Source organism: Eurosta solidaginis, chromosome 1 (assembly GCF_040869045.1).
Source record: "Eurosta solidaginis isolate ZX-2024a chromosome 1, ASM4086904v1, whole genome shotgun sequence".
NCBI classification, from domain to species: domain Eukaryota; kingdom Metazoa; phylum Arthropoda; class Insecta; order Diptera; family Tephritidae; genus Eurosta; species Eurosta solidaginis.
Window position 1 is genome coordinate 392203831 of NC_090319.1, and position 72089 is coordinate 392275919.

General features: G+C 37.8%; 2 protein-coding genes across 9 annotated transcripts; both read right to left on the reverse strand.

Annotated features, from left to right (window-relative positions):
• Positions 1-2077: 2077 nt before the first annotated feature.
• Positions 2078-35135, reverse strand: Rift (Riboflavin transporter). 7 transcript variants are annotated; one of them, XM_067763573.1, is made up of 7 exons: positions 34968-35091; positions 30267-30353; positions 29185-29478; positions 19058-19185; positions 18617-18971; positions 3416-4103; positions 2078-3355 (listed from the first exon to the last, which is right to left on the reverse strand). In XM_067763573.1, the coding sequence occupies exons 3-7, from the start codon at positions 29454-29456 to the stop codon at positions 3155-3157; spliced, it is 1644 nt and encodes a 547-aa protein (XP_067619674.1). In that variant the 5' UTR covers positions 29457-29478; positions 30267-30353; positions 34968-35091; the 3' UTR covers positions 2078-3154. The 7 variants fall into 7 exon arrangements, with proteins under 7 accessions (XP_067619674.1, XP_067619676.1, XP_067619672.1 ...); XM_067763575.1 differs by lacking the exon at positions 34968-35091 and adding an exon at positions 31378-32862; XM_067763571.1 differs by lacking the exon at positions 30267-30353 and having other exon boundaries at positions 34968-35135.
• Positions 35102-36803, reverse strand: FeCH (ferrochelatase, mitochondrial). 2 transcript variants are annotated; one of them, XM_067763578.1, is made up of 6 exons: positions 36668-36803; positions 36169-36556; positions 35997-36098; positions 35612-35933; positions 35424-35540; positions 35102-35372 (listed from the first exon to the last, which is right to left on the reverse strand). In XM_067763578.1, the coding sequence occupies exons 1-6, from the start codon at positions 36693-36695 to the stop codon at positions 35178-35180; spliced, it is 1152 nt and encodes a 383-aa protein (XP_067619679.1). In that variant the 5' UTR covers positions 36696-36803; the 3' UTR covers positions 35102-35177. The 2 variants fall into 2 exon arrangements, with proteins under 2 accessions (XP_067619679.1, XP_067619678.1); XM_067763577.1 differs by having other exon boundaries at positions 35988-36098.
• Positions 36804-72089: the final 35286 nt, after the last annotated feature.

Here is a 72089-nt window from a genome sequence, read left to right on the forward strand (position 1 = left end):
AATTTTGAAACTGGAAGCACTGAAATTTCTGCTCCACTATCAATCAAAAAATTTAATTTATTTTCTTTGACAAATATAAATAAACGACGAGTTGATACTTCTGAAATTCCATTATTCGCCGCTGCAACAACGGAACATTTTAGTTTTTTTGGAGTACTATTTTTCACAAACGCACACGGTTCTTCACATCTCCTAGCTTTATTTCCGAATTTGTAGTTATATCTACATAACCAGTTGGGATTATCACGAGATTTTGAACGATATCTAACAGGACTTCTATAACTATTTCTACTTGTTGAACGTGATCTTGAATAATTCTGATTAATTTCTTTCCTAATTTCACTTAATTCCAAAGATAATTTTTGAAAATTTTCACAAATTAAAGATGTTGTCTTAACCAAATTAGTAATAATAGCATTTTCTCCTTAGAATTTTGAGAATTGTTTATCAAAGCAACTTCATTTTTACTGATAACTTCCCAAACGTTATCAGCTAATTTGGTTAGATAATTTATGTCATTGGAATTTGAACTTGTTAAAATTACATTCAAGTTTTTGGGTAATTTTCGCATCCAAAGTTTCTTTAAAACTTCTTGGCTAAAATTAGAACCAGAAAGTAGAACTAAAGATCGGTAAAATTCCGAAGGTTTGCGATCACCCATTTCAGAATCGGACAACACTTTATCTAATTTCGCATTCTCACTTATGGAATGCCTTTCAATCAAAATTTGTTTTAATGCAGAATATTTATTTGTTTCTGGTGGATTTTGAATAAAATCTAAAATGGTCATTATGACTTCCTGAGGTAATGCAGTAATAATATACTCATATTTAGTTGTTTCTTGAGTAATTTTTTTGGTATTAAACTGCATTTCAGCATGTATTAACCATGCTTCAGGACAATTTGTCCAAAATTGAGGAAGTTTTACTGAAGTACAAAAAATTTCATTATTGTTTTGATTCGCATACGGATTTATTAGATCATTTTGTGAAGAACCATCTTCTAAATTGATAAGCGAATCGTTAATTTGATGTGTTGATGTAGATGAATGTCTGTGGTGTGTTGGTGTATGATACATAATAAATTATATTAATTGAAATAAATTCTCAGAAATAGATGTTATTGGTGATAATTAAAAATAATATTTAAGATCTCTGGAAAAGAGCGTTTACAATTTAAAAATTTTTACCAGATAAAAATAAATAAATCTTTATTATTGACCAAAAGAAAAATTAATAGTATGTAAATTTACATCTGAGTAATTGAATTACGCAGAAGTGATATTAAATTAGAAAAAGAATAACATTAATACATAAATGATATTATAAAACAATATTAAATATGACTACCAACGTTTCACTACCACCAATCTTTTACGCAAACAACGTTCAATGTTTGTGTTTCTTTTTCTGTGTTATATGTATTTGCGTTATTTTGATTTAACGCTTGTCAGCTACATACAATCCAAGATTCGATAATGACGTTGCAATTGTGTAAAGAGCATTATTGGCAATGTTCTGATGTTTTTATTGTTTTTTTTTACACTTAAATGGAACACAAAAACGGCAAAGTAGTTCCAAAGGAAGTTCACTGCGTTAGGCTAACGTTTCCGTTTTTGTTATACAAGAACTATTTGTATTTCAACTTGTTAGAACTTTATCAGTTATGGTGTCACTATCTTTTCAGCTCTGGTGTGGCAAAATGTGCTCTAGATTTTAATTGAATTGAATGTCCGTTTGTAATATTAGTACTTCTATGTTATCTTTTCAGCTCTGGTGTGGCAAATCGAATTGAACATCCGTCTGTAATATTAGTGCTTCTATGTATCTGCAACTGAACTCGACAAAAGGCGGGATCGCCAATTGTGGTTATATGAAAATATGTTGTTTAGACTTTCCGTGTAACCACTAGGCGTATACGCAACTTTCTCGTACTGAATGTACAGATCCAATTGTTTAGACTTCCCGTGTAACTACTAGGCGTATACGCGACTTTCTCGTACTGAATATACAGATCTGACTAAATTAATAAATTTCTATTTAATATATATTATTTTATAAAATGTAATTTTTATTTTGATAGATATTTATCTTTTATTAAGTTTATATTCAACACAATTTCTTTTTGTAATGAAAATTTTTGATAATCACAAAATCAATATTGAATATTAAAAATTGGTAAAACATTTCAAAATTACAAAATTCAAAGTAACTTAAACACAAAGTTAAATGAAAATAATAAGAATCCTACAATTATTAATAGCTTAGGGATGTTCCATAGTCACGTGTGGGATAATTGTACATAATACTGCGTCTTTGTTGAAGCATTCTGATAAAACCAGTTGGGGAATTCCAATAGATAGGTTGAAGGCACTTAACATACAATTATTACTGTTATGCAAAAAAAACTCATAATATGTTAGTATATATGCAAATTATAATAGAATTTTCACGAGTGGGACGAAAAAACACGCTATTCGTTAGTTAAGCTATATATTGTAAAAAGGTTAAAACTCTGCGAATATCTGGAAGTAGATTATTTTGTTTAAATACTTTAAAATAAACAAACATTTGGGAAATTAAATTTCGTAATAATAAGTTTCAAATATAAAATTTGACGAAAACCTAGCACATATGACGAATAGGAGACCTTGAGGGGATTCAAAATCACAGGGGTCCACAGATGTCAGCCCAGACGAGGCTGGTTGGGTCCACCACCGACTACGCCATCCACAGAGATTCTGCGCAGAACACCCTTTTGCATAAGTGTGTGTACAGGAAAAATATGAAAAAAAAATTGATACCGAGGTCAAAAAGCGTGTTTCGATACATCCTCCGACATTTATGGACACTTTTTTGTCTTTTATCTGCCGTCGAAACGAATTTGGAAATGAATTGAGAGCAAATAAATGTTTTATATCTATTCATCTATGAATGATCATTTACATTTTCATTACACGCTTCCTTATTTACAACGGGAAATTGGGTAGAATATGTAGACCATATATGTTACTGTTATCTGCTTACTTTATAGGTCCTTATACATTTTGTTGGATTCGATATTTACAAATTGATATATGTACTTTTTTCCACTTTTAATCGACCCTATTATCACTTTACTTTAAGTATAATATTTGATAGTAAGTAGTTGTTTTTTAACACGAATTTGTATCTGATTCGCGGAAAGTGTTTGTATAATTAATTAATATAAATATCAGCACCGAGCCTAATAGAGCTCCGATTTGTGTGAGACCACCAGTCCATACTAGAGAGCGACCCCCCTGAGCGCGCATAATCGACGAAATTGATAGTTTTGTGTAGCTCACTGCGCCAATGAGCAAAGTCCAAGTGAAAATCTGTAAAAACAAAAGTTAATCTGTACGTACATATATAAATATATATAAAAAAACACTTACCACAATGATTTCACCTGCATTTGTTCCATGCAATGGTGGTATAGGACTCATACAAGCAGTAGTAAAGACGTACGCAGTTAAAATGGCACATAAACTGCACAACGCATATATGGGCCGTAATGACGTGTGAGGAATGAAAATCGCCATAAAGCACGCCACAGGATTAGCTATTACACTTAATGTAACCGATAGATGATATGCTGAGTTCCCATATGGTAAACTTGAATAGGATTGTATGGAATTGAACATGCCGTTTGCAAAGAATGATAAACAGCCAATAAGTAATAATAATAATATATATTCATTCGATGAAATTTGTGTTGTAGATTCAGTCTGTTGGCTTGTATTATTGTGATTAACCGGTGAATTATAACTAGAATTAATTGTGGTATTATCTTCACTATATTTGTAGTTGTTGCCAAAATCTATTTGGCCTGCTACATATTCACGTTTCGCAATTTTAAGGCGATCCAACATAGTAAAAGCAATCACGCTACATATAAACATGGCAAAAATAAATATGAAGAACTCCATTGTACCGAAAAGTGGAGGACTTGTTTTCTTTTCGTCAATCTCTTCACCGGTTTTCGTAGTGTTTACCAAAACACATTCTGTGTCACCGCCTACGCCTTGTATAAGCGAAACAACACTAGGCAACAATCCACTTAGGCCCTCACCTACGAAATAACTATTTAATTAAGACAAAAGACAAAATACCAAATAATATTTAATTGATAAGCAGAACACACAAGAGGTTATACAATGAATAGTATAACTTAATTAATTTTGAAAAAAAAAAATGGAATAAAATCCGGCATAAGCAATATACACATATACAGGTGGATATAATACGTATTATCTTGATTAACAAAATAAATTTTGTGAAATGTGTTGAAAAATTGCGCAGACATCATTTTTTAAAAATTCTGATAAAGAAAAGCAAATACCATACTCCAGATTTGCATGTTTTTAATCTCAAATTTAAAAGTATTTTATATTCGAAAATTAATCTATCGTCAGGAGAGAAATGTACCCTAAATTGTTCTTGAATACTCATTTAACTTAGGAATGCTTTGCGCGGTCATTTAATCATATTTAATATAATTTTACTAACATGTCTGATTATTTTTGATTACCAGGGGCACATGGTGGAATCACCAGATGAAGTAAATAGAAAAATACAGAACATGTACGCATCTGAAACAGTACGGTTATATTTTCGAAAGGTCAAACGGTAAAACTTTTTCCCGTTTTGAAAAAATAGGAGTAGAAAAATGAATAGCTTTCTACGAAAGTCATTGAAGAAACAGTTTTTTCAGCATAACAGTGATATCTAAAGGTGATAGTTTATATTACTGTTAGCATTGAATAAAAACCATTTGGCCACTTAAACAATAATGAGCATTAAAATTCAATGCAAGGCGAATTCAGTAGAGGTGTTGTTATCCCAACAGCTGATTGCTTCTTCTTGATAATTTTCCATACAAAGCCTTGTACAACAAAATGTCAGTTAATCGAAATCTATGAAAATTTTCTTTTGACTTGACATTCTTCTGCACGGCGAATTGGTTGAATTCGCTTTGCCACCACCTGGTATGGATTCGCCTTGATTCAATGGATACGGCCAAAGAAAGCTGACCTTATAGTTTAAATTAAACTATATATTTTTAAAATGTTATTATTTATTTAAATTTTTATATTAATATTGATATTTAAAATTTATAAATTCACTGACACTGAAAATTTCTTTTTTGAAATCATATTCAAAAATAAAGAAATTCAAAAATGTTCACTGAAAAACAAACCGGACATAATAGGGAGAGGTTTTATCCAGCCGCCGTGGTGGTGTGGTGGTAGTGTGCTCCGCCCACCTCACCGAAGATCTCGGCGTAAAAACTCTTCGGAGGATATCGCGCCTTGTATGTTTTATTTATTTTTCTAACAGGTTCGGCATGCACATTTTAGAGGGTTGCCTATCATACAGAACTGCCTTTGAGTTCTACTACGATCGGAGTAGATTTACCATACGTTTAGAAATATTATAACTATATGAGCCGCTAATAGAATTGTTTAGCCAAAAAGATTAACGTAACTTTGTGTTCCCAAAAAGAATATGGAACAAATTTTGAAGAAAACAAATTTTTTGGGGCATTTTGTACGAAAAAAGAAGCAATCAAAATTTAATACTTTTGTAATACGAGTAAACACTGGAAAATAGAGCTCCGGAAAAAGTGAGGTTATGTTGTTGACATCACCTTTATTATTACATCATGATTTATTCCCCCTGTCGGAAAATCAACAAAACAAAATAAGTTACCAAGTTATTTTTTACCAAAGTATGTCAGGTGATATACGGATCTCGCGGCAGTCGTCCTAGTACCACAAGATGCTGATCCGAAGCAAGCCCGATACAAATATTGCAAACGACAATCCATAACTATAACATTCTCATTTTAATGGGGCTGAGTTTTACGGCAAAACAGCTACTGTGAATTACAATTTTGGTGTTATTGTTATAGGAATGACAAAAAACATTCCTCGAAAGTCGTCGGTAGCGCTGCACAGAGTTGTGGGAACAAATAATTGGTTTTTACAAAAGCCGCCTTCAATTTTTTTTGTGAACATATTAAACATATAAAATGTAAACGTCAAAAATAAGATCCTATTAGTTTGGCATGGCCTTACTTGTGGAAGCCAACACAAAATGACGAATCTCTGTAATTAAATCCAGTAAGGATTCTTCGATATTCACCTGATAGTTTATGTGAAAAAAGTTCTCAAAGTAGCATAGGTTATTCCTGAAAAATGCAAAAAACACTTTTTCGGGGACAACGTTGGGGAAAATGTTTCAGATATCCGAATGACAAAACAAAGAAGAATTTAGAGCAAGACAATTGGCTTACTTCACCTGGTTATTCCACCATGCAGGGGCATGCATTTTTTCATGATATTTGATACATTATTTTGGTCATGTAATGAAAGCATCCGGAGGTCGTGAGCTGCTTGGACCACAGGTAAATTACAATGACATCTTCCCCTTCAAAATTACCGTTGATCATGGGATCCGACGCAAATGCGCACCACGAGGTATGGAACAGCACAGACACCAATTCGAGGGGTGAGTCCGTTCTTGAAGTTATTATTAGTAATGACCTAAGTATATACAACGTTGGGAATTCCAACCTTCATCACTAGGTCTAGAGGTGAAGTCCTGGACATAACCCTGGGTAACGATCTGGCTGATGAGCTGGTCTATGGATAAGGAGTTTCCTATGAAACCCTCAATGTCGGACCATCTTATTATCCAGTTCGCCATCGGGGCTATACCCCTAGAAGGACCACCAAGGCGAAACCCCAGGAACACAAACTGGGACATGTTCAGGAATATAATACAGGGAAATATTTCTATTATAGATAGTAGGAACAGAGGAACAAATTATATGGAATTTGAGAGAAGAGTTAGTAACTTCAACAGTGTCATTATTGAAGCGTTTAACTCTAGCTGTCGAGAATCCAAGGGTCCAGGAAATAAAACCCCCTGGTGTTCGAGGAAACTCTCGGAAATGAGGAAAACCGTGCGCAAACTCTTCAACCAAGCGAGGCGCACTGGAAACTGGGAGCAATACACAGCGAATCTAACAACATATAACAAGGAGATTATAAAAGGTAAAAGAGAGAGCTTCAGGAAATTTCCGAGGGTATTACGGAGGTTCCAGAGGCGGCAATGCTTCACAAAGCCCTAGCCAAGGACCAAAGGGAGACACGACTATCGATTAAGCTCCCTGATGGAACCTACTTAAGGACTGAGGAAGAAAGAGCACGTGCCCTGCATCCTCGGATACCTCAACGGAGGAGGCTCGAGAAGTGAGACCGACACCACAGATTCGAACCTCGCCAAAGGACTCTTCAACGATGGCACAGTTAATTGGGCAGTAAAGTCTTTCCAGAGCTACAAATCTCCGGGAGTGGATGGTATATATCCAGCCTCTCTGCAGCAGGGCGAGGAATTGATCCCACACCTGGTCAGGATTATAAGGCATAGCCTCGCACTGGCATACATCCCGACGGTGTGGAGAAGAGCAAAAGTGGTCTTTATACCTTACTTACTTACTTAATTGGCGCTTAACCGTCTAAACGGTTATGGCCGTCCAACAAGACGCGCCAGTCGCTCCTTCGCTCCGCCAACCGGCGCCAATTGGTCACACCAAGGGAGTTTAAATCGTTTTCCACCTGGTCCTTCCAACGGAGTGGGGGCCGCCCTCTACCTCTGCTTCGATAGGCCGGTTCCGATAGAAATACTTTCTTGGCCGGGGCATCAACATTCATTCGCATAACATGGCCTAGCCAGCGCAGCCGCTGGACTATGTTGATGTCTGCGTATAGCTCGTACAGCTCATCATTAAATCTTCTTCGGTACTCGCCATCGCCAACGCGTAGAGGTCCATAAATCTTTCGAAGAACTTTTCTCTCGAACACTCCCAAAGCCGCTTCATCTGATGTTGTCATGGTCCATGCTTCTGCCCCATATAACAGGACGGGTACGATAAGTGACTTGTAGAATATGATTTTCGTTCGCCGAGAGAGGACTTTACTTTTCAATTGCCTACCTAGTCCAAAGTAGCATTTATTGGCAAGATTGATTCTTCGCTGGATTTCAGTGTTGATATTGTTGCTAGTGTTGATGCTGGTTCCCAAATAAACGAAGTCTTTTACTATTTCGAAATTATGGCTGCCAACAGTAGCGTGGTTGCCAAGGCGCGTATGCGCTGACTCTTTGCTGGATGACAGCAGGTACTTCGTTTTGTCCTCATTCACCATCAAACCCATCTTTACCGCTTCTTTTTCCAGTTTGGAGTAAGCAGAACTAACAGCGCGGTTGTTTAGGCCGATGATATCAATGTCATCAGCATATGCGAGTAATTGTACGCTTTTATAGAATATTGTTCCAGTGCGGTTAAGTTCTGCAGCTAGTATAATTTTCTCCAGCATCAAATTAAAGAAATCGCACGATAGGGGGTCACCCTGTCTGAAACCTCGTTTAGTTTCGAACGGCTCGGAGAGGTCCTTCCCAATTCTGACTGAGCTGATAGTGTTGCTCAACGTCATTTTGCACAGCCGTATAAGTTTTGCGGGGAAACCAAATTCAGACATAGCGGCACATAGGCAGCTCCTTTTCGTGCTGTCGAAGGCGGCTTTAAAGTCGACGAAGAGGTGATGTGTGTCGATTCTCTTTTCTCGGGTTTTTTCCAAGATTTTGCGCATTGTGAAAATCTGGTCGATGGTAGATTTACCAGGTCTGAAGCCGCACTGATAAGGTCCAATCAGCCGGTTCACGGTGGGCTTCAATCTTTCGCACAATACACTTGAAAGGACCTTACATGTGATATTAAGAAGGCTGATTCCACGATAGTTGGTGCATTTTGTAGTATCCCCCTTCTTGTGGACTGGGCAAAGAACACTTAGATTCCAACCGTCGGGCATGCATTCGTCCGCCCATATTTTGCTAAGAAGCTGCTGCATGCGTCTTACCAACTCCTCGCGGCCGTACTTGAATAGCTCCGCAGGCAATCCATCAGCGCCCACGGTATTATTGTTATTCAATCTGGTTATTGCTTGTCTAACTTCGTCATATCGGGCGGGGGGACATATATTCCATCATCATCGATTGCGGGATCGGGTTCTTCATCTCTGCGCGGTGAATTGCTGCCTCCATTTAGGAGAGCAGAGAAGTATTCCCTCCATAATCTAAGCACTCTCTGGACATCAGTTACAAGGTCGCCGTTTTCATTCCTACAGGAGTTTGCCCCGGTCTTAAAACCTTCCGTCTGTCGCCGTATTTTTTGGTAGAATTTTCGGGCGTTATTCCTGGTGGCTAGCAGTTCAAGCTCCTCGCACTCACGCCTTTCTGCTTCTGCTTTTTTCTTCCGGAAAAGGCGTCTCGCTTCCCTTTTCACGATAGCGTTCACACACTCCTCTTGTCGTGCTCGCTTTTAACGTAGCCCTGTAGGCAGCGTCTTTTCTTTCGGTTGCAACGCGGCATTCTTCATCGTACCAGTTGTTTTTTCGTGGCCGCCGGTAACCAATTTTTTCCTCGGTGGCAGTACGAAGTCCTTTGGAGATATGCTCCCACTGCTCCTGTATTCCTTCAGGATGAGTTGTGCTCTCAGAGAGCAGGTGTGAGAGTCGAGTTTCGAAATCATTGGCAGTCTGTTGTGATTGAAGCTTTTCGACGTCTAGGTAGTCTTTATACCTAGGGTGGCTAAAAAGGACCACTCCAGTCCTAAGTCCTTTAGGCCTATAAGCCTGACATGATTTGCTCTCAAAGCAATGGAGAGGATTGTAGACCACAAGATTAGATCAAAGGCTCTCGATAGAGTGCCACTACATAAATATCAGCATGCATACAGAACAGGCAGGTCGACAGAAACTGCACTGTATCAGTTGTCCACAGAAATCCAAAGTGCGTTCGAGTGCGGGGAGATAACGCTATGCGCATTTTTGGACATAGAGGGGGCTTTCGACAACACGACACACGAAAGTGTGAATCGGGCACTCGAGAGAAGAGAGATACAACGTCCAATCCGTAAGTGGATAAACGCATTATTGCGTACGAGGATTGCCGAAACCTCAAGTGGGGACGGCAGAGTATAGATCACAACAACGAAAGGATGTCCACAAGGGGGCGTCCTGTCACCCCTGCTGTGGAGCCTGGTAGTAGATGAACTTCTACAGAGGCTCTCAGAAAACGGAATCCGATGTTAGGGGTACGCGGATGATATTGTTATCATTGTAAGGGGCAAATTTGAGAGTACCCTTTGCGACATAATGCAAAGGGCATTGAGGCTAACGAAAGAATGGTGTACTGAGGTAGAGCTAAGCATCAACCCAAACAAGACATCCATTGTGCCCTTCACCAGGAAAAGAAAACTGGAAGCGATTAGACAAATCACAATGGATGGAGTACAGATGGAGTACACGACTGAGGTGAAATACTTGGGAGTAACGTTTGACTCCAAGCTCTTATGGCAGAAACACGTCGACAACACCTGGGGATGCAGCCCAAAGATCCTAAGATGGATGTACACTATGGTGGTGAGACCTATCATAGTGTACGGAGCAGTTGCGTGGGCATCAAGGGCAACCATGGTGACTGTACAAAAATCACTCACGAAGCTTCAACGCTTAGCGTGTGTCTGCATTACGGGAGCCATGCGAAAATGCCTGACGGCAGCAATAGAGGTGCTGCTTGAGTTAACGCCTCTACATATAATAATTGAGCAGGCCGCCAGGAGTACTTTAGTAAACATAGCTAAAGAAGGATGTGGAAGAGGCAATGTGATACAGTTACGGAGCATGGCGAAGCTGCAGGAGCGGAATCTGCTTATCCAACTTCCCAGAGATGATACGAGGAAGATAATTAAGTTTGAGATTCAAAATAGAGCTGGGGAACAAATGTACGTGGGACACATCCAGAATTGAAGCGCTTCACCAGGAAGACACTATAATATGGTACACCGATGGCTCGAAGACACCGGAGGGCATAGGAGCGGGGATCTTCGGCACCCGAACCAAAATATCCCTACCGCTCGGAAAATATCCGAGCATCTTCCAAGCCGAAGTTGTCACCATAAGCCGGTGTGCTGAGATAAATTTACAGCGGGGATATACCAACGAGAAAATCGCTATACTCAGCGACAGTCAAGCTGCGCTCAAGGAATTATTTTCAGTTGAGATTAAATCATCAACAGTACTTGAGTGCGTAGAGAGGTTAAACAGTCTAGGAGTTAATAACACCATCCGTCTAGCATGGGTACCTGGACACAGAGGAGTAGATGGTAACGAGCGAGCGGACGAGCTTGCTAGGTTGGCAGCGGCCAGAAAGCCAATAGGACCCGAGGCTATGGTGCCAACAGGGTCACATACAATAAGGGAGGAGTTTAGACAAAAGGAGGCGTGCATCAGAGAACAACACTGGCGCGAAAGTCCAGGACTCAGGCAAAGGTACTAATAGGAGGGTACAACTCAAAGCGATATAAGGCTATGATAACCTCCCAAAAAGTAGCCTTAGGATTTTAACAGGTATACTCACTAGGGTGGTTTTTTAAATTTTGTTTTCGAATTTTTAGGTACTCAGTTCTTAAAATATGCTGTTTAGTGCAAAAATGCAATACGCTAGATTTCTGTTGTACGCCGATGATGTCAAAGTTTACTCTGTTGTTAATTCCGCAAACGATATGATTAATCTTCAAGTTGATATTGATAAACTTTACTCCTGGTGCATTAGATCTCATCTTTCATTAAATATAAATAAATGCTTACACGTAACCTACTCAAAATCTCGTTCAAATCTCAACAGTTCGTATAGTATCGCTAACAGTACGTTGCGGACTGTTGAAAAAATCAAAGATCTTGGGGTTGTATTTGATACAAAATTTATGTTCGTGAACCATATTGATTTCATCATTGCCAAGGCCTATGCTATGCTAAGCTTCATTCGGCGTAATAGTTCGGAGTTTTCTGACCCGTATACTTTAAAAGTACTCTACTCCTCATTCGTGCGTTCTCATCTTGAGTATGCTACCATCATTTGGAGACCTTTCCAACAATTCTCAATCAACAGGCTTGAGCGAGTTCAAAAAGTTTTTCTTAAGTATGCTTTACGGTTATTAAGGTTTACATACCCTCTTCCTCCATATACTGCTCGTTTACTTCTTTTGAATCTTAAATCCCTGGAAGCCAGGAGATCTATTCTCTCCTTGACTTTCTTGTTTGGCATTATCCACGGAGATGTAGACTGCGCTGATCTTCTTGTGGAAATTAATTTTAATGTTCCAAGGAGGGATCTTCGTAATGTTTGCCCGTTTTATGGTATCAATATTAGAACCAATTATGGAAGGAATGCGCCAATTGCACGCGCTCTGAACGAATTCAATAAGATTTCATCTTCTATTGAGCTTGATTGGAATTTTGAATTTTTTTGAATTGAATTGAATTGAATATTTATTGAATACAACATATATATAAGATCGACAAGTTTTTAAATATAACCCGCGAAGCTACAGTGCTTGTCTGCAGGTTTATATTATAGATTTTATGATTAAAACTAGCAATTGCATAATATACAATGTGCACAAATGACATAACAAAATTACAAAAACATTTTTATTTTGCGTATTTTTACAATAAGTTCAATTATGGATAGCGTTACACTCTGATTTACTAAAAAAAGCAACTGAATTAAAATAAGGTACGGTTTACAGTAATTGTGCAAGTTTTGCGGTTTGAGAATTCATTTACAATAAACTTTTAATATGATTTTTGATTAAATTTTTTGTTTTGACTGTGTTCGGTAGATTTGTAAGCTCTTTTGGTAGTTCATTGAAAAATGATGGAAGCAGTACAGATAGGGTGTTTTTACCATAATTATTTGAAAACTTAGGCACTACGAGGCGATTTTCTAACCGTCTTCGCGTTCCATGATCGTGGGAGATAGGAATTTTGAATGTGCATTCATCGTAAAACTCGTTGAGTATCGTTAATTTATAAATGGACTTTACGTCTAGTAAATTTAAGGCTGTATTTAATTCAAGATTTGGGGTATATATATTTTTCTTCTTGGCAAGTATTTTCAAATTATAATATTGACTTTGTTGAAGTATCCTACAATATGTTGACGATCCCCAAGCGGCGATTCCGTGTCTTAAGTAAGACTCCGACAGGGCTAAATATGCCTGGAGCAACACGTCGTAACTCGTACAGAAACTTAGATGGCTTAAGACGTACGACGTCGACCTTAGTTTTCTTTGGAGATGGGAAATGTGTGCATTCCACTTAAAATTTTCATCGAGAATAACACCGAGGTATTTGTATGATGGAACGGTTTCTATATTCTCGTTGCAGTTACAGGATGTCTGATTTTTATGTAAGCAATCATGGTTATGGAATATTAGCCGAATTGTTGATTGGGAAATATGCGGGGGTCTTATGTGCATTAGTTTGGTTTTCGTTACGTTTATTGCCAGCCCACTATCGTGCGCCCATTTGGTTACTACATGTGTAGGGACGCTTTTATAAATATTTTAAAGTCAGCTATTTAATTGTTTTTAATTTGTTTGTTACAAGAACTTATTATTTATTGTAAACTATATATTTACATGTATATTTTGTTATCTTTGTGTTAATATTTTTTGTTTCTACCATTATTGGCAGTCTGTAAGACCTGTATGTTCGTAGACTGAATAAATAAATAAATAAATAAATAAAAGTTTGAGCTCAATCGTACTTTGCTTTCCCGTGCCTAAAGGCCCCTGAAGTTGGCCAAGTCACAATTTTTCGCGAAAAATCATTTTTTTTTTTGCAATATACATATTATACATGTTGAAATAAATTTATTGTGAAATGAAACGAAATTTAATGGACTTTAAAGTATATAATAGACATTTTCCTTTAAAAATGGGTGGTTTGATAGATATATGTGACCCGATCTATGACAAGTTGGCTTAGGACTCAAAAAAACTTACTACTCCTAAGAAACTGAAGAAATGCATTGTTTATCATTAACAGCTGTTTCTCGCAATTTCTTTTTTGAGTCATTAGCCACCTTTTCATAGACCTGGTCACATATAATATTTAATGAATCAAGTTCGTGTGAAGTGAGCTGGTATGGTATTGCGCTGTTCCCTACAATTTGATAAGTAAAGTTCGAGTTTATAGATGTTCTATAAAACTTTTTAATATGACATATTTTTAGCACCGTATACGTTCAGACCACGTTCATATTGAGCCATAAGGATTGTTTATTGAGCTGCTCTAGCTTACGCCAAGTTTAATTATTTCACTAAATTGTGTTTCATGAACACTTTTCTTGCTCTAGGTTGCTCTATCTTTTAGGGCCGTTCCATTGGTTTATCGAGCTCTGGCTCTGGCTCAAATCTCATTGGAACGATCTGGATCAACTTTATGAGAACTGGCAGCACTAATATAAAACATCTGTTTTGTTGAAAATAAGAAGAAACGTACACAAAATTTTAAGATACTGATAGAATTATTAACATTTAAATAGTTTCGCACGTAAGCAAACTATTTATTTTCCTTACATCATCTTCAAGTTGTTTACTCTTTCAGTGTTTTTGCTTTTAAATATGGCGAATTCTTTTATGTATACACAAATGTACACATATTTAGTTCAGTGCTACAATGGCTCAACTATATGGTTGGCTCATCTCACCAGCTGATTTTATTTTTTTCATTTCACTGTAGTAGGGATTGTCAGAAGGAGATGGCAAACTTAAAATGAAACCAACGAATTTACAACATTTTCTTACTACATACAAATGCTGCTAAGTTTTATGTTTTCATTCCATTCCATTCGTCTAACAGCAACACTCTGATTTTGGCAATGTGAACAAATGTATGTTGTTGCTGTAGAGATGAACCAACCATATAGTTGAGCCATGAGTGCTACCAACTCAAAAGTGGTTAGCTGTCAAAAAATCTACTACAGAAAACGAAACGAACAGAACTACTATACGGATCAGAAATTGAACCAGATAAATACCAGGATCACAACGTTGTTGTTGCATTTGCATGTTAAATTTCTATCCGTATCTCGCTCAAGTCTCAATGGAACGTAACTTTTGTTTCATGAGTATGCTCAAAACAAAACTAGAGTAATCCAGATCAAAAATGTCTGCTCTAGCTTTTTTGTGGAGTAAGTTAAAGCAGAGAAGTAATTGTCAGTCAGAAAATATAAATTTTTGAAAACTTCAAAAAAACTAGCTTGCAAGTAAAACCACGTTTTAGCATACGTGCATTTTCATTAATTTTGAAGATTAAAAAAAAACCAAATAAATGGAAACTATCGAGATTCAAGCGTTTCATGTCATTTCTGCTGTAAGTTGCTCTATTTCTATTTTGTCAGCTGCCCTACTCTGCTCTGCTCTAACCTGTACAAAATAAAGTAAAAAACGTCACATAAACAATAGTTTATGACTCAACTTGAATATAGTCTAATAGTTTTAAAATTCAATTATGCGAATATTGACACTTGAAACTTCTGGCATATTTTAGTTCATTTGATATTTATACATAAAAGGAATTTACATTGCCCAACTTTGCAGTCCTGTTGATTTTTAAAATTGCCTAGTGTTAACGGGTCGTACAAAAGCAAGAATACCTTGTCAGATGCCGAAAAATGCTGTTTGCAAAGTTGAAAAATTATAAAAATATAAAAATAATATAAAAATTCAAAGGAATTCAGCATTGAAGACAAAATGCCAGGAAGGAAAGAATCTTGTATTCAAATCCAAGCTGCCCGACCTTTTTGATGTAGCAGTGGAAAATGCCATTTCCAAAATGTCGAAGATGTTCGATTTTTGGAAAGTCAGAGAATGAAAGGTCGCAAAGGTCACATGGAAGGTGTCGATAGGAATACTGCTCGAGCTGATCAAAGAAGAGTAGAAAGAGAGAAAAGAAGAGAAGAAGTTTCTGAAAAGGAAGCTGTGAAGTTTTTTAAAAATGTTTCCCTTGATGAGTTTATTTCTGACCAATCTCTTGTATTTTTCGAGTATTTTAACGTCGGAACGGATTTTTTGCCAGAGACTCCAATGTCTAATACTCACAGGTCACTGTAGGCTAAAGAGCCATATGCATAAATTGGGCATATCGGCTAGTAGCCTCTGTCGATTCTGTGATGTCAAAGATGAGTCTGCAGAACACATCCTGAAGGAATGTGATGCAGTGGCGAGACGAAGACTTAGGATCCTAGAATCATCCAAATTAGAAAATAGTCACATACACTCTCTGAAGCCGAGAACCATTCTGGATTTTCTCAGGGAACTCGGCTTGGATGAAGCATTGTAAAGAGAATGAGGTCGCAGTGCTTAACCTCACAACATCTATCTATCTATCTATCTTCCCTTCATTAACAAATTTCTGCACACGACTTCAACATCCAGCATCAGTTATGATAATTCAATCCTTAAAATACTTGAAAACCCCGCAAGAAATCATTTTTATTGTTTCGCACCATTGATCACAATTTAATGTGATGTTGAAGTTGTGTGCAGAAGTCTTTGTATTATCTGTATGACTTATACAGGGAAAGGGCGAACTCTTGATTTGATTGAATTTCAAAAAGCGTTTCTACCCAGCCAGCATTTTTTAAAAATTTTGATCATAAAATATTCAAATATGACACCCCAAGATGATTAGAAACGCTCAAATTTAAAAGTAATTTCTATTCGAAAATTAATGTATCATCGAGAGAAAAATGTACCATAAATGTGATTATTCTTGAAAAATCATTTTTGATTCATGTTTCGAAACGCTTTTTATTCATATTTGATATCATTGTAAAATTGAACTTAATTGTTTTAGAGTAATATTTGACTGATTTTCACAGTCATTTTCTGATCATATTAGTAAACATTTTTCAATCGTTTTAGTTGAGATTTTTGAATCATTTTTGAATACGATTATCATGATTTATTCTTCACATATCATACAAAATAAGATACTACATGATAATCATATTTCATCAGGGAAAGAAAGCATGCGGAAGTGAGCTATGTAGTGGTACTTGTTTATTGTACCACTTAGATATGTTATACGAAAAATTAAATTTATTAGTTATATTTTCTTTTGATTTCAATGAATGTTAAAAATTTTCTTATATCAATTTTAAAATATCATTTTCCTTAAACTTATTTTCAATAAATTATATTATTATTACTGGAATAAATTTATATTAATTGGTTATACTAAGAGCATAACAAGCTATTTAAACCAAAGGTAATTCGCAAATAAACTTGACTGATATACACCTGCGACTACAACATCCAACATCAGTTATGGTTTTCAATATCTTAAAAACGATAATGTACGGGATGTTGAAACCGTATTCAGGTATGCCAAGAGAGTTTCAGTTACTTGGGGTTCAAATAGCTCGCCTTTGTATTGTTCAACCATTATGTATTTTCTGGGAACCCGAAGGTGGAGAAATGATTGGGGACATCTTCGGTTACGAGAAGCATTTACAATATATTTTGTATAAATAAACAAAATTTTATATATTTTCTCTACCCTCATAATTGAAAAATGTGTGTATGTGAAAAAAATAAGAATTTCAATGAAAAGTAAAATTTTAACAAGTATAAAATTTATTGTTCAGTCAACAAAGATAGTCGGGAAAACATTCAGAAAGCTGAATTAGAAACGATTATAAATTTTTCATCACCTAAAGTAAACACATTTGATTAAAATATGATTCCAAAATGTGATTGAAAAACAATATTCAGTTTTTGATCACCAAAGGTATTCATATTTGATTTTTTCTTTTGTTCAATTGTATGATAACTCATTATTTAGTCAGAAAGAGTAATCAAATTGTACTGATGTACTGAGTTATCATACAATTGAACAAAAGAAATAATCAAATATGTATACTTTTGACGATCAAAAACTGAAAAGCATTTTACGATCACTTTTTGGAATAATTTTTGAAGTCCTTTGATGATTAAATTTTAATATTTCATTAAAACCAACAAAAACAATAATCAAATAGCTTACCTTTGATGATCAAAAACTGAATATAGTTTTTCAATCACATTTTGGAATCATATTTGAATCAAATGTGTTTACTTTAAGTGATCAAAAATTTATAATCATTTCTAATTCAGCTTTCTCAATCTTTTCTGACTATATTTGTTGACTGAATTATGAATTTGATACTTGTTAAAATGTTACTGTTCATTTCACTGTCGATGAATTTCTTTCAAGAAAGCACATTTTCAGCTGAGATATGGCGTTTTTAATATTAATTATCAGATAGAGTGTTCTTCATACAAGATTAGCAGACGATATCGGGAATGATTCTATCTCCGGATTATCATCCTTGGCTATTTCGGAGCTATCGTTCCAGAATGATTTCCCAAATAAAAATGTAATTTTCTCCGATATATTTTTTACACTTTTTTGCCTTCCTGCTATGGACGCCGAATCAAACCTAAGCGGCAACGAAGGCTAGGTACGAATTCTCATAGAATTCAACTGAGAGTATTCTAGTAACGCAACTCACGAGTAATAAACTAATCAAGATATTTTCAAACACTAAACTTCCGAATAGTCGTTTAATTTTTAATCAGTAGGCTATTGCTTATGCTGGGTCAGGGAATATCATTTCCAAGCATATTTTATACATACGTTACTAAGTAGAATTCCTTGAAACGTCCCATATAAGGCATGAACAGTACCGAGCTTGTGCATGCCGTGAGCGCGGATAAGAAAGTAAGTATATACAATGGCAAACTTCGCTCCTCACCATTTATAATAACTGTTTTAATATAAAAGAAGGATGTAAATATTGCAGACAGTGTGCCTATTACCAGCAGAATATAAATGAACAATGCATCGCTTATCTTCCTTTTTGAAAAATGTTGTATCAGTGCGTATGCAATTGGACCAATATTGCCAATTTGAACAGCAACGCTGAGGTATGAAGGCAAACTCCAACTTTCGGGTGCTTCTTTTACAAGCAACGGAACTTGAATAAAAGTACCTAAAATTATGCGCATTATACAAAAAAGGTATACATATGTACATATGTATATACTAAAAATATGTATGTCAATGATTTTAATTTACCATTAACGCCAATCCATGTGCCAATACCAAAGAATATAGCCAATAGATCAACTAAAAAATTTCGATTTTTCACAGCATCCGTCATTATATTTGAGAATTTTCTTTGGTGTGGTGGTGGTGGTGGGTCCCTGTAAATAAACACAATTCATTTTTATTAGAATTAAGCCCCGAATTCGATGAAGTAATAATAAATAGGTGTCCAAGCACCTATAGCAGTGTTCATATTAATGACGTGAAGTTGGTGTAAATGGGTTGACGTTATCTACAATTAAACGAAATTTGAAAGCGTTTACTTTATTTTATGACTAATTAGCTAAGCAAACAATACACACCAGTGTAATAATAAACACGATTTATATTATATCTCATCTTATTCAGTTATAATTGCAAAAACTTCACAAATGGGCACGGAATGATTACACTATAAGGCAAAATTACTTTTTTCTAAACCAGAAAAAAAGTTATTTTGTCATTTGTCGAAGTTAAGTAGATATTGGCGTTCAAAGTTCGAAATTGGACCCATGATAATATACTTTTTATAGCATACATATACATATAATCCTTACAGCCGATTTTTCCGATTAGAGGGTTTTTTGTCATAAAAAACTCATAGTTTGCTCATTAAATATGAAATTAAAAAAATATTTTCTTTTTATGTTAACTGAAAGAAAACAAGTGTTTCTTTCAGGGGTCTAAACTGTTATTCCTTTTATAATATAATTCCTTGCAAAACTATTAATTTTGGGCTTTTAATATATTTGGATCAAGATAAAAATTATTTACGGATTTTTATTTTTGGAGTCCGATAGAACTAGTTGAACTCAGACATTTAAAAATAAAAGTCCGGAAATAAAAGTTAAATCCGGACTTTTATTTTTTAAGGCCTAAATAAAGGTCCCGCTTGATAACAAAGAAACGGCTTATCCGAAACAAACAATTTTTTTTTTAATTCGGATAAGCCGTTTCTTTATTATCAAGCCAGGCTTTTATTTTGGCCTTAACAAATAAAAGTCCGGATTTAACTTTTATTTCCGGACTTTTATTTTTAAAAGTCCGCGTTTAACTATTTCTATCAGACTAAAAAAATAAAAATACAGATTTTACTTTTATACTTAGACTTTTATGGAAAAAGTTCGAAAAATAAAAAGGATGCATGATTCGACATGATATTGCTATAGGGATACCTGGGAACTCAAACATTTTCACCTAGAAAAATTTTTTTACCAGGATTTTTTCGACTCCGAAAAAAAATTATTATTTTCCGTCCCTGGTTTCTTTTCTTGTTTATTTATTCGAATAACGAACAAAATAATTTATTCGTCACTCAAATACAATGGGGGTATTCTCTCTGTCTAGAATCCATGGCTCAACTATTATAGTTGAACTATATATGGTTGAAAAAAGAAAGTTTTCCATGGTAATGTCCCACGTTTTCTACACGCAACAACAAAATACATTTGTGAAAAAGTTTCTCCGGTTTCTGTGTAACTAAAATATTGAAACTGAATTTTCAAATAAACATAAACATAACACATTGTAGTGAGCGGCAGTTTTATAAACTTTTAGGTTTGACCTTTGGTACTTAGTACAGATCTTATCGAAAGGATATTATGCCCATATTAGTTTACAACTCAACTTAGTTGGATTGTAATTAAAACAACTCAACTTGAAGACAACTCAACGCCTGTTTGGTTTTACGAATTACAACTTATTTCAGTTGAAGTTGAATTGATGTTGCCAACCTAAAAAAATGATGATTTGACAGATAAATGAACAGCTGATAAATTTGTGGCGGAAATTTTAAGCATTTGCAAAAGTGTTTTTTTTTCTTAATAGCAAAGTGGATACAATATATATATTATAACGACGAAAATTTTGGTGACAAAATTGACATGTCGCGAATACGAAAAAAATCCGCGTGAACACTCCAATCCCTTGGAACTACCAAGCACCAAGTAAGAAAATGTTTAAGTGACAAATGATGAGATTCTAATGAAGTTATTTTGCAGATTGTAAGTTATTTTCGGTTACGTAAGGAAGCATTTTGCTCCTTACTAAACAAAATGAAGGACCATTTCCGTAAACGCGTTCGAGGGACGGCTATATCCCTATTTTAAAATTATGCGCTACACTCCGATTCCTTGCTGACGACAGCTGTCAAAAATGCCGTGGAAATAATTTTATTGTTGGACTGGACATCATCTACAGTCATTAAACAGGTTTAAGATATTATTGAGCAGCATATTTGTGCGAAGTGGATTAAAATCCAAATGGCTGCAGATAAGCAAAGCGCTGCAAAAATCGCATTTTACTCTATAACAGGATTCCCAGAAGTAGTGGGTAGTGACGATGGGACTCACGTTCGCATAACTTCACCTATTTTGGCTGCATCCGAACTGCGGCTTGCCTCGTCGAACTTCGGGATGTCGCTCCATAAGGTCAAAAAGTTTTTCAATGTAATCCTTCGTTGTAACCTTGTTTTTTCTATAAATGTGTACAAAGTTGCTGATTATAGATTTTTTTAAATTAATTTAAAAAGGTCTAATTACCCGCTCTACACTTTCTTTTTAATTCTCTCTGCCCCCCCCCCCCCCCCCCTTCGTTTTTAGAATCCGAAAAAGGAAATTTAAAAATTTATTTCTACTGAACGATATTTACAAAAACCCATAAAATGACCCCGAGAGTCCGAAGTTTGGCGCCCGATCCACAGTTTTTCTGCACAGAGCACCTTTCTGCATTAGTGTGTGCATGTGTAGAGAACAAATCTGGCAAAATACAACAACCAAATGAAAATTTGAACCGATTTTTTTCTTATACCTTTAGACAGAAACAAAATTTTCGTTCGGTTTTGAGAAAAAATTAGGTGGTGGATCGTCTCGTTAAACATTACTTTTTTTCCAAACACCTGCAACATTTTCTATGACAACTGCTGGTAATCAGTTGTCAGATTTTGATATCTTTGCCAACTACACCAACACAAGGTTGTAAACGGTAATGCCTATATCAACATTCAAGTTGATATTTTAAAAAACTTTTATTTTGGTTTGTAATATAAAATTTATGTTTGTTTATTTTTGAGTTTAAATATTTTCCAACTAATTAGAATTTTCTTTTTTTGAAGTTATTCAAAATTTTAAGTTAACACGAAAACTTAATTAAAATTATTTTAAAAATTAAAGTAAAGAGTACAAAGTAGTTAACACTATATTTACTCCCCCTCCAAGAAAATTTGAAACAAACAAATTATTAATTAATATTAAATGTAACCTTTTTTTGTTTTTTGTTGTTTAATGTATTTGTATTTAAATTAGTGTTAATAAGTATGTTTGCTGGTTTAAGTAAATCAATTGAAATATTTTTAATAGTATTTTTGTATTGAATTGTAAATGTTTTATGTTTCTTAGAGATAACTTTAAAAGGTCCTTCATAAGGTGATTCTAAATTAGATTTACGAAGAACTTTAACAAAAACATACTCACAATTTTCTAATTGTTTAGGAACGAAAAAATTTTCTTTGTTATGATGAAAAACTTTAGAACGAACAAGCGAAAAATATTCTCTTATTTTATGAAGAGCGTCATTAGAAAAATCATGTTCTTTATTACTATTTGAAATAATTAATTCACCAGGTATTCTAAGTGTTTGGCCATAAACAAGTTCAGCAGATGAACATTTTAAATCTTCTTTAATAGAAGTTCGTAAACCAAGTAGAATGAATGGTAAAATGTCAGACCAATGAACCGAGTCGTTTGATGCTATAATTGCTGCTTTTAAAGTTCGATGAAATCTCTCTATCATGCCATTTGCTTGGGGATGGTAAGGAGATGTATGAATTTTATGAGAACCTAAAAGTTTAGTTAATTCTGTAAAAAATTTTGAGGTGAATTGTGAACCTTGATCTACTGTAATATTTAATGGTATACCAAATCGTGGTATATAATTTTGAATAAAAGTTTTTACTATAGTATTTGTTGAAATATCTTTAAGCGGATAAGCTTCAGGCCAACGTGAAAATCTGTCAATAATTGTTAAAATATAACAATTTCCATTTGAAACTGGAAGAGGCCCAACAATATCCATATGAATATGTTCAAAACGGCCTGATGGTATTTGAATTTTTTGGATAGGAGATTTAGTATGTCTTGAAATTTTGGATTTTTGACAATTGATGCAAGATGAAGTCCAATCGTTAATCTCTTTACGCATGTTAGGCCAATAATATTTATTTTGAATTAATTTTCTAGTTGTTCTTATACTTGGATGAGATAATGAGTGAATTTTGTCAAATATAATTCTTCTCATAGAATGTGGAACATAAGGTCGAAAAGGTTGTAGAGAAACATCACACCATATATTTAAATTAATAACTGGAATATGAATTTCTTTTAAATAATTTTTAGAATTTTGATCAGAAATGGTTTTTTGTAAAAATGTATCAGTTTGCTGTTCTTTATATAAAGTTTCTAAATTTATATCTTAAGTTGAAATTGTATTTATTTCTGGAATACGGGAAAGTGTGTCGGCAACTATGTTGTCTTTTCCACGTATATATTGAATATCATTTGTAAATTGAGCAATATATTCAAGATGACGTAGTTGACGAGGAGATCTATCTACTTTAGAATTTAGAACATGAATTAAAGGTTTATGATCAGTATAAATTGTAAAAGTTCTACCTTCAAGAAAATGTTTAAAATGTTTAATTGAATTATAAATTGCCAAAAGTTCACGATCAAATGTTGAATATTTAGTTTCTGTTGTAGTTAATTTTCTTGAAAAATAAGCTAAGGGTTCTAGTATATTATTGCTAGTTTGTTGAAGAACTGCTCCAATAGCAACATTTGATCCATCTACAGCTAATGATAAAGTACCATTTTTGTCGAAATGTGTAAGTAAAGTATTTTTAGCAAAAAGTTTTTTAACATTTTCGAAAGCTGTTGTGGTTTCATTTGTCCAATTTAATTGTTTGAGTTTGTTTTTAATTGCATGTGTTAACATTTCATGCAGAGGACTAAGTTCTGTTGCTAACATTTTAATATATCTGTGATAGTAATTTATCATACCTAAAAATTTTTGTAATTTATTTATAGAAATTGGTTTTTCAAAATTTGTTATGATTTCAATTCTATCTAAAGATGGTTTAATACCTTCGCCTGAAATTTCGTAACTTAAAAAATTTAATTTATTTACACCGAGAGTACATTTTGAAGGTTTGATATTTAAATTATATTCTTCAAGTCTTTTGAAAACTGATTTTAAATGATTTATATGTTGATCTTCATTATCACTGGCAATAAGAATGTCATCAATGTATGTAAATACAAAATCGAAATCAGAAAATACTTCATTAATAAAGCGTTGGAAAGTTTGAGCACTGTTTCGTAAACCGAAAGGCATTCTTACGAATTCAAACATTCCAAAAGGGGTAGTTATTGCAGTTTTATGAATGTCTTCTTCTGCCATTGGAATTTGGTGGTAAGCACGCACAAGATCAATTTTGGAAAAAAATTGTTTGTTTTTTAAATCAATTGTTAAATCGTGAATATGTGGTAAAGGATACCGATCTGGTGTAGTAATAAAATTAAGTCTTCGATAGTCTCCGCAAGGTCTCCAATCATTTGGTTCTTTTTTAGGAACGAGATGAAGTGGAGATGCAATAGGAGAATTTGAGGGTCTGCATATACCCGTTTTAACTAAAAATTCAAATTCAGCTTTAGCAATTTTAAGTTTGATTGGATCAAGACGTCTGGGTTTCGAAAATGGTAAAATACCTTTTGTTTCTATCCTGTGAACCGTATGGTGTTTAACTTTTTTAGTATAATCTGGTTCACAGGTAATAGACGGAAATTCATTAAGTAATTTTGAAAACTTATTTTCGACAATAGGAATTTTGAGTGAGAAAATATCAGAAAATCCAGAAGATCCAGCAACTTTAATTTTTGTAGTAGAATCCATTATTTCTTTATTTTTAATATTGACAATAATTCCGAATTTTTCTAAAAAGTTTGCTCCTAAAATTGGTGTATCAATGTTCGCAATAATGAATGGAAATTCAAAATCTCTTCTTAAACCTAAATCAATTTTAAGTAGTTTTGTACCAAAAGTTTCAATTGAAGAACCGTTTGCTGCGGTCAAAGTAAGATCCGAATTTCTTTTATAAATTTTAAATTTAGAAAAAGGAATAACTGATACAACTGCGCCGGCATCGATAAGAAAATTAAGTTTATTGAATTTATCAAATATGAATAGGCGACGAGTAGGTTTAATAATAGTTCCATTATCCGTCACCGTCATAATGGATCGTTTCAGTTTAAATTTTGTTCGCAATTTGAATTATGATTTTGATTAAAATTGCATGGGGGTATACACTTAAGAGCGTTATTCTTAAATTGTTTGTGATACCAACAAATAGTTGTTTGTGAATTAAATTTACGATTGTTTGAAAAATTTCTTGATCTTGAAAAATTTCGAGATTTAGATCTATCTCTATCTTTAGATCTTGAACGGATTTGTAATTGATTAATATCATTAGAAATTTTATTTAAATTTTGATAAATAGCCGTAGTTAATTCAGTTAAATTTTTAACGTATTGTTCTAAAATATTATTATTTATACTTGAGCCTACAGGAGATTTGGAATAATGAGGTTTATTGATTAAATCAAAAAGTTTGTCAGCTAAAATAATAATTTCATCTCTGTTTTGATTATTATTGGAAGTCAAATGAATTTGTATTTCTTGTGGTAATTTACGAATCCACAATTTAAAGAGTAATTCTTGGCTAACTATGGAGTCAGAACCTATAAGTGATTTCATAAATCTGAATAATTCAGATGGTGAACGATCACCAAGTTCAGTTTTTGAAAATAATTGTTCTAATCGTTTTTCTTCGCTAAGAGAAAATCTTTCACATAGAATTTTTTTGATTGTATCATATTTATTAAAAAGAGGAGGAGGGTTAATAACATCTAAAATTTTAGATATAGTATCTCGTTGAAGAGTAATTAGAACATTTTGAAATTTTAAATTATCATCATTGATATTGTTAATTTCAAATTGTCCTTCAACAAGCAAAAACCAGGCATCAGGACAATCTTGCCAAAATTGTGGTAATTTAATAGATTTAGTAGAAGGAAAATTTGTAAAGTTATCTTGTGTTGAAGTATTTTGTGTTGTATTAGAGATGTTGTTTTGTGTTGTATTAATGTTAGAATTTTGAGTTGTATTGTGAGTCATGATGTTATTTGTATGGTTGATATTTTGATTTTCTGAATTTGTAAAATTACGAGTTCGTATTGGTGAACGTAGAACCATATGAAAAGAAATTTAAATGAAAAATTTGAAAATAAGAAAATATTTAAGAATTTTTTGGAAAGGGAGTTAACAATTTAAATACAATATTTAATTTTATATAAAAAATAAGTAAATTAAAATAACTTATATTAAAAATTTTTAAGATATAAAAATAATCATAAAATAAATTTGAAATTTTAATTTAATATTAAAATAAAAATTGTATTTAGAAAAAGTTAAAATTATTTAAAATTTATATTTACGATTTATTGCTATGGAAGAGTTGATTGATAAATTTAAATATGCAATGGCTTTAAAATATAATGATGCTCTTATTTGTGTAGAGGACGTAAAAGATCATGAATGGTTCCAATAAACGGTACACTATATGACGATGTTGCTTGTTGAATGTTAAAATACTTGGATATACGAATGAAATGTAGGGAGAGGTTATTAGTGACACTATTTTGTAGATGAAACTTCCTGAGTAATGCTGGATCAATTTTCCACAGCTGTGGTAGTATTTGAAACAGTGGCAGTATTGTTTTGATCTGGCATTTATTTTTAAAAATTAGTTTTAGCGTATTTACACTTCTCGTTTTAAGTGTAACTTAAAGATATGTTGCAATGTGTTGCGAAAAATCACTCAAAAATTTAATTTTTTTAATTATTTCACAATTTTTTTTGTTGCATTTTTAACTATTTTATTATTTCTATCAAAGTTTTAACAATTAATTAAGTTATTTTTGTTTAGTTCCAGCGGCTGTTATTTTAACAAAATTAGGTGTACTGTTAAACACTCTGCGACAATGGTACATCCTTTATTGGTTGTCTTCTAATGTTTTATCACAATTAATTTAACAGGTTTTTTAAACTTTTGTTATGAGCTTTGGTATATATATATATATAATTAAGTGCGAAAGTTCGGTTTAATTATTCCTTTCGCTTATGTATTAAATGTTCTAGTTCACAAACTACACTGGGTTGTCTTCATTTTTCTTCATATATTTTTAAATTCTGTTTGGCAATTCATAATGACTTGAACCAAATATGTCTTTTATATTTTAGTTTTGCATTTAATATTGACAAGGCGACTGTTGAAGATATATCGAAACTTCTTATTAGCTTCTTTTAGAAGCTACTTTCAGTTAGATGGGAAAAATTGGTTGCGCGGAAGAATTACACCACTTTTGTCAAAAAAGATAAAATATATTGTTCATGAAATTATTGCTATTTAATTGGTTCGATTGAGGATCGCCAATATATCAACATTCAAGTTGATATTTTAAAAAACTTTTATTTTGGTTTGTAATATAAAATTTATTTTTGTTTATTTTTGAGTTTAAATATTTTCCAACTAATTAGAATTTTCTTTTTTTGAAGTTATTCAAAATTTTAAGTTAACACGAAAACTCAATTAAAATTATTTTAAAAATTAAAGTAAAGAGTACAAAGTAGTTAACACTATAATGCCACAAAAAGTTGTTTGATTAGGCAACTTCAACCGACATTGTTTTTACAGGTTGAGTTTTAATCTGTAATACCAAATTGCAAAATTTCAACTGAAATAGAGTTGGGTTGTAAACCGCAATAGGGGCATTAGTATAGGGTCCATTATTATTTACCTACTTGAATTTATATACTATGAATTTATAAAATTAATTTATTATACACACTTTTGTATATGAAATATAAATTTCTTTATTCATTAAAATTTTGATTTTTCAAAATATTAATTAAATAAAAGTTTATATAAATAAAAAGTTAATTATATTATTTAACCACAATGGCGATCCTGTAATAGATATGTAGAAGTTAAACAAGAGCGGGATAGTTCACAACCCTGTGGTACCCCTTGTTTAATTCTTCTGGCCTTAGATGTTACGCTCCTGAATTTCACCGATGTCTGTCGACCAGACAGATAATTTGAGACTTGGAGGGAGGTCCGTTCCAAGTCTTGCAGTAATGTGCCGTAGTTGAGTGTATCAAAATCTGTTGATAAGTCTAGTACGTACTGTTCTGTGGTGGGCTTTTTATTCAATCGGCAATTTATCTGCGTGTTGATGGCGTTTAGCGCGGTGGTAGTGCTATGTAGTTTTCGAAAGCCATGCTGATGATTGGCAAAACGCAAGCTCGCAGTGAAATAGGGAAGCAGAATGGCTTTAAGTGTCTTGGATACTAGCGATAGGCGAGATATCAGACGATAAGATTCTCCTATTTTGGCAAGTTTTTTAGGCTAAGGCTATGCCTTCTGGCCCTACTGCTTTAGATGGTTTAGCATGTTCGATGGCATTTTCAACGTATTTGGTGGTGATAGTAATGGGAGGAGCGCTGTGTTTAGGATTGTGTGCGCGTCCGTCGGCCCGCCGTCTAGATTTGTCAACCGTGAAATGCACTACGTAGTGTTGGCAAAAAGCGACCGCACATTTCTTCGCATCCGACAACACTTTATTGCCGAAGGGCATTGATATTTTGTAGTTGTGCTTTGTCTGGTTTAATAGGGACTTTATAATTAATGGAGATTGTAATCTTTGATCTTCTCCTTCATATTTGTTGCTTTGGATATGTATCAAAATTTGCTTTAGGGCAAAACGAATATGCTGTCATAGTCTAAGGCCAATAACTTTTTCTAAACATTACTTTATTCTTTGATCTTGATTGGCGATTTCAACGAAATTGCCACATACACAATTTTCAAAGTACATACACCAATTAAACTAACTTTAACTTTCAATTACATACAGTTTAAATTCTCATATACATATAGCTACATATCTACTTACGTAAATATATAATGTGTAAAAATTGACTACACCGAAATACATACTTACATACCTGTTCAACAAATATTCGTTGCCAAATTCGTAACCTCCAGTTAAACGCGAAGCTGTTAACCTTTCTGACTGTGATGTCAAACAAACTGAAATTGCTGCGTCTTCACCAAAGCTCGTCAGAGCATTTCCAACTTCCCTCTCATAGTGCCGTTGAAACTGTGCAACCGATGGAAGGCTTTTTTGTTGCTCCAATGGTTGGTGGGAGTCATGAAACAAATCATTCCACTGTTGTTGCTTATATATAGATTTCCCGGTATCGCCATTATCGCACATATCAAAATGATTGTGAATATTACTGCAAGAATTGTTAATATTATTACTGGTAATATACATATACCTATATACATATATACAAGACGCAAAACTTCAATAGTATAAGTAAACATAAGAACAAGTTAAAGATATGGATTGACTGTAATTTCTTTTTCTTTCAGCATTGCTTTTTATTTAAAACTATTGTTAGTTGTTAGTAATAATTATCTATTCATGATATAATTTCGCTACGACATTTTATGGATTACACCAATTTTTCACCTTTTCCCCTAGTTCGGCTTATGCGGCAGTTACCCACCGACGTGTGCCGTACGTAAGGACGTTTGTCGTACGAAGCACGTTTGACCGAACTCTCAAGCCCGTAGGAATCAATGTGTGCGTCTGTGTACATGTACATAACATATTTGTGTGTGTATTGTTTACAGATAAGCACTGTTGCCATTGACCATTTTGCATGTGTGCTTATGGAAACATCAACTTTTTCCAATTTAATTTTTGATATTGTAAAAGGCCGGAATACATATTAAATAAGTATAAATAGATTAAATATTTATAATCAGCACTTTTACATAATTATTTCGAATTATTTCCACAATTTTTCAAACTTTAATTAGGCGTTTTTGCATAAAATTGCAAACGGTCAAAAAATAGCGCACAAAAGTTTACTAGGCAACTCTGTCTAGTGAGAGAGCGATCAGCTGACACGTTCTTACGGAAAAAATCAAAATTGTTTTGATTTCTACGTTAGGCCATTTTAAAAATGAAGCCAAAAACACTTAATATTACATATGTATTAATATATGTACTAACGTCTAAATATTATTTCGAACTTTTCTCTTCGATCAACTCGTTGAATGCTGCGTTTGTTCTCTTGTTTATTATTGTTGCTTATTTATTCTAAAAACGATAAGATATTAAACAAATTGTTTGTATTAGAATTATGCAACGTACAAATCAGCACACTTTGTCATTAATCAGTCTGCTGTTCTATGCTCGAGAGTGCAGTGGAAGGTAATTCTATATGACAGCATGACACTGCTAATACGCATCCAAAAATATCGAGAAAGGGTCAAACGACGCGTTTTGACATCAGTATTAATAATCTTAAGCCGGAAAATAAAAACTTCAACTCGTTCCAAATATATTAACGAAAAACCGAAAAACGACCGGCGGGTTCCTCCGAAACCGGGGGTGGTATGCATAGTATTTTTGCGCAGAACACCTTCTGCGTTGGCGGCCTTTTGGATGCATATTAGCAGTGTCATGCTGTCGTATAGAATTACCCAGTGGAATAGCTAATAACGTAATGCCACTAACTGTTACCAAAAATTATGTCTACGTTTTCCTCTTTGGGTTGTTCAGTGTCTTCAGGCACAATTGAATGACAGTTTTTTATTATTGTTGCTTGCCCAATTGATTGATGTACCCTGCAAAAATCGTTGGATCATGTGGGCCCCACTGGAGTACTTTCCATTATACTCTACTGTAATGCAGCAATGGACCAACTCATGTTTATACACGAACATATTATAAGTCGATCATTGCTCGTTTTTAACGATTGTAATCACTACACGATGTTTATTGGAATGTGGGTACTCGATGGATTACTCTGATGTGATGCGGAGCTGGAGTATATGGTCCAGTCCTAGGACATCGCAATGTTAATTGGACCATATTCTTTATGAATTGTGGATAATTTTGGAGCACTCGGTTGGTCCATAGCGAGTACTCCATACATGCATGCATGGAGTACTCGCGATTTTTGCAGGTTACATACATACCTACATGTGAGTGGCTCTACAATTAAAAAATCTCTGTATATCCAAATAGCAACAACCACCTTAAACCCTGAATGTAGAATAACTCTGCCGAATTTTTCGCAATTCAAATTTCCAAAACCATTATCTGACCATCAACTCACTCATAAATCATAGTGTACAAGTATGGGTACACTATGTCATAAATTTTTAATTAAAATTTTCTGTTCGCATTCAATTAAAGTGTTTCGCAATCAAACACGCACAAGTAATACATTTTTAAAAACATAAACAAAATCAGATGTCGGAAGAGTACAAGGTGATGGCGCGTGATACATGATGAAAATACACAAACACACAAAACTTAATTTTTGGTCGTTTTCATATACTTCAAATAACTTTTTCCGATGCCTTTTCCCGCATGTGTGTGAACGACAAGTAAAAATCTAGTTGAGAGGTCCACAGCTAATACGCTACCCAAAATATCGAGGGACGTGTCAAACGACGCGTCTTGACATCAGTATTAATAATCCGAAGGCGCAAAATATAAATATATATTACCGAAAAATTATCCGCGGGTTCCTCCGAAACCGGAGGTGGGATCCAAAGTATTTTGGCGCAGAACACCTTTCGGTAATTCTTTACTTTAGGGTACAACTGGTAAAACTCGTCTAAAAATATCGGGAGAGGTTTTCAAAAGACGTGTTTTGATCCCAGGACCACGAATCCGAAAGCGGAAATTCAAAATTTCGGTCAAAAGATATTTCCAAAAAACCGAAAAATGACCATGGAGCGCACCGAAACCGGGGTGGTATCCATAATATTTTTGCGCAGAACACTTCTACATAGACGGACTCCGGCCGCGCTTATAAAAAATACCCTGGGTGGGTCCAACAGCGGTTTGAAGATCAAAGTATATCCGCGCAAAACATTTATATTCACTTTTTTTTGTGGGTGCGACATTACAACAACCACATGAAAATCGCCAACTTCAACTGCAAATATCTTCGGACAGAGATTCAATTTTTCTTTTCCGCCTTTGGGTTATTGTTGTCGAGGTCAATACACGTCTTTTGACACCTCTCTCGATATTTTTGGTAGCGTATTAGCAGTCGACCCCTGTGTTGTTGTTGTTGTAGCGATAAGGTTGTCCCCGAAGGCTTTGGGGAGTGTTATCGATGTGATGGTCCTTTGCCGGATAAAGATCCGGTACGCTCCGGTACCACAGCACCATTAAGGTGCTAGCCCGACCATCTCGGGAACGATTTATGTGGCCACATTAAACCTTCAGGCCATTCCCCCCTCCCCACCCCGAAGTTCCATGAGGAGGTTGTGGTCGCCAGAGCCTCGTCTGTTAGTGAAAAAGGATTCGCCGCGGATAGGTGAGGTTGACAATTGGGTTCGGAGAAGCTATATATTGCGCTGGCAACCTGAAGGGTTGCGTTAGACAACCCCTTGCATCTGGTATTTTAGTCTCTTACGACAGGCATATCTACCGCGGAACGAAACTTAAAAGTATAAAAACTCTAAATAATAATTTACAACAGAGGTCGACTGCTAATACGCATCCAAAAATGACGCGTCTTGAAAACTCCTTAGCACCACCACCGCGCTAAATGCCATTAGCACCCAGATAAATTGCTAGAACAGTACTCGCTGCGCCAAACCTATCAAAAGCTTTTGATACGGTCAACCATGCCACGCTACTGCAAGACCTGGAAGGGTCTACCCTTCCCCCATGTCTTAAAAGGTGGACCGCAAATTATCTGGGTCAGGCATCGGTGCAAGTTAGAAACGAAACATCAAAACCAAGAAGAATTAAACAAGGGGTGCCACAGGGTGGTGTCCTATCCCCACTTTTGTTTAATTTCTATATATATAAGCTACCTTGGATATGTAGAAATTAAACAAAAGTGGGGATAGGACACCACCCTGTGGCACCCCTTGTTTAATTCTCCTTGGTTTTGATGTTTCGTTTCTGAATTGCACCGATGCCTGCCGACCACCCAGACAATTTGCGATCCACATTTTAAGACATGGGGGAAGGGTAGACCCTTCCAGGTCTGGCAGTAACGAGCCATGGTTGACCGTATCAAAGGCTTTTGATAGGTCTAGCGCTACGAGTACTGTTCTATGGTGGGGGTATTGATTCAAACCGCAATTTATCTGGGTGCCAATGACATTTAGCGTGGAGGTAGTGCTCAAATCCCTTGGTGGCAGTAAGAGTGCTTGCCAAACACTGCCGAGGGGCGACCCCACTTAGAAAGATGTTCTTCTAATTGAAAAACCTCGCTTCTAAAATTTTGATTTTGCTTTTGCCCGGGCCTGAACCCAGGATCTTCGGTGTGGTTTCCTACGCCGATGACTGCACAATAATGGCCACAGGCCCAGGCCCAAAGATCGATGCGCTATGCAATAAAATAACCGGCTACCTCCCTGATCTCTCCAGTTTTTTCGCCTCGTGAAACCTGGCATTATCACCGACTAAATCTTCCGCGACCTTATTTACAACGTGGACGCCCCAAATGTCGACCATTTTGAACATCCACGTCGATGGCACTACGCTACCGACTGTCCTACACCCCAAAATCTTGGGTGTGACGTTTGATCAGGATCTACATTTTGGTGAGCACGCAGCCGCAATTGTTCCGAGAATTCAGAGCCGTAACAAAATCCTCAAATCCCTCGCTGGCAGTACTTGGGGAAAAGATAAAGAAACGCTCATGACTACATACACAGCAATTAGCCAGCCGATTACGTGCTAAGCGTCACCCATATGGTCGCCAAGCCTAAAAATCACCCACTGGAAGAAACTACAGGCCTGCCAAAATACTGCTCTCAGAATCGCCACGGGCTGTCTTCTTATGTCCCCAGAACACCATCTGCATAATGAGGCGAGAATACTCCCCATCAGGGAGAGAAATGAGATGCTGACCAAACAGTTCCTGTTGAATACCCAGAAACCTGGGCATCCCAACATACATCTGATTGATGAACCAGCACCGCCTAGGGGCTTAAGGAGTCATCTCCGTAAGCATTTTGAGGAAATACGGCACCTGAGAACCCAGCCGTATGAAATGAAAAAACACAAGCAGGTCCTTGGTGAACTCCATAAACAGGCGTCGGACCTTTATGCCGGGAATTGCCCGGTGAATCCAGTACTTAACGAAAATTATCCAAAACTTGCGGAAGAGGAACGCATACTCCCTAGGGAAACGCGTGTCACTCTTGCTCAACTTCGTTCTGGATACTGTAACAGGTTAAACTCTTACCTATCCAGAATCAATCACGACATACAACATGTATGCCCCGCTTGCAATGTGTCCCCACATGACACCAACCATCTCTTCAATTGTAATGTGGAACCAACGCCTCTAACACCCCTTTCCTTATGGTCCACCCCTGTTGAAATGGCAAGTTTCCTTGGACTCCCGTTAGAGGATATTGATGACAATTTGTGATCGGTCGCGGCTATTAGGTGGGGCGAGCATTGCTACAACAACAACAACAACAACAACGCTTCCCAAGGCAGCCGGTTCTATGCACCGGAGCGACTCGGGATTTTTCCCGACCAAGGGCTGGCATTTCAGTGTAACCCCATTTAATTTGTTGCGTCCTTGATCGCACAACAACTTTATTGTGTCTCGGCCATTAGGAATTGAAGTTTATATCGCTTTGCCCATGGCGGAACTATACTGTTGCTGTTTCCGCCATGGCCTTGCCCATCCACATACCAATAAATATACTTGCTTACATATTTTGTGTCCTGTGCATTTGTTAAAGTGTAGTAAGAGTTCTGGAAAATTGGGGACCACCCAAAGGAAATGTGCACATTTTTAAATTTCTTGTAAAAGGGTTTAATCAATCCTGGAAATGAAACAATAACAATTTTAGGAATACACTTATGTATGATATTTTACTAGCCCATTCCTTTGTGACACTGCACCTATAAATATAAGTATGTCTACTTGCAGACTTGTTTATACCACGCTTTACTATCCCCACAACGAGGATTAACACACATTGGGCACCGCATCAAAAATTTTGGGTTCACGCCTTGCTCGTCTTTTAAATGGTCTGCAACAATCGAACTTAGCGCTTTAATAAAAAGTGGGTGATCATTTGGTGCAGCTGCCCGTCTTATTTCTTCGACGCCAACCTAAAGCAAAAAAATTTATTTAAAAGTAAGTACTCAATTGATATGGGTTACCTCTTTTGCTAGTTCATCACAATATTCAATATCCAATTCATGTAAAGTCTCAATGTGCTCATTTACAAACGCAATTGGAACCAAAACGAAATTTTTTCGCCCCTGTTTAACATAAGCCTAAATAACAAAGTACATATTTATACAATAAAGTAAAAGTTTAATGCAAGTTTATATTGAAATAATCTTACCTTAATAGTATCATCTGTAGCAGGTGCGAGCCAAGGTAATGGCCCCACTTTCGACTGCCATGCTAAGAAATAGGGATTTGTTTTTCCTAACTCTTGCATAACCAAATGCACGCTGGCACCTACCTCTGATGGATAGGGATCGCCTCGAGTTACAGCTTTCAACGGAAGTGAGTGCGCGGTGAAGAGTATAACAACATCCTTACGTTTTGCTTCTGAAAACTTGTTCAATTCATCACGAATACGATCGGCGAATGTTTTAATCAGTAACGGGTGAGTTGACCAACGATCAATTATACTAAATTTAGTATTTTTTGGTAAGGAACTGAAACGAAAATTTATGGTATAAATCCTTTTTTAATCTAATAAATTGTAATACAATACAAACTGCTTTTGGTAGTGAGAAAAAATCGAATTAAAACTGGAGCCAGATGTTGCACAACTATATTGGGGGTACTGCGAGAATAATACTATTCTTTCGGGACCATCTCTATACAAGAAGTTAATGCAGGATTAATGTTTTTTTCCTTAATAGTTTACTTTATGTTACTTGTATATACTTTTCTATTTGCTGTAGCGTATCTTCAGTAAGCGGATTAACATAGCGAAATCCTACGTAATGCTTGTGTGGTGCCGTTTCGGGTGATATGCTATCCAAATCCTTGCACATCAATTCACCTTGCAATTCTGTCCATTTAAGAATGGGCGAACCTCCTCCAATTTCATTATACTTCTTTTGGACTTCAGCTGTTCGGCGCTGTGCAATCCAAGGGCCTAAACGACTTTGCACCGGTAACTGAATCATATCGCGATCAGTCATAATTCGCAACAAGTAATCATGAACTTGGTCTGTGTGTTGTGGGCCGCCCATATTTAGCATAAGAATAGCAGTTTTTGGCTTTGTACCTGTGGAACCCAATCTTAAGGATGGAGTCGATTTGATAGCACCTGTCAGGGCAATATAGGGAGTTCCCAAGTTGTTATATTGCATTTGACCCACAAAAACTGCTCATTTCCAGAAAACAAAACTGTATCGGGAATATATTTATATTTACTCACTTGTCAATATCCTTCCTTTAAATAGCATTCTTTTAATGTAATTATTATTCTTATGAAGTTTAAAATAAACAAATATTTTATTTCGCAACACGATTTTTTCTGACTACTGCTTCTTCTTCTTAAAGAGATACTTAAGTATATGGAATTCCAAATAAAGCAAATGTGGCCATATTTTTTTGAAAGTAAGTCTACGCCAATTTACTTCTGAAATGATATTAACCCGCAAGCGTGTTGGCGGAAAGCAAATATGCGGAATCAAGGGGTTGTTTAGCGGAATTTTTTTTTGGGGGCTTCCAGGAAAATTTATGGGTTCACCAACCCAATTTTCAGCCTCACTCTGACTTAGGAGACTCAACGTGTACATAACAAATCGTTCCCGCTATGGTTGCCTAGTACCTTTTGTTTCTTTGACCGGGACTTGACCCCATGATCTTCGGTGTGGTGGGCGGAGCACGAGTGGTGTGGTGGTACCACTGTGGCCGCACAAACGAAAAGGAAAAGTCCCAAGATAAAAAAAATTTTTTGCATGAAAAGGAAAAGTTTTAGGATTTTTCAGCACACCTGCGGAGGCAAGGCTCCACAAGGCTCCCAAAAAACTGGAACGGAGGAACCCGTATGCCCAAGAGTGAGACTAAATCCATCGGACTGATACTTAGCCAATTCCCTCTTTTTGAGGCCAGAGTCAGATGGGCAGTGGGATCCTTTGAGAAATACAAGTTTCCGGGGGTGGTTGGCATCTACCCTGCACTAATGCAGCAGGGGTCGGAGATTATTCAAGATGGAGAAGAGAAAAAGTAGTTTTCATACCAAAATTACTACTCACAAGCGAAGTCCTTCAGACCAATAAATCTAACCTCCTGTATTTTGAAGCCAATGGAAAAGATAATAGACCATTAGATCAGGTCGAACGCCCTCGAGAGCTGGCCCCCTACATTATAGCCAGCACGCCTACATAGCGGGTAGGTCCCCGGACATAGTTATCAACTGAAATCCAGAGGGCGTTCGAAGCGGATGAAACAATGCTCTGCGCTTTCCTTGACATCGAGGGTGCTTTTGACAACACATCTCACGAAAGCGTAAATATAGCACTGCAGAAAAGGGGAATTCAGATGCCTTTCCAAAGATGGATAGACACTCTACTCTGCACGAGAATCGATGAAGCCCATGTAGAGAACAGCACAGTTCAGGTCAATAACACGAGGGATGTCCCGATGTCCCAAAGGAGGTATCCTGTCACCCCTTCTGTGGAGCCTAGTAGTGGATGAACTCCTGCAAAAGCTATCAAACAGGGGCACCATATGCCAGGGATACGCAGATAAAATAGTCATAATTGCAAGGGGTAAATTCGAGAGAACACCTGTGACATAATACAGAGAGCATTGAACATTACAAGGGGATGGTGCGCCAGTATGGGGCTTAACATCAACCCAGCGGCGATTTGGCTAACTAATTCAGCAAAAAAAAAAACACGATCCTCTATGTTTTCATCCTTAAGTCTAGGCAATTTTATTTTATCCAAAATTAATATATCCGCTATTTTGGATTCCCTTATGGCAATACTTAGAGCACTGTGCAGTTGGCACCTAAATGTGCGAATAATTAAAAAACCATATCTCATTCGTTTGCCCACGGTTGTCCATGTTTGCCCAGGAAAAACTTTCGTTTATCCACCTTTTGTTAAAAAGTTAAAAAAAAATTTTTTTTCGAGTAAAACCCCCCAAAAAAGTGTTTTCCTTTTTTGAGCAAACTCGTATATTCGTCGTTTGCCCATCGTTTGTCCATGTTTGTCCAAGAAAAATTTCCGTTAGACACCTTGACTTGGTATCCAACTCTCTTTAAGAATATGGTCCAGACAATATTTTCTGATAAGTTGTTGTTGTTGTTGTTGCGATAAGGTTGCTCCCCGAAGGCTTTGGGGAGTGTTATCGATGTGATGGTCCTTTGCCGAATACAGATCCGGTACGCTCCGGTACCACAGCACCATTAAGGTGCTAGTCCGACCATCTCGGGAACGATTTATGTGGCCACATTAAACCTTCAGGCCATCCCCTCCCTCCCCACCCCCAAGATCCATGAGGAGCTTGGGGTCGCCAGAGCCTCGTCTGTTAGTGAAACAGGATTCGCCGCGGATAGGTGAGGTTGACAATTGGGTTTGGAGAAGCTATATATTGCGCTGGCAACCTGAAGGGTTGCGCTACACAGCCCCTTGAATCCGGTATTTTAGTCGCCTCATACGACAGGCATACCTACCGCGGGTATATTCTGACCCCCTAACCCGCTGGCGTAATTTTCTGATATAAAAGGTTACAGTAAGCTGTCTTTGTTAATTTATATAACTTTTCGAAAAGGGTCGCAACTCGAACATTTGGAGTTTTCCCCATTTTCGGAAAGGCATATGGTTTAAAAGATACATCTTAAGATAACCTTTTATACCAGAAAATATTGCGTGGGCCTTGTTCTTTAAGAGAGCTGAAAAAGAAGTCATAAAGATGCACCCTAAGCTCAGGGGGTATAATTAAAATTATACCATTTTTGGGGTATTCGTCCCTATTTAATCAAAAAGGGGGGATCATGGAAATTTTTTGACCAGGAATTCGTGCCCAGCGTAAAAAATTGCTAATGAAACATTTGGTTTCGAATTACTAGCATAAGAAGGTGCACTTCGGGGAATAATTTTATTTAAGATAAAAGTGCCCAATCTTCGATTTTATGGGTTATCGGAATGGTTTGGGAAGCATTCCCCAATTATGTTAAAAAGAAAATCGGAGGAGCAAGCTTGTCCCGGACCACCGTGGCAAACGGAGAAAAAATTTTAAACATCCTTTTTTATCAGTTTAAGTTTAACCTACCTGTGCGAAAATGTAATTCATTACTTTGCAATTATTTTAGGAGCCGCTAAAATAAAAAATTTAAAAAAAATTACATCCTCTTCATCAAAGTCCTTCATATGCCCCTTGCAGGTGAAAAGTTTATATGGAGGATTTATTCCTAATTTTATTCTACATAAAAGTCTATATCGAAATTTGTTCCTCGCTTAGATATTAGCTTTAAAGGCCATATACTATTTTTTGGTCCATTTTCAGCCTTTAGATAAATTCCGTATGGAATTCTTTCTGTACAGATGCCCAGATTTTTTAAACGGTTTTATTAAACTTGACTTGACAGGCTGGCTGGTTGGCTGGTTGGCACGAGTTTTGTAATTGAAATTTAAGTAACTTCCCGATAAGCTACAAGCCTGAAACTTGGAATATAGTTCAGAACCCGATGACAATCAATAATAAGAATAAAACTCCAATAGGTGGCGCAAGGATCGAGATATTTAAAAAAATCATATTTGTGGTCCGATTTGGCTCATATTTGGAACACATAATACATATATCAAATATTACATATAGTCCGGTAGAAGTGACATCAATATATCTTGGAGTTGGAGGGGGGCAAGCATTCCTGGCGCAGAGTCGAGTAAAGTCTTTGGAAGGATTATGTATTGAGGACTTAGATTGTAACAAATTATCAGGAAAGAGTCCGTGTAATAATGAGTCACTAAATGAGTTGAAAAAGGAAGCGAGACGCCTTTTCAGGAAGAATAAAGCAGAAGCAGAAAGGCGTGAGTGCGGGGAGCTTGAGCTGCTAGCCACCAGGAATAACGCCCGAAAATTTTACCAAAAAATACGGCGACAGACGGAAGGTTTTAAGACCGGGGTAAACTCCTGTAGGAACGAACGGCGACCTTGTAACTGATGTCCAGAGAGTGCTTAGATTATGGAGGGAACACTTCTCTGTTCTCCTAAATGGAGGCAGCAATTCACCGCACAGAGATGAAGATCCCGCAATCGATGATGATGGAATATATGTCCCCCCGCCCGATTATGACGAAGTTAGAATAGCAATAACCAGATTGAAAAACAACAAGGTCGTGGGCGCTGATGGATTGCCTGCGGAGCTATTCAAACACGCATGCAGCAGCTTCTTAGCAAAATATGGACGGAAGAGTGCATGCCCGACGGTTGGAATTTAAGTGTTCTTTGCCCAGTCCACAAGAAGGGGGATACTGCAAAATGCACCAACTATCGTGGAATCAGCCTTCTTAATATCGCATATAAGGTCCTTTCAAGTGTATTGTGCGAAAGATTGAAGCCCACCGTGAACCGGCTGATTGGACCTTAACAGTGCGGCTTCAGACCTGGTAAATCTACCATCGACCAGATTTTCACAATGCGCCAAATTTTGGAAAAAATCCGTGAAAAAAGAATCGACACACATCACCTCTCCGTCGACTTTAAAGCCGCCTTCGACAGCACGAAACGGAGCTGCCTATATGCCGCTATGTCTGACTTTGGTTTCACCGCAAAACTTATACGGCTGTGCAAAATGACGTTGAGCAACATCATCAGCTCAGTCAGAATTGGGAAGGACCTCTCCGAGCCGTTCGAAACTAAACGAGGTTTCAGACAGGGTGACCCCCTATCGTGCGATTTCTTTAATTTGATGCTGGAGAAAATTATATTAGCTGCAGAACTTAACCGCACTGGAACAATATACTATAAAAACGTGCAATTACTGGCATATGCTGATGACATTGATATCATCGGTCTAAACACCCGCGCTGTTAGTTCTGCTTACTCCAAACTGTAAAAAGAAGCGGTAAAGATGGGTTTGATGGTGAATGAGGACAAAACGAAGTACCTGCTGTCATCGAGCAAAGAGTCAGCGCATATGCGCCTTGGCAACCACGCTACTGTTGGCAGCCATAATTTCGAAATAGTAAAAGACTTCGTTTATTTGGGAACCAGCACCAACACTAGCAACAACATCAGCACTGAAATCCAGCGAAGAATCAATCTTGTCAATAAATGATACTTTGGACTAGGTAGGCAATTGAAAAGTAAAGTCCTCTCTCGGCGAACGAAAATCATACTCTACAAGTGACTTATCGTACCCGTCCTGCTATATGGGGCAGAAGCATGGACCATTACAACAGCAGATGAAGCGGCTTTGGGAGTGTTCGAGAGAAAAGTTCTTCGAAAGATTTATTGACCTCTACGCGTTGGCGATGGCGAGTACCGAAGAAGATTTAATGATGAGCTGTACGAGCTATACGCAGACATCAACATAGTCCAGCGAATTAAAACGCAGCGGCTGCGCTGGTTAGGCCATGTTATGCGAATGAAAGATGATGCTCCGGCGAAGAAAGTGTTTCTATCGGAACCCGCCTATGGAAGCAGAGGTAGAGGGCGGCCCCCACTCCGTTGGAAGGACCAGGTGGAAAACGATTTAAACTCCCTTGGTGTGACCAGTTGGCGCCGGTTGGCGGAGCGAAGGAGCGACTGGTGCGCCTTGTTGGACGGTCATAACCGTTTAGACGGTTAAGCGTCAATTAAGTAAGTAAGTAAATGAACTAAATAGAATGAGAAATAATATGCAATTAAATAAAGACTAAAAACTTGAAAAAAAAATAATAAAAAAAAAATTTTAGTTAAACGGTTTTATTGAAAACAATACTTACATTAAGTAATAATAATACTAAAAGCTAGAAAATAATTAGGTAGGTTCTAGGTACTAGTCATCACACTCCTCATCAATCTAGGGCGTTGATCAGAAAATTAAATAAAAGCGTTGGACGCGTCAAACTTCTATTAATAGTCATAAGTAAGACCAACTGAACCTTAATCAGGTTATGTCACGCCTCACATTTTTAGAAATTTCACGTGCCCAACGCTTTTATTTAATTGTCTGATCAACGCCTAGATTGATGAGGAGTGTGATGACTAGAACCTAGGACCTACCTAATTATTTTCTAGCTTTTAGTATTATTATTACTTCATGTAAGTGTTGTTTTCAATAAAACCGTTTAACATAAAAATTTGTTTAAATATATTTTAGTTTACATATCGCTCATTTGCTGCAACGTCGTCATACCTCAAAAAACACGACTTTTGAGTTAATAACATATAAACTTACCCAATATCATGATCTATGTTTTATAAAAAAATCTTCGTGATCAGTTAAAAATTTAGCACGTGGTATAAAAATGAAAATATGCCTTTATATGCGCAACATATGGCAGTTAAAATCTTTGAATGGCTCTCCTGGAAAATTGTGTTTTTGAGTTTTGACGACGTTGCAGCAAATGAGCGATATATTGTTTTTTATATTTAATCATCAGAAATCACTGGTGGAGCGATAAAATTTCAAACTTTTGGATATCCCATACAATCTGTGGGTCTACTATTGTTTCTTAATCAAAGTTAGACATATTCTTGGCATTATAAGAGGAATTCTAAGACTAATGTTAAGTTAGTTTGAACTGGCCGGTACATGAGGACCTCACATAGACTGAATGTGTCCGTAGTGTTACCAGAAGTTTATTTAACGAAAAATCCTATCAAAAACCAGGACCTATGTTATAAAATAACTCCGTCCTCTTTGCGAATACTAGCAGCTTTCTAGGACGTACGCCACTTGCTGCTTCTAAATCTGACAGCTGTATCACTCCAATTAGCTGGAGTCTTAGCCTGGTAACCGCGGGGCTGTTAGGGTCTGCTGCTACGGTCTACGGTTACGGTCCACTTGGGAGCGTGTTTGCGCGAGCACACCTAGTGATGGGGCGAAAGTTGCGATAAAAAGTATCGAAAAACAAGAAAAAAAACAGACCGGCCATCACTAGCGAAAAAAGCCATGAGTTTCCGGCAAGAAAAAAGGAGGAAGGTTGGTAAATTGCTTGAGCAAAATTTTTGGCGGCCCTGCAATTATATATAAGGGATCATATAACACCTAGGGACACAACTTCAACAGCAAAGGCGTCAAGCTCAGTTAATATACTGCTTCAGTAACTTTATTGCTCACTTCAATTGCGCCTCCCCAACGATACTCAACTAATCACAAAACACCCTCGCCGGCTGTGCGCGTAAACAGGTAAATGCCCAGAAACTAGGAAGGAGTCGATAGCGCAAAGTACCGAAACCGTTCATTCCGACAAACCTCACTTCTACGCGTCTAATTTTGGGTGGTAATAAACCTTACACCCGTTGTGTTGTGTTGACCCAAGATCCAGTTGAAGTAGGTCGGCGTTCACAGTCACACCTAGTGAGATAAACCCCTTCCTCTACGTTTACGAAGAACACTACCACCTGCGGAAAAGCGTCCGACACCACCTCCGCCTCCAGGGCCAGCAGTACGCTGCCGCGTAATACAACTAACGTCGAAATGGCCAAGTCATCCGGCTCGTAAAAGGCAGCACGAAGCTTTATCGCCACCCGGGTCATTCGGTTACCTCGGACCAAAGCGCCAACCACCACCAACGGCGCCTACTATTACCACGGGCATCACCATCGGTAGTACCTCCCCCAACCCCTTCATTAGCGCCAGCCACGGGCGCAACAACCACCAGACGTACCGCCACCACCAGTTGCAACGCACGTAGCGGGGCCGCGACCATAGGCCTGCGGCCACTAATGTTAACACCAACAGCAGGCGGTACCACCGACAACAATACTAGCCGCAACCTTATCAGCCACGACCATTCAGGCTACAACGATACCAGCGTAACAATACCAGCTACAACAACAACCGCAAGGCCGCGAGCATAGGCCTGCGGCCATCCCGATTACGATAAGGACTATCTGTGGTTAAAGCGGTGAGTTCGTTCCGATACTGACAAAATATACGTATTTGTACTCTCAACCTTTTTCTTTCATTTTTGACTCTGCAACAACATATAGTTATTAATATACAAACATATTCAAACTTAAGGCTACAACACTAGTATAAAATCTTAACACGTAACACATACATACATATACCTAAATTAAAGAGAGCAAGGAGCATCCACTTGTTGCAAAGTTAAAAATGTAAACGTAACGTAAAGTAAAGTTAAAGCTGGAGTCATTGGTGCCGTATGTCATATCGCTGTATCCGTATCCCTAACGTAATCAGCTGTTTATCGTTACGACGGTAAACGAAAACCCAATTGGTTGGCTACGATACGGTTACGACCTTAGCGGCACCAATAATCGATTGCATTGATTCTCATAAGGTTGGTCGAATCAGCTGTTATAAGGTTACCGATACGGTTGCCGATAAAGCACCAATGTCTCCAGCTTAAAGAAGTTTAATTAATTTAGAAGCAAGAAGAAAAAAAAAAAAAAAACAATACCAGCACTGACTGTTAAATGTAAAACAATCCCTTTAATGAGTATGATTTACTATAAATTTACAAGTTTACGTTTTACTTAAATATGTAAAACAATTTCTTTAATGAATATGATTTACTATAGATTTAAAAGTTTACGTTTTACTTGAATATATTTACTAGGAATACAAAAATAAAATATCAAAAAAAAAAAAATTTAAACTATACACTATTTGCGTTATAAACGTTAACTTGGTTATTAAGTTATCTAGTGAACCGTATAAATAGGTTTGCGCGATTGACGCACTGCCTACTGCATAGATAAGCATACATAAATGTTAGTTTAATTCATGGATGAATAAGTACTTTAGGGAGGAATGAATTTGTAGGTGCATACAGGCTCTTACTGTTGCGAAATTTTGCTAGATTAGCACAAAAACTTTTTGATAAAAATATAAATCATTGAAATCAGGCAAGGACATTGTTATAGCTGGGAAAAAGGGGGGAAATTATGTTCGAATGAAAGTAATAGTAAAAAAATTAATACTAAATTAAAATAAAGTTACCTAAACTAAAATAAATTAATTGAAATAAAATACACTAAAAGGAAATAACCTAACATAAATAAGAAAAAGGAAAGGAACAAAACTCAAATAAAACAGAATAAAATAAAATAAACTAAAGTAAAACAAACTAAAATAAAATATCACAATTTTTTTTTCTAAATGTACCCCTCCCCCCGCAAATGGCGGACGAGGCGATACATGTGTACACCGATGGTTCCAAAATAGTGGAAGGAGTAGGGTCTGCGGTATACTGCGCTGATCCGGAATTAAGCAGATCCTACAGGCTGCCGGATTACTGTAGCGTTTTCCAAGCGGAAATATTAGCCGTAACCAAAGCAGTAGAAACCCTCGAAGAGAATAGCTTAAGCTGCAACCGTGTTAACTTTTATATTGACAGTCAAGCAGCAATTAAGGCAATAATCTCGCATAGCACAGCATCTAAATGCGTGTTAGAGTGTAAGCAGTCTCTGGAGAGAATCGGGACAGGGAGAAGCATACATCTATATTGGGTCCCAGGGCATATGGGAATAGATGGGAATGAAAAAGCGGACGAATTAGCTAAAAAGGGCGCATCCCTTGAAGCTTGCTCCGTAGACGTCCCAATTAGATTGGGCGATATTAAGCGAATGCGAGAGGTGCACATGATCGACCAAGCAGAAAAGGCGTGGGTTCAAGCGCGGGGCTGTAAAGTGTCGAAGATTATGTGTAGGTCTTACAACCTTAGACTAACACAGTTGCTTCTATCATTAAAAAGAGAGGACTGTAGACTCATGACGGGTATTCTGACTGGACACTGCCTTCTGGCGTCACATGCCTTTAAATTAGGCTTGGTCAGTGATAGCAGGTGTAGGAAGTGCGGGTTGGAGGAGGAAACGATCGAGCACGTTCTGTGCTCGTGCCCTGCACTTGCCAGGCTAAGACTCCAGATATTAGGAGTGATACAGCTGTCAGATCTAGAAGCAGCAAGTGGCTTAAGTCCTAGGAAGCTTCTAGTATTTGCCAAGAGGACGGAGTTATTTTATAACATAGGTCCTGGTTTTTGATAGGGTTTTTCAGTTTGGTCGTTAAAACAAACTTCTGGTAACACTACGGACTCAATCAGTCTATGTGAGGTCCTCATGGACCGGCCAGTTCAACCTACCTACCTACCCCTCCCCCCGTCTTACTGGTTACCTCTAGGGCCTTCCTCTAACTTAGCAACCAATAAATTTTTTTTGGGAGTAGGTATATCGGCCAGATTCCAGATAAGTGCAAGGGTCACAAGCACCTACAGTGTGGTGCATAACAATAGCAACACAGACATACAATATAATAGTGATAAGTAAATTTGTATAGTAGGTGAGGAAATTATAAGTAGTCGGCCAATTGATGTAACTTTGATCAATGTTCTAGAAAGTTTTTTTTCGCTCCAACCAGTTAGCAACAAACTTCCCAAATCGCATTGGCAGTAACATTTTACACCAAGTTCAAAAGAAAAAGGGAACCAAAGAAAGAATTTAGTTGATTTTGAAGTTGACCGATGTAGACCAATCGTGCAGTGAGGCAGTACTGCACGCACTTTATTTTTTTTTTGTAAGTGGGGTTTTTTTTCCGGAATGTTGTCCGTTAGTCGGCTAGGAATAATTTTGTCCGCTAACTTGGGTTTTTTTTCTAATTTTTATAGTTTTTTTTTGTTCTCTGCCGAATTTGTGATGTCAGGTATGTGTGTGTATGTGGTGAAAGAACTCCAGCTCATCCCACGTCCCAGGTGGTAAAGTAGAATACCACCTGGACTGTGACGGGTTGAGCTGGGATTCAGAGTGGCACTCCTTCCTGTCCCACCAGACTGGGGAGCGGTTTCGAAACCACTCCGCCCATTGCGGCGGAGGCAGGAGGGGTGTCCAGTAAGAATGGACGGGAGGCCTCAACACCCCCAACCAGTCCCAGGGGCGAGCCCCTGGAGACTGCCTCTGCGTTGCGGCTGGGCGTGTTGAGACCAACCCGTGTGTGCCTGGAGTGACGCTAGTGGCCCCAACCAGTCTCGGAGGGGGGCCTTAAGACCACTAGGGACAAGTATGAATGGATTTGTGTTGTTTTTTTTTTTTTGAGTTAAATTTTTTTTTGCCTGTAGCCGGAGTGCCTTCGGGAAGGGGATGCCAGCGTTCCCATTGATTATATAAAACATATATATAACTAATAATTTTTTTTTGCAGCTGAATTTTTTTTTGTACGGCTATCTATTGGGTAATTATTATTTGCAAGTTTTTTTTTGTATTCCCTCGCGCACCTTTTTTATATATATAAATAATTTTTTTCTAATCAATCATCGTTCGGTATACTAGGTGAATGGGGTGGACTTTAACTTTTTTTTTCTTCCCCTCCAATCCCCAACTGTCTTACGTGGCAAAAGTTTTTCTTAACCTACGATTGGACCATTTTGTTTGATATATCGCGCGATCAGTCTTTCGGGCGACCGGGCCGGAATACTCCGTTCGGGAGTGCGGGGAATTTCCGGGGAAACCAGAACCGGGGCGGTAATAATAAGGGGGCTTTCTCCAAGGCCAGGCGTCCCTTGGTGGTGCACACCCCAGTAGGGGGACAATACGGAGATCCCGCGGTAATGAACATGGGCTCGGACCTGAATGACCCCGCGATAAAATGGACAGACCTGTAAGCACCAATAACCTTAATGCGCCCCTATTAAACACGCATGATATCTCGGGGCTATTGAACAATGTGTCGACCTATGCACCGGATGGAGCTGGTGCCTTACCATTACACCAAGGAGTTGGAAACTCTGGAGAAGCTGCCGGTGATCGGACGAATACCCCAGGAATGCAGGACGAAGCTACTCGTGGAGGCTCGTGGGTGGACGTGCTACACCAGCTGTTCCAGGCTTCGCAGGAGGAAATGCGGAGGGAGATGGGGTCAATCAGAAACAATATGGACCAGCTCAACGCCGCTCTCGAATCTGCGCAGCAATCAATCCATCAGAACCGGAACGCAAATAGGATGGACCGTAACCTACTTTCAACAGTAATACCGCCAATATACCCTGCTCCGAGCAGCATAGTAGTAAAGCCGCAGGAGTGGAAAATCTCGTTCGACGGCACTGGGAGCGTAGCCGATTTCCTTTTTAAACTGAACACCTTGTGTGAGCGCACACAATGCACGGACGAACAAATCATGGCTAGTTTCCACCTTTTTCTTTTCGGGCGGGCCGAAGAATGGCACTGGCTGTTCACAAAACAAAACCCTGATGCGACATATGCCTTTTTATGCTACTCATTGAAAAGAGAGTTTGGCACTTGGAAAGCTGACCACGAGATCATGATGGAGATCTCCATGCGAAAGCAAAAAGCAAGTGAGTGCTATGACGTGTTCCACACGGACATAATTTCCTTGAACGCGCGCTTAAGAGAACCCATGTCGGAGCTTCTACTGATTGACATAATAAAAAGAAACATCAACAGTAGCCTTAAGCTGATGCTTTTTAACGCAGATGTAAGTACCCTTCATGATCTACGCGATGTAGCACGCAGAAGTGAACAAGTGCTGAAAGAAAGCAAGCTGTTGGGAGCCACTTACCCAGGACGGCATGTAAACGAAGCACGCGTGACAGCCCCGGACATAAGGATGGAAGGCGAGGACGGCGAGATGGATCCGCAGATAGAGGCGCTGGAATATCGACGCAACAGGAGGCCAGACTATTCGGGAATCCAATGCTGGAATTGCCAGGCAATGGGCCACTCATACATATACTGCGAGGAACCCATTAAAAATCCTTTTTGTTTTAAATGTGGGTATAAGGGTGTATTTACTCCTAAATGCCCTAGGGACCATCGCAGGCAGGGAAACCAGTACCCGAGCGAGAAGGCGGGGGAACCTCGTTCGGCTTCATAGCTCCCACACCAGCCGGTGCTCGAGGTGTCGTCCCGTGCACCGAACCAGAGGGTGAATCTCTGCATGGAGGTGATGAGCTTCCGAGGTGCAGTAGTACCCTGGCAAAGGAACACCCAAACGTGATAATCACTTACCCTGACAGTACGGACAATTCGAATAGTTCTGAATCCGAGAGTCAAACGTCCTCATCAGCGATGGGAGAGCCGACCAGAATTCTGCAACGCCAGCATAGGGATGTCGCTTGCCAAACGCAATTTCCACCAAACTTAGAAGAAAGGAAACATAGGTATAAACAAACAAGACATACCACTTCGAACAATACCCGGTATCGGACAATATTTTGAAGTGTAGGAAGAGATACCACAGGAGAGTACAGGAGCGAAGACTGCTGCAAGCCACCACGTTAACGCTTACTTACTTACAGAGGATGAAAGGCCTCGATAGTTTTCTTGTAGGGCTGTTGGACTCGGGAGCCAACGTCTCCATCTTAGGGAAAAATGGATTAGAATTCCTAGAGGATAACGACTTCGAATATCAGCCCCTACATGCGTTCGTATATACCACGGGCGGCAACAAGCAAAAAATTTTAGGCTCAGTATCCCTACCAGTCACCTTCAAAAATATCACAAAGGTTATTCGTTTTTACCTTGTTCCCTCATTGCTCCAAGAAGCGTATTTCGGGGTAGATTTTTGGAGAGCATTTGCGTTAGCTCCCGAAATATTCCCAAGCGTAGAGTGCATAGAGATTAGACTTGAAAAGGAAGAGGAACTTAACCTCCATTAATTGTCACCAGACCGGAAATTAGAATTGCAAAAGGTCATCGAGACGTTTCCTTCGTACGAGCAGTTAGGCCTAGGGAAAACTAAATTAGTGGAGCATCACATTAACACCGGTGATGCCGTTCCCATAAAAAGCAAACATTTCCCTCTTTCGCCACCGAGGCAAGCCGAAGCTTTTAGCGAACTAGACAGGTTACTCGCATTAGAAGTTATAGAAGAATCAAACTCCCCGTGGTGTAGTCCTGTAGTACTGGTCCGGAAACCAGGTAAAGTTAGGCTGTGCATAGATTCGAGGAAGGTCAACGCGGTGACTAAGAAAGACTCGTACCCCCTGCCTCATATCAACGGGTTATTGAGCAGACTAAAGGATACGCATTTTATTAGTGGCATTGATCTGAAGGACGCGTTCTTCCAGATCAAATTGACAGAGTCCTCCAAGGAAAAAACAGCATTCGCAGTTCCGGGGAGGCCTCTGTACCACTTCAAAGTAATGCGATTTGGTCTGTGCAACGGACCGCAGACTATGAGTAGGCTGATGGACAAGGCAATCCCTTCGCGTCTACGAGAGAACGTCTTTGTCTACCTGGACGACCTGATGGTATGTAGCACTAATTTTGAGGATCACCTGAAACTGCTAGCGGAAGTGGCCCAATGTTTGAGAGACGCAGGGCTGACAATAAACGTGAAGAAAAGTAAATTTTGTCAGAAGGAAATACGCTACTTAGGGTACTTGATAGACAGCGGGTGCCTGAAAGTGGATCCGGGGAAAATAGAAGCAATGTAAAACTTCCCGATCCCTAAATCCTCTCGGCAAATGCGTAGGTTTGTGGGTATGGCGAATTGGTACAGGGAGTTTATTACAAATTTTGCTGACTTGGCAGGTCCCTTGACCGACTGTCTCCGTAAGTCAGCAGGACCGTTCAAGCTTACCTCTGAAGCTATAGAGGCCTTCGAAAAGCTAAAAGTAGCTTTGAGTTCCGCCCCTGTCTTGGCCCAACCAGACTTTTCAAGGGAATTCGTAATACAATGCGACGCTTCCAAAATAGGTGTTGGCGGAGTGTTGTTCCAGGTCGATGACGAGGGCGCTGAGCATCCGATCGCGTTTGTGTCGAAAAAACTGAATAATGCTCAACGCAATTACACGGTAACCGAGCTGGAATGTCTCGCCGCGATAATCAGCGTGAAACGTTTCCGACCCTATGTGGAGGGATTACCGTTTCGTATTATCACGGACCACTCCAGTATCAAGTGGTTAATGACACAAAAGGACTTGAGCGGGAGGTTGGCGAGGTGGTCGCTCTTACTGCAAAGATACGACTTTAAAATGGAACATCGTAAGGGCACCCTGAATGTAGTACCAGATGCGCTGTCGCGGTTTGATGCCGATGAGTTGTCTTTCACTACCACACCCGGGGAAATAGATTTAGTCTCTCCCGAATATTGCAGCAACGAATATTTAGACTTAATTCGGACCGTCACCGAAAATGAGGAATCGCTTCCGGATTTACGAGTGGTGGACGGGGTAATTTTCAAACGAGTTAAATTTCGTAAGGGAGTGGAAGGGGAAGAAGACTCGCTGTGGCGATTATGGTTGCCGAAAAGGTTGACTGGGGAAGCAGTGAGACTAGCACATGAGGCTAACCGGAGTTACCATGGCGGGTGGCAGAAAACCTTAGAACGTGTTAGGCAGAAGTACTTCTGGCCGCAGCAGGCTAAGGACGTCAGGGACTACGTCCAGCGTTGTAACACCTGCAAGGCTGTAAAACCCACTAATCAGCAGTCGAGACCGCCTATAGAGAATACCTTTGCATCCGAGAGGCCATTTCAGCGATTATATTGCGATTTCCTAGGGCCGTATCCGAGATCTAAGCGGCGAAATCAATTTCTTTTCATAGTACTAGACCATTTGGCAAAATACGTTTGGCTAAAGCCCATGCAGAGAGCCACCACTGTAAACGTTATAAATTACTTCGCTTCAGAAATTTTTCCGGCTGTAGGGGTCCCTGAGGTTATTCACAGTGACAATGGTAAACAGTTTATCTCGAAGGAAATGAACCAATTTTTTGCAAATTACGGGGTGACGCACATGAGAACGGGGTTATATTCTCCTCAAGCGAACGCATCCGAGCGTGTTAATAGAGAAATTGTTTCGAAGATTAGGATTTTCCTAAAAGATGAACCTGACCATACCGATTGGGATAAGCATATACCCGAGATTTTATCAGTTTTGAGAAGTGATTTTCATACGGCGATTCAGTGTTCTCCATACTTTGCATTATATGGCCAAAATATGGTCCAACATGCCTCAACGTACAACATTTTAGGGAAACTCGGCAGCCTTCGGGAAGACCAGGTTACGGTAGTAAGCCGAGCTGACAAGTTGACTAATATTCGTGAGCATATCCGTAGAAATTTAGATCAGGCCAAGGATAGGGGAGTAACCACCTATAACAAACGCTCCAGGCAAGTCAACTATAAGGAAGGTCAGGAAGTTTTTCGGAGAAACTTTGCCTTAAGTAACTTCAAACAGGGCATTAACGCCAAATTCCTACCAAAATACCTGAAGTGTCGCGTGCTTCGAAAAATAGGCAATGCACTGTATGATCTCGAAGACCTAAACGGGAAATTGATAGGTCGCTTTCACGCTTCGGACATTCGTCCGCAATGAACCAGAAAGAACGTTTCTTTGCCAAATTACAATTTGACTTTTTTTTATATACCTACCAATTGGACCTCTTTTTTTGTCTGGGCGTTTTCGCGGTCGGGGACATCTCGCCCAGTATCCTCCCCGAGCACTGACCTCATAGGATGTTCACACGCGTACTCACCGATGACCGTGAACCCCCTGGCAGTCCACGCTTAGGTCGGACTAGCCTTTCGGAGTTTGGACGAGTTCTCCATATATGTCTACACCTTTTTTTTTTTGTTTTGCATTCCGGTGGGAGCGATAACCACTAGAAATCATCTTTCGGAGTTTTGACGAGTTCTCCATAACAAATGTCTAATTGCCGCAAAGCCCTTTTAAACTAGGAAACAGAATTAATTCCCAACTTGACTTAGTTTTTTTTTGATGGACCTATGTTGCCCGGCTAGCTTCGTAGTAGGACTTTGAGACTCTTATCTCAGGGGTGAGTCGTGCCCCACGTTGATTGGCATCGGAGGCCCCTGGCAGTGGCGTCCCACAGCGGATCCGGTTTCCTGTTCGCTTCATCGCCAGGTCTTCAAAGCGAAGCAGGTTTGTTAGGGTCTGCTGCTACGGTAGTGATGGGGCGAAAGTTGCGATAAAAAGTATCGAAAAACAAGAAATAAAACAGACCGGCCATCACTAGCGAAAAAAGCCATGAGTTTCCGGCAATAAAAAAAGGAGCAAGGTTGGTAAATTGCTTGAGCAAAATTTTTGGCGGCCCTGCAATTTTATATAAGGGATCATATAACACCTAGGGACACAACTTCAACAGCAAAGGCGTCAGGCTCAGTTAATATACTGCTTCAGTAACTTTATTGCTCACTTCAACTGCGCCTCCCCAACGATACTCAACTAATCACAAAACACCCTCGCCGGCTGTGCGCGTAAACAGGTAAATGCCCAGAAACTAGGAAGGAGTCGATAGCGCAAAGTACCGAAACCGTTCATTCCGACAAACCTCGCTTCTACGCGTCTAATTTTGGGTGGTAATAAACCTTACACCGGTTTTGTTGTGTTGAACCAAGATCCAGTTGAAGTAGGTCGGCGTTCACAGTCACACCTAGTGAGATAAACCCCTTCCTCTACGTTTACGAAGAACACTACCACCTGCGGAAAAGCGTCCGACACCACCTCCGCCTCCAGAGCCAGCAGTACGCTGCCGCGTAATACAACTAACGTCGAAATGGCCAAGTCATCCGGCTCGTAAAGGCCAGCACGAAGCTTTATCGCCACCCGGGTCATTCGGTTACCTCGGACCAAAGCGCCAACCACCACCAACAGCGCCTACTATTACCACGGGCATCACAATCGGTAGTTCCTCCCCCAACCCCTTCATTAGCGCCAGCCACGGGCGCAACAACCACCAGGCGTACCGCCACAACCAGTTGAAACGCACGTAGCGGGGCCGCCACCATAGGCCTGCGGCCACTAATGTTAACACCAACAGCAGGCGGTACCACCGACAACAATACTAGCCGCAACCGTATCAGCTACGACCATACCGGCTACAACAATACTAGCCGCAACCTTATCAGCCACGACCATTCAGGCTACAACGATACCAGCGTAACAATACCAGCTACAACAACAACCGCAAGGCCGCGAGCATAGGCCTGCGGCCATCCCGATTACGACAACGAATATCTGCGGTTATAGCGGTGAGTTCGTTCTGATACTGACAAAATATACGTATTTGTACTCTCTACCTTATTCTTTCATTTTTGACTCTGCAACAACATATAGTTATTAATATACAAACATATTCAAACTTAAGGCTACAACACTAGTATAAAATCTTAACACGTAACACATACATACATATACCTAAATTAAAGAGAGCAAGCAGCATCCACTTGTTGCAAAGTTAAAAATGTAAACGTAACGTAAAGTAAAGTTAAAGAAGTTTAATTAATTTAGAAGCAAGAAGAAAAAAAAAAACAAAACAAAACAATACCAGCACTGACTGTTAAATGTAAAACAATTCCTTTAATGAGTATGATTTACTATAGATTTACAAGTTTACGTTTTACTTGAATATATTTACTAGGAATACAAAAATAAAATATCAAAAAAAAAAAAAAAATGTTTAAACTATGCTCTATGTGCGTTATAAACGTTAACTTGGTTATTATGTTATCTAGTGAACCGTATAAATAGGTCTGCGCGATTGACGCACTGCCTACTGCATAGATAAACATACATAAATGTCAGTTTAATTCATGGATGAATAAGTACTTTAGGGAAGAATGAATTTGTAGGTGCATACAGGCCCTTACCGTTGCGAAATTTTGCTAGATTAGCATAAAAACTTTTTGATAAAAATATAAATCATTGAAATCAGGCAAGGACATTGTTATAGCTGGGAAAAAGGGGGGGAATTATGTTCGAATGAAAGTAATAGTAAAAAAATTAATACTAAATTAAAATAAAGTTACCTAAACTAAAATAAATTAATTGAAATAAAATAGACTAAAAGGAAATAACCTAACATAAATAAAATAAAGAAAAGAAATAATATTAAATATATGTGTAAGTAGGCTTTCTAATCTAAGAAAACAAAAAACAAGTACAGCAGTAGCGCAACATATATTAACAAGTGGACACTCAGCTGACTTTACCAACACGAAAATTATTGATAAGGAAAAGAGAAAAGCAACAAGATATACACTTGGGAGCCTGAGAATTATGGAAAGACGAGAAACACGATCAATAAACGCGAAGATACGGAAAACATAGCGGCCGCTTACATTGTTTGTTTACAAAACAATAATTTTTAGTATTGACAAAGCTACCATGATAGTCAGATGGTAATGATTATATTGTGATGATTTATGTTTTTAATGTTTTTTACAACAGTTTTGATTTAATGACAAAATAACGTAAGTTTATCTTGTTAAATGTTAAACTATTCACCAAATTGTTTTTCTTTGTTGTTTTTCATGTCTGTTTTGAAAACTAATTGATAATTTTTATATATTGTTTGTAACAGATAAATTAATAAATATTCCCCTGATGATGCTAAAAATAAAAATATTAGCGAAACGTTGGGAAAACAGTGGAATAATTTAGTTTTATTCGCACATATATTATAGATTGGAAAGCCTACTTACACATATATTTAATATTAAAGAAAAACCAATCGGAATATATATAAAAAAAATGAAAAGAAATAAAACTTAAATAAAACAGAATAAAATAATATAAACTACAGTAAAACAAAATAAAATACCACAATTTTTTTTTCTAAATGTACCCCTCCCCCTCTTACTGGTTACCTCTAGGGCCTTCCTCTAACTTAGCAACCAATAAATTTTTTTTGGGAGTAGGTATTTCGGCCAGATTCCAGATAAGTGCAAGGGTCACAAGCACCTACAGTGTGGTGCATAACAATAGCAACACAGACATACAATATAATAGTGATAAGTAAATTTGTATAGTAGGTGAGGAAATTATAAGTAGTCGGCCAATTGATGTAACTTTGATCAATGTTCTAGAAAGTTTTTTTTCGCTCCAACCAGTTAGCAACAAACTTCCCAAATCGCATTGGCAGTAACATTTTACACCAAGTTCAAAAGAAAAAGGGAACCAAAGAAAGAATTTAGTTGATTTTGAAGTTGACCGATGTAGACCAATCGTGCAGCAATCGAAGCGACAGGATCTGTTATTTTTGTCAACTGTCTTCAGACTACTATTTTAAAAAACAAACTTCCGAACTAGCATGATCACAGTTGTATCAAGATGACCTCAGTTTTCGTTCTATCAATCTGAATTGCGAAATTGATGTATGTAACGTCTGAGTAGCTAACTCTTGGAATTAATATATCTACGTTTTCTATCAGAACGTTTGTAAGGAATATTATCTTACAAAATCAACATCCAAACAGACTCAGTTTTCTTTTATTATCCCCATTAACAGGAGATAAAATTAAGCTATAAAAGCCAAATTAACTTTCAATGATAAGCAAGCCCCCGTCTCTTTTGATCGTGATTTTGGAAGATTTAACATTAGTTAGCTGTAATCTCTCAATTTTTGCCTAGTATTAATTCAGCTTTTTTTTTCATTTATATAATGACTTGTCAATAAAAACATTGTAGTAATGGGAATGCTGGCGTTCTTTTTTATTTAGAAGGCACGTAGGGTATACAGGTAAGGGGCCACCGAAATGTTAGGTGCGTCGGTGGCCATGGTTTTTGAGGGGGGGTAAATGCACCGGGCGTCGCAACAACACCCGCGGCGCCCAAAGACATATTCGGCCCTGTTTATTTATTTTTCTTTCCTTTTCCTCTTTCTTCTTTTCCATTAATTTTCAGCCTTTTTTTTATATGATTTTCATAGTTGGTAACCGGTCGTTTCCGGTTCGGTGATTTTTTTTTGCGTTTAGTTTGTTTTGAATTTTTTGCGGTTATTATTTTTTTTCTGAATTTAAATTTTTGAATATTAACGGTCTGGACGTGACATCCGGTTCGCCCGGATGTTGTTTTATTTTGAATTATAAGCGTTTTGAGTCGGTCTCTGCGCTTTTGTCAGTTTATTTTAAATTTGACAGCTGCTAGTTTGATAGGCATGATATGACTTTTTTTCTGTTTATGGCGCAGGAACAGTAAGGTTGGCAAGGACCCGCCCCAGCCGACAATGACTAGCCACTGTGCACCATCGCATTATGCCGACCGCCTTCCTTACTGCTTCCACGGTAAATGCGTTTCCATAACAGGGCATAAGCAAAAAACGTGCTCGATCGTTTCCTCCTCCAATCCCCACTTCCTATATATGCTATCACTGACCAAGCCTAATTTAAAGTCATATGACGCCAGAAGACAGTGTCCAGTCAGAATACCCGTCATGATTCTACAGTCCTCTCTTTTTAATGGTAGAAGCAACTTTGTTTGTCCAAGGTTGTAAGACCTACACATAATCGTTGACACTTAACAGCCCCGCGCTTGGACCTATGCCTTTCCCGCATGGTCGATCATGTGCACCTCTCGCCCAATCTAATTGGGACGTCTACGGAGCAAGCTTCAAGGGATGCGCCCTTTTTAGCTAGTTCATCCATTTTTTCAGTCCCATCCATTCCCATATGCCCTGGGATCCAGTATAGATGTATGCTTTTCCTCGTCCCGATTCTTTCCAGGGATTGCTTACACTCTAACACACTTTTAGATGCTGTGATGTGCGAGATTATTGCCTTAATTTCTTAGTTGGCTGTCAATATAATACTTAACGCGGCTGCAGCTTAAGGTATTTTTTCCCTGTATTTCTACTACTTTGGTTACGTCTAATATTTCCGCTTGGAATACGATACAGTGATCTGGCAGCTTGAAGGATTTGTTTCTTTCCGGATCAGCACTGTATACCGCAGACGTTACTCCTTCCATTAATTTTAGCACTCTGTGTACATATTGTAACGAATTTACTGCAATTTCTCTTATTTGCAACCTTCTGCTAACTTCGAATCACTAAACTGTTGAATAAATAACTCCAATATTTAATAATGCAAAATGGCCTTTATTCAAGTACTTTCAATAAATAACACTTCTATTGCTCGACAGATAGCGTGTTTAATCGAAACTGATTATCGCGTCTCTACTGTTGCTGCTTTTATACTGTTGGATTTCCTCGTTGCATCTTCTAGGCGCTTCTAGAATTTACTTAATTACTGGTATATAATTATAACTACAGATGCAAGTGTGTAGCTCTCATATGCGCATATATTTGTGAGCGGCACTTCCACAATTACAACTGCATACTTTTGGGAGCATCTCAGATAAGATATCTGCATGTGTTTGTGTGTTGCTTCTCCGCTGCGTGTACGTACATATGTATGTGTAGACATAATGACTGATTCGTTTATGTAGATACATAATGATTGATTTATGGATGTGCATACAAGTCACCTTAGCATCGCTTAGAGATGACAGTACACCTTAGTGTTGCTAATATTCGTAACACTGCCCCCCACCTAACTCAGATCGTCCCGATCAGACAAATTTCCTGATCTAAACGCCGCTAGCATCTCCAAATGTACCACTCTTCTACTTCGTGGTTTCCCAATGGTTTGTATGTGGCAGAGGGTGTCACTGATCTTCACAACTTTGTACGGGCCTTCCCAACTGCACCCATATTTGGATGGAACACCTTTCCGCCGGTGAGGGTTGTATAACAGTACCAAATCTCCCGCCAAGAAACCTTCCGAATTATTGTTCTTATCGTAACTGTGTTCCATCGTACTACTCATTACCCTGGTTCGTTCCTTCACACTCTGTTGTTTGGCCAATGAACTACTTCGTAGAGCTTGCGCTGGACGGATTTGCTTTGCATAATCAGTATCGTTCCGACGCTTCACAACAGTAGTGTGCCCTGGCTTGAAACCACCCTTGCACTCTTTTTGCGAAATTCTTTCCTTCGTTTTAGTGCGTCCGTTAGCGCTTTTCAATGCCCGTGTTTCTCTCACAGGTATCATCAGTTTTGATTTGTTTGGCCCATTTGTTCCACCAACCTTTGCTCGATCTACTTTCCTTGACTTTCGAGGTCTCTGTCGAACCTCCTCCACCAGCACTCGCTTACTGCTGAACCCTTTTTCCAAACTGAAGTTAAGTGGCACATCCTGGTTCTCATAACCCATCACCCTTCTCTGCATATCGATCTTGATGTCATGGTCAAAAAGAAGTCCACTCCAATATGACATCATCAACGATCTCCGCCTCAACGAATTTATGTAGAACCATGACCTTCCCAATTAAGACTTCACAGATCACTTCTCCCTGGACTTGGTTATACTCGCCAGTAATCGTACGCAATCTTGCTCCAGGTAATGGCTTTACTCTACTGTTGACAAATCAGATCGGATTAAGGAATGAGATGCGCCCCTATCTACAGTCAGTACACGCACCTTGCCATCCACATTTCCTTTGACGGTAAGACTGCTCGATTTCCTTCCAGTTTGCGAGATAGGTATCACCCGACATTCAATAGCTGGGGCAAATTCTCGATCTTTACATTTAACTCGGTCTTGCTTAACTCCTCCAGCTTTGCGTTTACGACCAGCCAGGTTGGAACTACCATGACCGGTGCTGCAATGACGTGCAATGTGACTTGGGTTACCGCACTTGAAACACTTCATAACTCCGCCATTTTTTTGTTGTAACCCCTTCAGTGCTTCCAAAATTGTGTCTACCCAACATGGCCTTTCCACTTCCACGCGATGAGCTTTATATGCGGGCTTACTCAAAAGTGACGCTGTTTCCTGAGTCAGTGCATGGGATACCGTTTCAGCAAATGTTGGCTTTTGGTTCGCATATGTAGCTCGTTTCGTTTCGGCATCCCGTATTCCATTTATAAAGCTCTAAATTTTAACCCTCTCGGTGTATTCCACGGGTGCGTCTGCATTTGCGAGATGAGCCAATTTTTCAACATCCGACGCAAACTCCTGCAAAGTCTCATTCGCCTTTTGGTAACGATTTTGCAACTCAATTTGATATATCTGTTTCCTATGCTCGCTTCCGTAACATCTCTCTAGAGCGCTCATCAATGTTCCATAGTTGTTCCGTTCGTACTGTAGAATTGTCTGTAAGGTTTCAGCTGCAGACCCTTTCAATGCCACGAACAGTGCAGCAACTTTATCTTCAGCATTCCAGTTGTTCACTGCTGACGTCTTCTCAAATTGAATTTTCCATGTCCAAGTTGTATTCGAAGTCTTCGGAATTTATTCAACAATTCCTCTTCTGACACCAATTGTAACGAATTTACTGCAATTCCTCTTATCTTCTTATCTGCAACCTGCTGCTAAGTTCGAATCACTAAACTGTTGAATAAATAACTCCAATATTTAATAATGCAAAATGGCCTTTATTCAAGTACTTCACAATAAATAACTCTACTATTCCCCGACAGATAGCGTGCTTAATCGAAACTGATTACAGCGCCTCTACTGTTGCTGCTTTTATACTGTTTGATTTCCTCGTCGCATCTTCTAGGCGCTTCCAGAATTTACTTAATTACTGGTATATAATTAAAACTACAGATGCACGTGTGTAGTTCTCATATGCGCGTGTATTTGCGAGCGACACTTCCACAATTACAATTGCATACTTTTGCGAGCATCTCAGATAAGATATCTGCATGTGTTTGTGCGTTGCTTCTCCGCTGCGTGTACGTACATATGTGTAGACATAATGATTGATTTATGGATGTGCATACAAGTCATCCTTAGCATCGCTTAGAGATGACAGTACCCCTTAGTGTTGCTAATATTCGTAACAATATGTATCGCCTCGTCCACCATTTGAGCAAGCTTGCGCCAGCCATCCAAGCGCAGATAGGGAATCAGGTAGTCAGTTCCCCCTGGTATTGATGACGCTATACCTACTACTATGGGCGTTGCAGTTGTTAGAGCTGTGTTCTTTGCTACCAGGGCTACAGTGCAACCGGCGGGGTTGTTTTCAGAGCTCCCGTAATGCTGTAGGGTTATCTACTTTATTTAAATATACTTTATTTTTGTAAATTATTTTTAAATTATTTTATTTTGAATATAATTTCAAAATGAAAATATGATTGATAATTATTTTAAAAATTTAAAAATGTTAAGATATTTAAATTAAATAGTAAATTAAGATTTATTAAAAAAATATGGTTATTACTATACCGCCAACCCTGCGGCGTGCCTTCGTCCCAGTGGCGTAACAATAGGGTGGAAGGGCTGGCAAAACGCCACGGACCCCGACGCAAAAGGGCCTGGGCCAAGAGGCCGCGAGCTCAAAAATATCTCTTAGTATTTTATTTTATTTAAAAAGTATATTTTTATAAGTTCTGCTTAAAATCCAAGGTGAGACAACTAATCGTTAAGCATTTCAACCATAGTAAATTTTACCAAGTAGCGCAACTAACAGCTGATCGGTGTAAATTCGCACATTCACACGCACAGTTCTCGACTCAGTTTCAAAAGAAAACTTTAGATTATTTAATTCAAATTTTAAAGTGAGATAATCCTTACAAATTTATGTATACAGAATATATATGGCGTTTTTGTGGTTATTAAAACAATAGTTTTATTTATATTAAAGCTTTTATCATTTTTTTTTAACTTTGAAAAATCCCCGAACACCATTCCTTCATTATATGAAATTCGACTGCCTAGTCCACTGCCTTCCACTCTATTCGCAACATAACCTCTACTTAAGCTGCCAAACTATATAGTGAACAAAGATTTCAACCAAACTAAACAAAAAGACGTGAAATGGCTTTTATCGTTAGGGAAAAAGTTCTCTCTACCAACAACAAAAACAAATTTCTCAGCAATTCATACAATAGCAGAAATTGAGCAAGCAAATCAAGCTTTAGGCGACGAAAATGCCAAGGAAATGGCAAGAAACAAAGTCAGCAATAGGATTCTCCAGCTTAAGCGAAACATGAAAAATAACTCAGCCGAAAAATTTTTATTAGAAACATGCAACAAAAGCAAAGCATTCTAAAACACACACAAAAATAATATAGTTATAACAGACGCGGATAAAGGTAATAAGACGATAGTAATATACAAAAATGATTACAAAGTAAAAATGGAAGAACTATTAGAAGACAGAAGCACATACAGAAAACTGAGAACGGATCTAACAAGCACACTACAAAAAAAAACAACAAGTTAGTAGATGAGCTTTACAAACAAAAACACATAACCACCATAGAGAAACAAAAACTGTTATGCTCAGCAGCTAATGCACCCAGGCTCTACGGGCGTACTGAACGTACCTTGCCATCAACTATCCAAATATGTAGGAAACATAATACAAAATATAGCATCAGAAGAGTACAACATCAGAAATGTATTCAAGCTTAAAGAGAAACTAATTGATCTACGAATCAGCAAAGATGAAGTGTTAGTGTCTTTCGATGTCGTGTCATTATTCATGAACATTCCCACTAATCTAGCTATAAAAATAATAATGGATAAATGAAAAAAAAAAATAAATGTAAGGTGCGATAACCTCCGAAGAGATCTAAGGCCGAGCTTCTCTTCCAATTTGCGTCGTGCTCCTCTTTATTTTCCCTACAAATTGGCCGGGAGGGACCTACATATTTTATGCCGACTCCGAAAGGCATCTGCAGGCAGATGAGTTTTCACTGAGAGCTTTTCATGGCAGAAATACACTCGGAGCGCTTGCCAAACACTGCCGAGGGGCGACCCCGCTTAGAAAAATTTTCTTCCAATTGAAAAACCTTATTTCTAAAATTTTGATATTGCTTTGCCCGGGGTGCGAACCCAGGGCATACGGTGTAGCAGGCGGAGCACGCTACCATCACACCACGGTGGCCATGGATAAATGGGATAATATAAAATCCATGACTAATATACCCAGATGCAAATTCCATGAAATTTTAAGATTTTGTCTACTTGACAACAACTACTTTATCTATAACAACGAGGTATATACTCATACTTATGGAATGCCAATGGGCAATCCCCTATCCCCAACAATAGCAGATATCATTTTAGACGATCTTTTAGACAACACGCTAAATGTATTAAAGCAAAACATAATATCGAAGTAAAATTTATAGTAAAATATGTTGACGATATTCTCGCAATAGTAAAACGTTAAGACGTAGAATTAATACAAGAAAACTTAAACAGTTAACACAACAAAATAAAATTCACTACTGAGATGGAGAATGATTACAGCATCCCTTATCTGGACGTTAGAATATTCAAAAACAAAAATAATGGAAGTCTGTCGTTTGATTGGTTCACAAAGCCCCTAGCATCTGGTCGTCTTATAAATTTTCATTCTTGCCAACCAATGAAATATAAAATAAATACATACGGCGAAAAATTTAATAAACAAGGTATTAACCATAAGCGACCATCAATACTGGAACAAAAACCTGCAAAAAATACACGAAATATTAAACAACAATAGCTATCCACACGCCCTAATTAAAAATCTAATAGAACAAGGATTAAGAGAAACAAGCATGACACGAAACCAAACAACAATACATAAAGAAAATCAAATTAAGCAATATTTCGGTGTAACCTATATTCCCAAACTATCTCAAAACATCAGCAAAGCAGTAACAAAAAATAACCAAAACATAGCCCTAGCATACAAATCCAACTCCACACTAGCGAATATATTTATGCGAACAAAAAGCCCGATCGACAAACTCGAACAACATAATATAATATATGAAGTAACATCTCAAGGTAAAGAAGATGAAAGCTGCAACAGGGTATACATTGGAACCACGAAACGAACCCTCGGCGTCAGACTAAAAGAGCACGAAAGCGATATAAACAAAAAGAGAAGTGCAACGGCCTTATCACAACACATCACGGCAAGTAGCCACGCAGCTGATCTAGCAAACACAAGGATAATAGACCGCAACAAATATGGGAGAACGCGATACACATTAGAGAGTTTGCGAGTATTAGAAAAAAGAGAAAATACGGTAAACAAAAAAGAAGACACACAAAACCATTGTTTACTATATAGTTTGGCAGCTTAAATAGAGCTTATGTTGCGAATAGAGGGGAAGGCAGTGGACTAGGCAGTCGAATGTCATATAATGAAGGAATTGATGTTCGGAGTTTATTCAAAATTGCACGAAATCCTGAATCACAAAAGGGAGTGTAGTTAAGTACGAAAATGAAAAAATATTGTTAGGTTTTGCTCCTTTTTTAGCAGGAGATTTTCATTTTAAAAATGTAATGTACAAACCAATGTTCATTCTATTACTTTTTTAGCAGGAGATTTTAATTTTAAAAATGTAATATATAAACCAATGTTCCTTCTATTACTCATTTTATCTATGGAGCTTCACATGCACTTTATAAAACCGTGCTTTTTATTTTTGCGAACTTATTCCTCAATGAAAATAAATGAAACACGTATTAATGTAAGCATTAATCATGTTTCTTATTTCTTAAATGTTCTTCTTAAATATTATAAATGCGTTAAAAGTAGCAGGACTAAAATAATATTGACAAATCTGATATGTCAAACTAATTTTATATAATAAAAATGATTTCATAAATTGTATGCATTTTATACATACGTATTATTATTTAAATTTTCTCTAACTATTCGTTTTGTGCTGACTAAATTTTGATTATGCATAACTTTCTTTGGCTATATAAGCTAACAATTCCAGGGGCCGTTTTCACCATCTTCGGTGAACGCTAACAAACACTTTATTTGAAAGAAATCGTTCAGTGATTCGTCAAATAAGGGTTACTTTAAAATAACAAAAGTTCCCCTGTCACATGAGGAAAAATGAAAAGAAAATTCATTGGGGATTGCACTGCGACCGTTGATCTATTGTGCCCTCATCAGATTGCGTCGCGTTCCAGGAGAATATAAGTTAAGGATTCTTTTATTAAGAATTCCAAAAAAATATATTTTTAGGGTCTTTACGACCTTTATTGAGTCACATCAAAAGTAGAACTAACTTTACAAAAATTATTAACTTATAACTAAACTTAATTAATTGGCCGACTCCGTTGGCGTCGCTGCTGCGTTTTGCTATTCCGCGAATTAGCCAACTTTAGTTGCGCGTGTTGGGCTTCCTGTCTAAATAAATTGGAGCTTTAATTTGCTGACGTCGCCTCTGGCAATTTTGTGGGAATAGTCTTGAACTTCCGCTCTACATAAATTTAAACTAATTTTGCTGACATTGCATCTTGAGCTTTTGTGTGAAATATTGTGCAACAAGAGTTGCATATCCGCTTTACCTGTATTTATTATTGCTTATTAATCATTTATTATTGTAGCAATTGTTAACATATGCCATGTTAACATATATTCCACCGTCTCTCCTGCTCGATCACGAAATCGACATGAATACAAAATTATGTTTTTTATTTAGTTGAACGGCGATAGAAAATCAGTTTTTTTTTTTTTTTCTAAAATGCAAGAAACTTCAAGAAGAACGTAAGTTTTTAATTATTTGTGCGTTGCTTTGACGTTGGCGTTGCGTTACTTATGGATTGAAGCAATTAAAGCACGTGTGTTCAAAGTCAGATATAGACGCAAGCAAGTGCCAAAACGAAGCAAAAGTCACCTTAAGCGTATTTGCTTTAGGTGTTATTTATCAATATTAATTAAAAATGTTAGATCTCCTAAAAAGTTGAACTTAGGCAAGATACACAAGAGGCTTCGTAGACGCCTGCAAAATATGGCATGCAGCTAAGATCTCTTTACACCTCAAGATTGCTTATGCTGTGCCTAATACGCGTCTATGTAGCTACGCCTCGTGTCCATCTTCTCTTAGATTATATTTCAAAGAAATTTTTTTTAGCTTTAAATTTTGTTCATAATATTCATGTACATGTCCACTACTATGGCAGTCGCTTTCATACTACCATGGTTCAATTATGTACAGGTTGGCTCATCTCATCAGCTGATTTTATTTATGTCATTGCAAGGTCGAAGGGATTGTCAAAAGGAGATGGCAAACTCAAAATGAAACCAACACATTGGCAACATTTTACTTACACATACAAAAACTGCTAAGTTTTATGTTTCCATTCCATACCATTCGCACCAACACCAATACACAGATTTTGACAATTTGAACAGACATATTTTGTTGCTTTGCAGATGAGCCAACCTGTATATAGTTGAACCATGCATACTACTATTTCATTATTAAAACACGGTTGCCACACCATGTTGTCATTTGGAACCAAAATTTATCGAAAAAAGGACCAGATCTCAAAAAAAAGGACCAAATTTTAGTTTTATTTTATTGGTATACAAACAATTCGGCAAGTTACTGGAGTATCGCATTTGTTGTAAAAAGCGAAAATTGTAGGATGTTTCAGGGTTGTCCTATATAAAATTTTAATAAAAGAGACACTTGGCTTTAGTTCGAACTGCACAAACAAAAATAAAGTGTACCTTTAGGTATCACATTTTCAAATTTTTAGGATACGACTATGTCTTTCACCAATCTAACGTTGTGAACCTAGTTTTGCTTGATTGCAATGAAATAAAATGTATAGCGCAGTTAGGTTTTAGTAAGGAACGGTTAAAAAATTTGCGTTGTGGCAAACTCAATTAATCGTAAATGAAACTAAGCAATTGTGTTAATGCTATTTTTATAGATGCTTTCATTTTCACTTACAGTTTAAACTTCATACCAGAGCCTAGATTCAGTAAGTGTGAGTTTTGAACTCAGACTAAAAATGAAGCGTCTTAAAAGTTTCAACTGTATAATAATTGAATACCGATCGAAATATCTAAACAATAAAACAAGTATTTTTCTGATAAGTGCGTCGTTTCATCAAAAATTAATGACAATGTGTTTGTCCGAACATTCAACACTTCATTTATAATGCCTCGTCTAAATTATCTCCCAAGTGAAATGTGATTGTTCTGCCACATTTTATTGATAGAGCAATTTTCGTGGTAAAAATTCGATTGGAGTAAATTGAAAATTATATGTGGGTAATAGATTTGCGGACATTTTTTTAGCAGTGTTGTGAATTTTTGTTTCAGTGAAAAAGAAATAGAAGTACCACAACCGTGCCGAAAAAGGCCTAAAATTGAGAAAAAGGGACCAGGTGACCATATAGGGGCGGAAGGGAATGGACTGAAGTGGCAACCGTGTTCTCAAATGCGAGCTTCCACATCAAATACATATCCATATAAGTACTTCGACATTACGAAATACATTGTCGCGTTGTGAGGCTAAGTATTTTTGCATAAAAGCTTTTTGACCACCACAATACCACAGATTAAGTATAAAATTTCACAAAAATAATACATTTTTTCGAAAAATCACACAGAATATCGGCAGTCATTGTTTACGAATTTAGAAACAATGAGAATGGCAAATACGAACGTGTATGAAATGTAATGTCAAAACGTATATACACATGGTTGTATTTTATGCACGAAAATGCTTTAAAATCGCATGAAATTGTTAAAATAAAGTTCAAAAATAAATGATAAAAACTTTAATATAAATGGGAAGATTCTTTTAATAGCAACAACAACGCCTTATATATTCTATGTATACATAAATTCGTAAGGATTATCTCACTTTAAAATTTAAGCTAAATAATCTAGTTTTTTTTTAAACTGAGTCGAGAACTGTGCGTGTGAATGTGCGAATTTCACCGATCAGCTGTTAGTTGCGCTACTTGGAAAAATTTACTATGCACAAAACATTGCAGCAACTTTCCTTTTATGTTTATAATTATAATTTAGTATGACGATGATACCAAACGATGATGGCACTATTTTTTAATTTTTAGATCCTAACTAGACATATTGTGTAAGTGTTGTTTCTTCTTGTTTTTAATGTTGTTACACGTAAACTTGTTAATAAGTGTCTTATATAAGGCTTATTATTGTTGTCTTTTAAATAAACAGATCACCCCTGATGATGCTAGGAAATCTAGCGACACGTTGGGTTGGAAAAGTGGAATAAATTCTTTTATTTGCACTTCACAATTAATGGTCAAAAGAGCCTAACTCAAAAATTTAAATTAATATAAAATTGACCGGAAACCCTCTAAAAAAATATGTTGATTCATTTTTAGAGATGTACTCGTTACACGTGAGAGAGGTTATTAATATGCAAGTTTTTTTTTTGAAAAATTCAACAAATTCATAATTTTTTTGGGCAGAGTACCACAAGATGGAATATTTTATCAAGTTTTATATATAATAAAGAAAGTGAGTCTTCAACTTCAATAACATTAAAAACATTAAACCCTACTAGATGGGCAGGACGTTATGATGTCGATTTTGCTTTAAAAGTTCGGTTTGTACAAGTCCTAAATGTGCTTATGAAAATATTCTTTTAAATTGCAAATCAGATAAAAGATATTGTAACGAATTTACTGCAAATCCTCTTATTTGTAACCTTCTGCTAAGTTCGAATCACGAAACTGTTGAATAAATAACTCCAATATTTAATAATGCAAAATGGCCTTTATTCAAGTACTTCACAATAAATAACTCTACTATTGCCCGATAGATAGCGTGCTTAATCGAAACTGATTTCAGCGCCTCTACTGTTCATGCCTTTTATACTCTTTGATTTCCTCGTTGCATCTTCTAGACGCTTCTGTTCTGGAATCTACTAGTTGGTTATCTGCTATAATTATAACTACAGATGTACGTGTATAGCTCTTCATATGCGCGTGTGTTTGTGAGCGACACTTCCACAATTATAATTGCATATCTCAGATAAGATATCTGCATGTGTTTGTACGTTGCTTCTCTGCTGCGTGTACGTACATATGTGTAGTCATAATGATTGAATTATTGATGTGACTTGAATCACTGCTTAGCATCGGCAAGACTGCTTGATTTTCTTCCAATTTTCGACACTGATATCACAGGACATTCAATAGCTGGGGCAAGTTTTCGTTCTTTACATCTGACACGCTCTCATCCATCTTTGCGTTTACGGCCACCCACATTGTTGGAACTATTAGGACCAAGATCGCAATGACGTGCAATGTGACCGGGCTTCCCGCATTTGAAGCATTTGATAACTCTTCCACTCCGCTTTTGCGATCCTTTCAGCACCTCCAATATTGCGTCTACCCACTCTGGCCTTTCTACTTCCACACGGCGTGCTTTGAAAGCTGGCTTACACAGAAGCGACGCTGTTTCCTGAATCAGAGCTTGTGACACCGTTTCTGCGAATGTTGGCTTTGGGTTTGCGTATGTAGCTCGGTTTGTTTCGACGTTCTGTATGCCATTTATAAAGCTCTGAATCTTTACACTTTCAGTGTATTCCACGGGTGCGTCCGCATTCGCTAAATGTGCCAGCCTTTCAACAACCGACGCAAACTCGTGCAATGTTTCACCAGGCCTCTGGAAGCGGTGTGACGGACTTTTCCTTGACTTTGCCGGGGTTGGTCTCAGTCCGTCCAGGGTTCCTGGAAGTAGAAATTCCTAACGGTCCTTCTGAAAGAATAACTCTGTTTTGTTCGATACAAAACGTTATAAAAAATTATTTATTCAATAAAATTCTACTTTTCTACTCCTAGGCTGATTTCCTTGCTCTATAAGAGGTGACAAAGGTGATAAAGCCCTCGGCCAACCTCTGCGGTCGAATGGAGTGATAAAGCCTCCAGACGAGTATACTTTTAGTACAAATGAAGTGAAAAAGCCTTCAGGTGTACTCTTGGTCGGTAGTGATATAACCTACCGACTCGTATGCCTGTCTCCTAATCTCTGAATTTCAATGCGAATTCGTCGCCCTTATATACTAATTTTTGCACGCAGGCAAACGGTTATTTTATAATAACAACTTTCAACTAATAGTATTAACAATATAAAACAACTGTTATTCCGGTAAATATTTCCTTCCCATGAAGTTCCATGCACCATAATGCTCCTTATTGAATACAATGCCTTTGTACTTGCTCATACCGTGCTTTCCAGGCTTTGGTTTATATATTGTGTGTTTGTATATTTGTTTGTGGTCACCTGATTCTAATGCTGTGTTTTTGCTTTGCCCAATGATTCTGCCTTCTGTAGTGTGGCGTGCGTTGGTGTGTTGTATGCTAGTGCGTAAATATGTATAGCGAAATTTCAATTAGTAGCGGCGCTTATTTTGACGACTTGCTGCTGATCTCCGTTCACTTAAGTTATTATGTATGTTGTATTTGTAACTGGGTACATTGGATTTTGAGTGTGCAAAGGGTTGATCGACCGCTGCATTTTTCTGTTTTGTGCGTATCTACTTTCCAAATATTTAATGCATGTTAGGGTGATCCTATATTCAAAGTTAATGTTTGCGAAAATGTAAATATTTGGCTTGCGTGCAGAAGTGCGCAAGTGTAATTTGTTCTTTAATTTAATAATTATCAATTCAATGTACAACAGAATATATGTATTTAGGGTATAATTCATAAAGGTATACATATGTATATTTCTGGTGCTTCATATAAAATGTATAAGTGATAAATTCAAATATTATTATAAATTTCAAGTTATTCCAAAATGTATGTTCTTTAGAAAAATGTATGGATATGTGTATGTTGTGAGGATACAAAGTCCTCGACTTTGGGGTTCTCACACTCCCCCCTCACCTTCCGCAATGAGACTCACCGTGACCAGCCCAGTGAGCGTAATGCGTACGCGGTAAAGATGACCCTCAATAAAACGTTTGAAAGACCGCTGTCGTCGTTTCTGTGCCTGCTGTTGTGGCTGGTGTAGGTGTCGTTGAATATCTTTGGTGAGTTCTTCTGGCAGTGGCTGGATACCGGAGCGGTTCTCCCACGTCTCCGGCGTGTCGGTTTGGGCGCTGTTCAGCCATTGTTGGATTTCGCCTACCACACTGCTGCCGTCCCCGTCGTTATGGTTGCGGTCGTCGATGTCTTTGTTGCTTGCCGTCAGGCTTAGCACGTCGCTGCTGATGTTTTCGGGGCTGCCGTTGATGTCGTGGTTGTGGTTGAGGCTGCCGCTGACCTCGCTGGCCTTGCGGCTTAATATTTCCGTGCCGTCGGCATTCCTTGTTGGCGGTTCGCATATTGCTTCTACGATCCTTTGCTTGGCCGGGGGTTCGGTTTCGACATGCGCGTTATATATGCGTATTCTCAAATTGACGCGCCGAGTGTACTCCACGAACCCTCGGCCCTGAGTCTCTTCATCTTCCTGACGTATCGAAAACTCGCCCTGCTGTTTTGGTGGCGGTTCATTGTCGTCTTCATCCTCGCTCTCCGAGGAAATGAGGATCGGGGTAGGGTCCCGAACGATGGCCCACTCCTCGGACTCGGACCTGTAATCCTCGGTGCTGTCATCGCCACTTCCCTCCTCGTATGTGGCAGCTGGTGTCGTTCGCCGTAGCCGTATTCTCAACGGGGCCCATTCGCACCCTTCACTCTGGTCTTCGGAAAAGTTGGGAGAATTTGGTGTACTCATTGCTACTCGCTTTACGATACTTTGAGGTTTGACCTGTCGCGGCCCGGTTTATATATGCTTTCCTCCTGACGCGTTAGACGGTACTTTTCCTGGCAGCGGGTATCACTCAATCCTTTTTACCAAATTAGGTTTTGTAACTATGTTGTTGTTCGTCGCTGCCCTTCCAGTTGGTGGTATGTATGATGCCAGCCTGTACTTTAAATGGAAACTGGTGGATTTTCCTTAGGGTGTTCCCACCATGTATGGTGGATTTAAAAAAAAAAACGTGGTATATCATGCGCATAGTTAAAGAGTATGTTTACGGGATATTTATGTAATTGTGGTTAGAGTTTACCGAGTTTTTATTGGTTGATCCGACTTCCGGGTACTTCTTGATATGAAATTTCTTCGTGTATAATTTGACACTGTCTCGGTTGGGCATGTCCGTTACTACCGATTTCATCCGGATTGAAGTAGAATCTTACAAAATAGTCTGTAATTCCGCAGTTGTCT

Bases quoted from the DNA above. Each gene is read 5' to 3' on its own strand.
- Rift (XM_067763570.1), bottom strand. From the start codon at position 29,569: ATGTTTACTTATACTATTGAAGTTTTGCGTCTTGTATATAT. The intron at 29,479-29,528 runs GTATATAGGTAT...CAATTCTTGCAG, and splicing joins GTTTTGCGTCTTGTATATAT to TAATATTCACAATCATTTTG. The intron at 18,972-19,057 runs GTAAATTAAAAT...GCATAATTTTAG, and splicing joins CACATGGATTGGCGTTAATG to GTACTTTTATTCAAGTTCCG.
- FeCH (XM_067763577.1), bottom strand. From the start codon at position 36,695: ATGCTATTTAAAGGAAGGATATTGACAA. The intron at 36,557-36,667 runs GTGAGTAAATAT...TTGCCCTGACAG, and splicing joins TAAAGGAAGGATATTGACAA to GTGCTATCAAATCGACTCCA. The intron at 35,934-35,987 runs GTATTACAATTT...TTTTCGTTTCAG, and splicing joins TACCAAAAGCAGTTTGTATT to TTCCTTACCAAAAAATACTA.